Source organism: Topomyia yanbarensis, chromosome 3 (genome assembly GCF_030247195.1).
Source record: "Topomyia yanbarensis strain Yona2022 chromosome 3, ASM3024719v1, whole genome shotgun sequence".
Taxonomy (NCBI): Eukaryota; Metazoa; Arthropoda; class Insecta; order Diptera; family Culicidae; genus Topomyia; species Topomyia yanbarensis.
This window is the reverse complement of record NC_080672.1, coordinates 78,135,639-78,207,727: the sequence shown is the minus strand read 5'-3', so window position 1 is coordinate 78,207,727 and position 72,089 is coordinate 78,135,639. Positions and strand designations below refer to the sequence as shown.

General features: G+C 40.7%; 1 protein-coding gene across 1 annotated transcript; it reads right to left on the bottom strand.

The window, feature by feature from the left end:
- Positions 1–20,441: 20,441 nt before the first annotated feature.
- Positions 20,442–69,323, bottom strand: LOC131692455 (titin-like). The gene is made up of 4 exons (XM_058979511.1): positions 68,949–69,323; positions 23,352–23,509; positions 23,067–23,293; positions 20,442–23,000 (listed from the first exon to the last, which is right to left on the bottom strand). Exons 2-4 carry the CDS (start codon positions 23,484–23,486, stop codon positions 20,615–20,617), a joined length of 2,748 nt encoding a protein of 915 aa, XP_058835494.1. The 5' UTR covers positions 23,487–23,509; positions 68,949–69,323; the 3' UTR covers positions 20,442–20,614.
- Between the last annotated feature and the right edge of the window lie 2,766 nt (positions 69,324–72,089).

The window sequence follows — 72,089 nt, the reverse complement described above, 5'->3', positions numbered from 1 at the left end:
AACAATCAGAATCTTAATTTCATTGACAAAGTCATCTATTTGGACTGTTTCCGTCACCGCACCGATTGTTTTACACTCACCTCCAGCGAATCCTCGTAATATCGACGCATCGTTCTCGATATTTACCTGAAGTTTTTTTTGAAATCCGTTCCGCTAACAATGTTCGATCACTACTCAAATCGATAAACGCGTTCACATGATATCCTTTGACAACAGCGAGCTTCGTGTAAACCACATGGTGGTGCGGTTCAGTGCCACCCCGGAACGAAAATCCCGGCATTTCCGTGCCAGATGATCTTCCGCCCGACAAATAAAACAAGGCCTTTTGTGACTTAATGGGGTTGCAGTGGCACTTTTGAAGGAACCGGTGTTGGGTACGGATCTAACTGGAGTCTTGTTACGAGATGTAGCATCCAAACGTGGTATGTATTCTGTTGATCTCCTGCCTGGTGTCCTGTTGAGATCAACTCGTCCGCTCGAACAGACATTTCGTTTTTCGCCCTCTTTCGTCGCTCGTTCGACACGAATCAATGCGTTCAAAAATTTCGGCAACATATCTGCAGGATCTTGTGCCATAACTGCACGAGTGGAGGCATAGAGGAGACTCTTAATCATATAGTTCTTAATGAGGTCATCCGATAATCTTATTTTTCGACCCAGGGCCACCGTTTCGTGAAAGTACGACTCCACTGACTGACCCGGTATTCGCTTCAAATTTATCAATTTTTTGTGGATGCCGGCGGTGTCAATGACAGTAGGAAAAATCTCCAGAAATCTCTCTCGGAAAATCTCCCAAGTACAAAGCTCTTCTTTGCAACCATCATACCATTTGGCAATTTGGCAGGCCCTTTCAATCGCATACAAGCGTACAGCATCGTTCGTCTATGTTCCCATCCGAAAATCTCTGCCATAGAATCTATTTCATTGAGCCACTCTTCGGACGACTGATCGCGACTGCTGTCGGGATCGAATTCTGATATGATTACTTCCACTTCATTTGAGCGCATGGCGAGGTCCATCTCTTGAACTTCCACATTCCTCCGGCCGGTTCCACGAATTCATAATGACTATTGCCAGGAATACATTTGATTTATTGTTTCAATTATTGTTGGTTGATTGTAGAAAACTTTGCCACTTACCGCAGTTAGTTCAATGTTTACCTACACAAGAGTTCACAATAAAGAATGATGTTTTACGATTAGCGAATATTAACCTGACGCCTATTAAGTAAAATAGTGCAACCCAATTTGCAACGTGGCGTCCGTTCCGATCAAGGAATAAATTAACAATGGCGTTTTTTCGAGAATAGCGCTAATAGTGTGATATCTCGTGTTAACACTTACACATATATGGATAGTTCGGCACTTAACACACATTCACAGTCATTCTCTCATATAGTCGCATTCATGGGCGCCCAAGTCATACATCTTACACACATCAACTTATTTTGGTTTAACTAAAACTATGATAAGCGTCTAACCGTGCAGTGACAAATATCTATGCATAGTCGTACGCACACATTTCTATGAATTCTGATGCGCACTTTCGACCACATCATAGGCTTACCGGAGCGGCATCATTAAACGCTTTTTCATGAAGGGTAGAGCGCCCTAAACTTACCACACTAATAAGGCGTAAGAGATCCCACTTCTGAAATGTAAACTTTTATATTAGTACACATTATTAATTAAATTAATGAAGTCCCGGCCTTTTTCAACTACGTCTCGATCGGCAGACGACTCACAACTAATGACTGCTTTTTACATTCGATAAGTAGTAGTAGCCTGGGCGATGATTTGTCACGCAGACTACAGAACTTGACTAGCTAGTGTAGGGGTGCGCAAGTAGCACCAACAAGAAATCTCCTCAGGCCTTCAGAGATCTATTTTTATCTTACAGTATAACAAGAATTTGTTTTGTTATTTTTTTAATCGCATGGCTTTTAGTGCATAAAGATAAGAAGTATACTGAAATGTGCTAACCTCTTCGCAAGAACACTAGCTAGTGTAATTTATATACTTTCAGAACGCACACGTTGAGTTTTTTTTTTTCCATCGGAACACCCCACTCCAATATGCAATTTTATCTTGATTACTGATTACTTGAACAATTACTGAATGTCGCCCCACAAATTGCAACTTGGGGCGGCAACGCACTTCGCCCACTTCCAGCGCCGCCACTGGTCAGCATAAGTGACCTTCCGTAGATAAAAAATAATAGGACCTTGGTGGCTGCCCAGTAGAACACACTATGTAGTTGCAAATGGTGGAAAATCAGAGTCAAAGTGACGAATACGGTCAATATAGTAACGAAATTTTTCGAAAGTAGAAGATCGGAAATGTAGCACTAATGAAAGCTATCGAATGCTCTAAAAAATTTCATTCCACGAAAAAAACTTTTTTCTAGATTACGCTAAATTGTGACGTTGTATGCTATTTGAAGATATTTCGCACCAAAAAATCTACTGACGAAATTTCATATTGCGTGCCTTATGTGTAGTTTATGAACAATGCAATGGACGAGTAGAATCTGTAATCTAAACATAAAGTGCTTGTCTTTGCCCGCATTGCACTCTACCGCTCGAATTCTGTTTACCATGCGCCATATTTAGTAGGATCTTTTACTCAGCGATTTTGATTTATTCGAAACTGGACCAGTCTAACCGAATTGCCTGACTAATTCTTAAGGTTTCAAAAACTGAACATATCTTCCGACGAGTATAAAAAAATGTGACAATCACGTTTTACAGTTCGATTGGATCAGAAAGTTTTGGTCGAACACCGAGACGTCTGTATTCGGTTACTGATGAAGGTGAAAGTCAGATTAATAAATATGTTTAATTAATCTCGAATCGTATTTTTTCGTAATCGCGAAAAAATTATGTAACTCGTTGCAAAACTCGATTTTTGCAGCCATAAATATCCAACTCGGCAAGGCTTGTAGGATGAACGAACGACTAATGCAAAAAAAAATGTTCATGTTGCAAATCATTGTAGAGATAACTTTTATCGTTTAACTCATCTAGTTACATATTGCATAACGGCAAACGATTTCCTGTGACACGTAACAAATAAGCTAATTTAGGTCATGAATAGCAGTCCCAACTACTAACCGCCTATCAACTAACTTAACATTTTGCACTGAAAATTCCCAAGCCAGCCGGTATTAAACGGCGCAAATCAACTATGCAACCATATCCGAAATGGTAATGACAACAACATCAACCATCGGAAAGGCTTCCGGACTGCGTGAGAGAGTAATAGATCGACAATTCATCAACAAGATCACTCTATAACATCTCACGCACCGGTCGCCGGCAATCACCTCCTAATGATCAAATCAGCCGTCCGAATCCGATCTTTATCGACGTACATAAGTCTTTAAACATATAGGGAACTCAGCGCATTCTCGTCTCATTCCTAATTTCATAAGGTTTCTTTACACACTGTGTTAAAATATGCTGAATACCCTAGCCACTTGCAGTAGATGAGAAGTCCAACGATTTTATGACACCTAACCCGCCATGTCGCCACGATAATCCGAACAAAACGGATACACAAGCCTTTGCCGCCGTGCACCGACACGCTCCGATAGGAAGATTACGTAATTGATCATCGGCTTGTTTTGCAGCTGGGAAGCTACTCCAGCTTATATTGGTCATGTTTTTCTTCCTATACTTTCGCGCACCGGACAAACTGGTTTCCTCGTCCACCGGTCGGCGCTAGGGAGCGAATCCGCAATGAGGAAAACAGCTCACACATCATTTAGCCCAGGCGATCGCGTCATTTCGAACTCGGCAAGGGGGTGGGCATAAGTAGACAAGGCGTAAAATTGTGGCGCATGCTATGATCGGTGTTGATATTGGACCTCACTGAGGCGGCACACTGTCCGAAATAAATTGATCAGAAATGCTACCTCGGTACCCTAGACTAGCGCATTATTTTGATAGTGATTAATTGCTGATTAATAATTTTTCCTGATCCTTTGGATTTACTATTGCAGGAACATGTTTACTAAACAGATGTTGCATGACAACTAGAAGAATTACTCAGGTTGTGAAGTGTGAAATTGGATACAAATGCCCCTAATTCAACCGTTTTGTACAGCAGTAAGACGTTTAATAACTTAAATAATTATGTATTGTAACGTCATCGATCAGAATTTAAAATATCCGCTTGTTTGGCTAGAGGTACTTGTTGCCAATTGAGCTCTTTGATACCAATTGACTTTTTGTTTTCTCTTATCTTATAACTCAAGTGTCTATTGTAAGTGTTCGATTTTATATTTTATTCAATTATTTGCGTTATCACATCAGTAATAGTGTCAATGAGTTCCATCCTCAATGCCAATAAAAGTGATTTAGTTATAGGTTTTTGTAAATACATCACAGAATTTCGGGTACGTCGGGTGATTTTCAACATCATCTGTTTCATTTCATTTGTCAATTTTTAATTTAATATAAAATGAAGGAAAATATAAAACGAAGGAATAATTCGAATAAATCGATCAATTGCATGAATACAGATTCATTGTGCATCTAATTTTCAACTAGGAGTTACAGAAATTATCCTTCAACCGTTAGCTGCATTGCATTAAACATCATAACGCCTGCGAGCAACCAAAAGCAATACATGCTGCTGTTTCGAGCGCTACTCAACGGACACTAGCGCAATTGTCGAGCTTTTCATTGCAGAAACTTTTGGTCGACAAGAAACGTCACTCATCGACTATGGATAGTTGCGCGCTTTTTTGGGCCTTTTTTCGTTCTTTTATTCAGCTCATCAGTGTTAGCTGCGGATTTTTCCGCAAACCAGCGGATTTTTCGCAATTTGAAATTGAAAAGTGGCGGATTTTCCTGCGATTTTTTTTAAAATTTACGGATTTTTTTTATTTAATAAATTAAATAAAATTTTGTGAAACAATTCTCGTAGAGAAATCTAAACGATTTTCACAACATACATTTCCGGAACAACCGAGTAAGGAGAAAATTTCGAAACTGATATAACGGCAACGTAAATTTTGGTTGCTGGATTTCATCCATTGGGAATTAGGCAAAAATGTAAAAAGTGCTAAGATTCGGCAAAAAATACTGTAAACTGAAATAGTTTCATCGATATTCTGGTTGTTTTAACTATTCGCCAAATATAATTTAAAATTTTTAAGCATTCAAATTTTAGATTCCTGAAATTTTAAAACTAGAGTTTTAATATTTTAAAATTTTGAAATTCAACTGCTTAAAAAATCTTTAATTTTTTGAACATGTAGGGTAATGATCTTGAGTGGAACAATTTGTAGTTTTTTTCTGCAGTATCATCGACACATAGCTCGATTTCTGTATACAATTAAAAAAAATATTTTAGCAACACGTATCAGATTACAGATAAAACTAATAATTTTGATAATTTTGAAAATTTAATAAAACTGTGATTGGAACCAGAATAAGTTTTATTGACTGAAAAATATTTATCATGAGTGGGAATGTGTTTATCTTAAATGGCACTAAAAATAATTTTGATTAGGACCATCTTTAAAAGCTTTAACATGTTTCAGATGGAATACTGGTATCCCAAAAGGATGAAAAATGTATTTGGAAATGAATGTATAAAAAGTATTCAGCACATACACTCAGGTTCGATAGATCGGGGAAAATAATTTCGAGTCAAGTAACTAAGCTCAGTGTTAGATTCATAGCATTGACAATTCTATAACATAAAGCTGAAAAATCATTCATTCTGTGACTCTCGGACCGATCGGTCTGTCCTTCCTGTCCGTGCAGTGTAACATTAAAAAAAGAATAGCACTAATCCACTACCAAGGTTATCTTGCACATTCTCTGCCTCGTCGAGGTTTCAGTATTTTTTTCCCTTCCCTTCTCACAACACTAGTTGCATTTAAAAATTAAATTTTATTTTTATTAATGCCTCTCTTAACAATACGCGTAGCTATATCGTCATTCAGGACTTTTAATCAATTTGGAAAAAAAAATGTTGATGTGTATATAAAGGAGCCGGAATAGATTCAGCAGCACTGTTTTCATTCAGTTTGTCAATATTATAAAGGCTCTTGACTGGCAAAACGACCAATCAGAAGCTGATTCAGTATTGAGGTTAGGACTTGATCAAATAAGCTACGCGATTATCTTCTCTTCTCGTAGTTTTCCGTTATTCGGCCAGTGAGCAGGGAAGCAGTATTTTTTTAAAGTAAGCAGTCTGCATACTGTTATATCGCAGCTGACGGAAGGAGAAGTCAGACTCTTATCGGGTGATCTTCGCCGGTTCTGCTCTACCTAACTATCTCCCTTTGAGCAAGTTTCGTCTACCTGTTCGCCTTTTTGTGCCCGGAGTCATGGACTGCACAAATAGCAATAAGGTTCGTTGAGGGAAATGTGGATGATTTCTGTGGAAGGGATGTTTTTTTTATTCATTTCGTTTATTTGATAGGCACAAATGCGTTAGCTTGGCGGTGCCAAATTCGTTTGTTTTTACATTTTGGATATTTTAAAACTAGGAGGTTACAATGGTGAAATATTTTTTTTTTAAAGAAAAATTTTACAGCTATCTTAAGACTAGAAATAAGATTCTATATACAAGAGAGGGAGCAAAAGATTTTTTTTTATGAAAAATTTTAAAACAAGGAATTCAATAGTAATAGTTTTTTAGGAAATATTTACAGTTATCTTAAAACTAACAATATAGTTTGGTACACAAAAGGGGGAACAAATATTTATGAGAAAATTCACAGGTGTTTTAAAACTAGGGATACAATTCTATTTACAAGATGGGGGACAATAGTTTTAACAAAGAGGTAAAATTACAACTATCTTAAAACTAGGAATACAGAATACAAATTTGAACTTTTTTAGCGGAGACTTATGCTTGGTCAAGATATTCAGAGGGGGCTGTAGAAGCAGTTGTATCAAGGACAGGGGAGAGAAAGCGTAGATGGTGACCGGGAGAGAAGAGCAAAACTTGCAACTTTCGGGCAAGCAGGAGATCAGCGAAACAAATTAGCGCCTCAGTCTAGTAGGTCGGATTGGCGGATGGTATTCTTCGGACCCGCGGGGAATCCTTCAAAAGTCATCGGACCTCGAGTCGCTCTAGCTTCAGTTTCCTTCTATGCAGGCGTAGTGGTAAGGGCGACAGCGGTTACATAGTGGCACTCTGGAGCTGATCGGTTCCACAAGGCAGGAGGAAACTCTAAAAACGAGAAATAAAAGAGAGGGGCTAAATTGGGATATTTATCGTTTTTATGAAAGTATAAATAAGGGACATATAGGGGACATCACGATTTGCCAGCATATCTCGGACTGGGACATTGGATGGTCTACCTCGGGCCCGAAGGGAATCCTTTAACTGAAACCTGGCGTCCAAGTACCCGGCGCATACCCAGACAACGTGCTCGATGTCGTGATAGCCCTCGTCACAAGCGCACAGACTACTCTCCGCAAGCCCAATACGCCGCAAATGCGCATCCAAGGTGTAGTGGTTGGACATAAGTCGGGACATTACACGAATAAAATCCCGACCCACACCCATCCCCCTGAACCAAGGCTTCGTTGATACCTTTGGGATAATCGAATGTAGCCATCGTCCAAGTTCCCCGTTGCTCCACGAGGTTTGCCAACTGTTGAGTGTCCTCTGACGACTAATACTAAAAAATTCGTTGAAGCAGATTGGTCTTTCGTATATGCCACCATTTAATGCGCCCACCTTTGCTAATGAGTCGGCCTTTTCATTGCCCGGGATAGAGCAATGAGAGGGGACCCAAACAAAGGTAATTTGATAAGATTTTTCAGATAACGTACACAAGGACTCCCGTATCTTCCCCAGGAAATATGGGAATTGCTTTTTGGGCTTCATCGCACGAAGAGCCTGGAGCTGAGGCTGTCCGAAATGATGAAGTAGTGATCTGTGGGCAGAGTGTCGATGATCCCAAGGGTGCATGGAACAAGATAAAACCCCAAGTGTCCCCAGAGAAAGAAACGCTGGCTTACCCAGAGAAAGAAACGCTGGCTTAACAAAATTCTCTGATAAAAAGCATCTTAACCAGACTTATCACCGTAGTAAAGCATTTTTGAGGCGGTATACTACAAAGGAGCCCCTCCCCTCAACGATTGTATCCTTTGATGGCTAATTCATCGAACGAGGTCACGGATTTGATCAATGCTCTAAAGTGGAATTGCAGAAGCATTATCTCGAAAATCGATCCGTTTAAAATTTTAGTAAATAGGGTTACTGCTCCCCAATTCATCTTAGCACCTCTATTCATCTCTCCCATTTGAACACATTAGTTAGAGCAGTATCTGCTATCTCTATGCAACGCATTAGCTCAAATGGTAGGATGAATAAGGGTACGTTGTACTCGTCTTTTCGCTTCGCTCAAACGGGGGCATTTCACATTTTCCAGGCAAACATTTTAACTGTACTGATTCTTAAGAACGCAGCAAAGGTGATGATACCTATTAAGCACAATCCAGTCACTCTAAGTCGAGTTATCAACTAAATAGACTGACTAATGAGATGAATAAGGGCACGTCTACCCTAACTTGAAATACGATACATTCACATTATGCGAAACATGGCTTATTTCAAAAATAGATCTCAACTTTCACGATATTAATATTATTCGCGTTGATTGAGAAGACTCTTACGGAGAAGTATTTTGGAGATCAAAAAGTGCTATTCTTTCAATCGAGTCGACCTCCATTCGACACCAGACATTGAAATTGTCACTTGCCACACGAGAATTAAAGGCAGACATTGGCATTGCTTCCACCCACATACCTCATAGAACCTCAGTTAGCCAACGACGGCTTTCCGATATTGCAGAACTCCTCCTCACACCGAGGCTAGTTTTAGGTGACTTCAGCTCCCACGGTACGGCATGGGGTTGGCTTCATGACGCTAATCGATCTATCTCAATCCATGAACTTTGCGACAACTTCAATGTGACCATTCTGAACACGGGTGAAATGACACGGATTCCTGTCCCTCCAGCGCCTTAGACCTGTCCCTCTGCTCGACATCGCTGCGGTTAGTAGTCTCTGATCCTCACGGCAGCGACCATCTGCCAATCGTAATTAATATTGCTAACGGTTCAGGGCCACCGAATACAATCAATGTTTCGTATGACCTCACACGAAATATTGAGTGGAAGAGCTACGCATCCGCGATATCCGACAAAATCGAGTTCACTCAAGAGCTTCCTGCGGAGGACGAATACGGGTTCCTGGATGGCTTGATTCTCGATACCGCGCTTCAAGCTCAGACTAAATGCGTAGCAGACACGAACCCTCGTCCTCCCAACCTATGGTGGGACAAAGAGTGCTCAGACGTGTACACGGAGAAGGCCGCCGCGTATAAGGCCTTCCGAGATGACGGGCTACCAGCCAGCTACCGACAGTACGCGATGGCAGAAACGCGCATGAAGAGTTTGATGAAAGCCAGAGAACGTAGCTACTGGCGCCGTTTCGTCGACGGGCTAACGAGAGAAACATCGATGAGCTTACGAAACCTATTTTGCCAAGAAGGTTTGTCCGGATTCCGCTCCGGCACAGAAGGTCTACCGCACCGCGCCTCCTCACGATAAAGCGAACGAAACACCGTTTGCGATGGTGCAGTTCTCACTTGCTCTCTTATCATGTAACAATAAAACCCTAGGGCTAGAAAGAATCAATTTTAACTTGTTAAACAATCTGCCAGACTCTGCCAAGAGACGCTTGTTGAATTTATTTAATAAGTTTCTTGAGAGTAATATCAACGACACGACCAGCCACTACGGGAAACAAATGGAAGAAAAAATGTTCGTGTCATTTACCGTCAGTTATCAGTACGTTGAGTGACCCAAAGGGACAAAGAAAAATGGGACGTGGTGAACAGAACAATTGTTCAGATCATGTCAGCGTTGCAACAAAAATGGCGTGAGGAGCAACGACCAGCAACGTAGCAGTACACGGTTTAGGGTGGTCGAGGCACCGATGATCCGGAAGTTACACTCCAACCGGAATCGCCGGGTACTCGACAAAAGATAAAGTAGACCAGCAGGCGCAACCGCAGTAGGCTAGACCCACCGCTGGAGACTACACTGAGCGCACGCATCGTTTACGATAGGTCGTCGGGACCACTGAGACCCGGAAGTGATCCTCCCCTCGTAATCGCAGGAATGACCTCGGCACCTAACTGACCAGCATCGATATAACGGTTTCGAGAGAACTTTCGACGTCTGGAAATTCCTCCGTCGGAGTAGGCTAGGCCCACCGCCGTGGACTAGTTCGAAAAGATCGTGAAGTAGCACCGGCAAATGGCCGTTGGAGTTCCTGAGAACTGGAATTAAACTCTCCACCTAGAATCGCTAGACCGACCACGGTATCTTCCCGGGTAGCATCGGTTTCGGAAGATTTTCCACTTCGGGTGAACTCTTCATCGGAGTAGGAAAGATCCACCGTCGGAGACTATACCGAGTAGTTCGCAGCGAATCGCAAGTTTAAATGGACGTGGCGCCAGTGAACTGGAAGCCACCTTCCAACCGGAATCGCTGAATAGACCACGGCATTTAACTGGTCAACGCAGAGAGGAGCACGTGTAGAATATCATGCCGTGCAAGACTGATGTGGCGGTTATGAGACCAACGAACTAGCACGACCAGCTAGTCCTGGAATCAAGTGAAGTGCATGAGCATAGCATAGTAGTATGGTCTAACTATTGAACGTGGGTAAGCGTAAAAGCTTTACCACCAAGTAAAAAAAAACCACACACATTTACAACTGGACCCCATTGTCGACCATTGAAGCAAGTCCTTGCTGTTATGATTGCTGGTAAGATTAGGCCATAAGGTAATTGGACCATTATGGGATTGCTGATGCTGATTTTCTTGCCACAGGAACAGTCCCCTTGCCAAACCATTTGTTTCGAAAACAAACTTTAATCTACTAGAAACCTTGAGCAGTAGCCTTTTAAAATTCGAGCCCCTGGATTTATTTGAAATTGGTTTTCGCATTAGTTTCATCGCCGATCAAGACACATCCATCAAATTTCGTCAGCACCTGGCCGTACAGTTAACGGGCATGGGTTCTGACCGGTCTCTGTTTGTTTGGGGCTACTGTTAGGTAGTTTATTTGCTTAGTGACATTTGTAGCGATATAGCGGTCTATATAAAAATCTAAATAAAGCAACTAAAACATGATTGTTTGTTGTTACCCGCACTAGCATTTCTTCCCATCGCTCGTACCTTTCATACACAAACATTTATTGAATATTCTGTCAACGGCAATTGAAGTTGAAAGTTGAAAATTAGAGGAAAACGTGGAAAAAAATTATATTGTGTTTAGTGGTAGTGTTCATTAATGTTCAACAACATACTATTTCTGGAAATAAAAACTAAAAAAATGTTTTTGAGTAGCCTGTTAATAGTATTTCACTGTAGCTGTGAATTGGTTTAGGGGAATTAATCGAAAGTTTAGTTTTTTTGGTAAAATACTTGGCTTGCCTAAAGGCGGTGTTGGGCACCTGATCGAAAAAATATTCAGTCTTTAGTGGTTACTAATCGCACCGAAACTATTTTTTTTAATTTCGTTTATAGAGGTTTTAACCTTAAGGTCATTCGCTTCTTCTGCTTAGAAAAATCTCTTATATAAAATTTCTAACCCTATGTGCAGGGTCGGGACTCGATCCAAGGTTCGCTGCGTACAAGGCAATCGATTTACCAACTACGCTACGCCAACCCCCGTACCGAAACTACTATTATGTGCCATTTTAGCTGAAAAGAAATATGTTTTAAAAGCTTTGGGTGAATGCTGTTTGAATAAAGATGTCCTTATCATTTAATTATATTTGGGGGAGTCTGGGGCTAGTTGGCGAAATCTTTTTTTCTTCTTTTGTATTAGACATATGTCGTCCCAAGTAACAACTGAAGTTTTATAGTACGCTACAAGAGTAATCTAAGTTTCATTAGTGACCATAAAACTAATTATAAAACCTCAATTGCTACTAGGGGTTGCCTCTGTTCTGCATTTCAAGTACTGTGTAATACATTCACCAATGTGTTTATGTTGCATTACATTCTGTTTCATGCACGTTGTAAGCGATATTGAGTTTTCGAGCGCAATAGAGCCTGTTTTAGCCTAATTAGGGAGAGTGCCTCACTATTTAATTAATTTCTCGGACTACAACTGATGGAATGCGCCTCAATTGGCACCAACATCTTTGCTTTCTTCTGAGGAACCAGTATTACATTTGAGCAAATGCGTTGAACAAAGATGGCTGACGTCGTTCCAACCAGTGACTTCATAAGGGTCCCTAAGTGAAGTTTTTAAATTTCAACATTTTTTTTATTTAGGGCGAGTATAAAGCTATTCTACGAATGACTCAATTTTTCGATAGTGTGTGAATAGAACTTTCCGTGGCCACATATGTAGTATACGTAACCACAAACATAATTTGATTTTTTGTTTGTTTGCTTCGGAATTTTACCTGAAAAATTCGAAAAATCGTTTTTTAAATACGTGTGTTCCGAATTTAAAATGCCGGAATATTAAGGCTGCAAAATAATAACAAGTATCGATTGATTTGTAGTTTTATTGAAAAGACATGCAATGCAACCGCGAAACAAATTAGGTGTTCCTTGGTATACACATTTGTCTCAAACATAGAACCCCAGCAAACGTTGTACAGTTGCACAATGCTCGAATCAAACAGTTGTGTGCAGTCTTCCCATATGCACATCGCACACAATGTAACTCAGCTAGCGAATGACGGATCTCAATAGTAGCACGTCTGTAATAACATACGTACATGGAACTATTGAGAACCAGAGCTACAGGTCCAAAGCCCTGGTAAAGGAGGATGGTTGTGGTGATCCGGGCCGAGATCACCACGTAAAGCAAGGTAGGGCATAACCCCAATTCCAAGGCGTGAAGCGACCCGTGCCGAGGGATGAGTGATCGAGGGGGTGAAAAAGATGCTCGATCGTTAACGGAGCCTGTGGGGTACCTGGGCAACCCCACAGTAAGCGTCCCTTACCACGCTAATGCGGAGCTCTGGCGTGGCGGACATATATTTCTCGCGCTACTCGTGGGACTATACATGGAGGTAAATAAAAATAAAAACAAACAGACGGAGGTGCCAAACCCTTTCGCAAGAGGTGGTTTGGCGAGGTCTCCCCCCCGTGGGGAGAGTAGTGGAGCGATGAGTGCTGCATCCGAAAGCACCAGTGACCCCCCAGCGGCGGTAGGCAATAACCCTACCAATGCATCGGAGGGGCCAATAGCTGCGATGCGCAAAGTAGCGAAGCAACTCGATTCTATAATCGACTTCGCTAGCGCAAAGCAGAACATAGCCAAGGAGTTGAAGTTGAGCCTCTTGGAGCTCCGGAAAGCTGTTCGTGTCGCAAGACAGGAACAGCAGGCCTATGTTGAGAGGGTGGAATGTCGGGAGAGGCCCGACAGAGAAACCCAGACAGTGGCCTCCAAAAGGGAGGAAAGAGAGAAGGTCGATAGAGGTTCACAGACAGTGGCCTTTACCTTCTACGGAGCAGCCACGTCGATCGGAGCGGCGACTGAGTTCCCCTCGAAGGGAAAAGGAAAGGGCAATCGCAAGACGGCATCGAATGCGAAGCGCCCTAGGAAGTCGCCAGGCGAGGGTGCCAAAACCGACACCACTCGGCGTGCAACCGTCAAGGTCAAACGCCGCCTGGGTGAGGTAAGCGAGGGCGAGAGTGACCTCGCTGTGGAGAGCGATGGTACCAGCAACCCGGCACGACCGGGGCAGGGGGGCTCAAACCCCTGGACGCTGGTCACCAAGAAAAAGCCGGCACCGAAACCGGAGGTACCGCGGCCTGCGAGGAAGGCCAAGGACAGAGGCGAAGCCTTGTGGTTAAAAACCGACAAGGACAAATACGCCGATGTCCTTAAATCGATGAAGGCGGCCGAAAGCCTCTCGGCCCTTGGGCAGGATGTGCGTAGCGTAAGACGCACCAACACGGGAGAGATGCTCCTGGTGCTGAAGCGAGGCGCACAATCAAGTGCAGTATATAAGGCCTTGGCCCAAGAGGTCCTTGGTGAGGGCGCCCAAATCAGGTCGCTAGGTGCGGAAACAACTCTCCAGTGCAAGCACTTGGACGAGTTCGCGACCGCAGAAGACGTCGTCGCAGCCGTCAAGGAGCACTGCGGCGTCACAATCGAGCGGGCCTCTGTGCGATTGAGGGACGGACCCTCTGGCACCCAAGTAGCCTACCTCAGGCTACTGAATGCGGATGCCAAAAAGGTAACCGAGAAAGGGAAGCTGAAGATCGGCTGGTCGGTATGCCCTATTAGTATACCCCAGCCGCCTTCAGTGGACAGGTGCTATCGGTGCCTAGAATCCGGCCATAAAGCTTACGAATGCAAAGGCATAGATAGGAGCAAGCTATGTCGTCGCTGCGGCGAGGAGGGGCATAAAGAGCGGGGGTGCACTAAGGCATATAAGTGCCTTATCTGCACCGCTAAGAAGCAAGCCCATAAACATGCTATGGGCGGACCTTCGTGTCCCTTCGGCGAGTTAAATAAGAAGAAGCCGTGAGAGTCACACAGCTAAATCTTAACCATTGTGCAGCAGCCCAACAGCTGCTGTGGCAGTCGGTCTCGGAGTCGAGGACAGATGTCGCCCTCTTATCAGACCCGTACAGCATCCCTGCCGGCAACGGCAATTGGGTGTCGGACGGGTCTGGAATGGTGGCAATCTGTACAACGGGAAGGTTCCCGGTTCAAGAGGTAATACACCCCTCCGCCGAGGGTGTGGCGATTGCCAAGATCAATGGTGTGTTCTATTGCAGCTGCTACGCCCCACCAAGGTGGCCAATAGAACAGTTCTACCAGATGATCGACAGGCTCTCGTCGGACCTCGTGGGCCGGAAACCGGTAGTAATAGCGGGAGACTTCAACGCTTGGGCAGTGGAGTGGGGCAGCCGCTGTACAAATAGCAGGGGTCAAGCGCTAATGGAAGCGTTTGCGAAACTCGATACTGTGCTAGCTAATGATGGCTCCACTAGTACATTCCGTAGAAACGGAGTGGAGGCGTGGATTGATTTGACCTTTGCCAGCCCGAGTCTGGCTCCAGGCATGGAATGGAGGGTAGACGAAGGCTACACCCATAGCGATCATTTAGCAATCCGCTTTAAGATCAACTATGGTGTGCAGCATCCGAGGGCGGGAGATCCCTGTCAGGTACGCGGGTGGAAGTCCAATCACTTCGACAGCGAAGCTTTCACCGCGGCCCTGGGACTGGAGGCCAACACCGACAGTCTAAGCGGGGATGCGCTGGTAGCTGTTCTATCACGCGCGTGCGACGCCACTATGCCGAGAAAAACACTGCCAAGAAACGGTAGATGCCCGGTATACTGGTGGAGTGCCGAGATTGCAGCTCTACGATCAGCCTGTCTCAGAGCTAGACGTAGGATGCAAAGAGCTCGCACCGAGGATGCAAGAGAGAACCGCCGTGAAGCGTTTCGAGCTGCGAAATTAGCCCTTAACAAGACTATTAAAAGCAGCAAGAGAGCGTGTTTCGACAACCTGTGTGAGAGTGCCAACGCGAATCCGTGGGGTGACGCCTACCGGATTGTGATGGCCAAGACCAAAGGGGGCTCCTCACCCCCAGAACGGTCTCCGGACCGGTTGGCAACGATTATCGAAGTACTCTTCCCGTCTCGAGCCACAAGCCCCTGGCCACCTGCACTACGAGACAGTGCGGGCACGGTCGAAATGGTGGCTCCAGTGACGAATGAAGAACTACTCGCAGTGGCTAAATCCCTAGCAATGAACAAAGCTCCAGGGCCGGATGGAGTTCCAAACAACGCTCTCAAGGCAGCGATCATAGCGAACCCGAACATGTTCAGGCTAGCTATGCAGAGATGCCTTGACGAGTGCCGTTTCCCCGATAGATGGAAAAGGCAGAAACTGGTGCTGTTGCCGAAGCCCGGGAAGCCGCCAGGCGACCCATCGGCGTACAGACCAATCTGTCTGATAGACACGACTGGCAAACTGCTTGAGAGGATCATCCTCAACAGGCTCACCCCGTACGCGGAAGGTACGGACGGTCTGTCAAGCAACCAGTTTGGTTTTCGGAAGGGTAAGTCCACAGTGGACGCTCTCAACTCAGTGATAAATACTGCCGAGATAGCGATCCAACGAAAAAGGCGAGGTATTCGATACTGTGCGTTAGTGACACTTGACGTGAAGAACGCATTCAACAGCGCAAGCTGGGATGCCATCGCGCTCTCGTTACACCGGCTTAGCCTACCGGTGGGTCTGTACCGGATCCTGGAAAGTTACTTCCAAAACCGCGTACTGATATACGAGACCGATGCCGGTCAGAAAAGGGTTCCGATTACCGCCGGAGTCCCGCAGGGCTCGATCCTAGGCCCGGTGCTATGGAACCTCATGTATGACGGGGTTTTGAGACTGAAGTTCCCTCCTGGGGTCAAGATCGTCGGCTTTGCTGACGACGTAACCTTGGAGGTCTAGCGCGAGAGGCCTGGAGCTCGCTCATCATAAGACGGAGGTAGTTATCGTCAACCACCGCAAGTCGGCACAACATGCAGTTATCCATGTGGGAGAAGTCGCGATCACTTCACAGCGAAGTCTGAAGTCTCTCGGAGTCATTATAGACGACAAGCTGACCTTCGGCAGCCATGTCGACTATACGTGCAAGAGAGCGTCGACTGCTGTTGCGGCACTATCGAGAATGATGTCCAACAGCTCAAAGGTGTGCGCCAGTAGACGTAGATTACTGGCAGGCGTTGCCGTATCTATCCTCAGGTACGGCGGCCCGTCATGGTCAAGAGCACTGAGGGTAACCAGTTACCTACAGAAACTGGAGAGCACCTACCGCGTGATGTGCCTCAGAGTGATATCTGCCTACCGCACGGTATCACACGATGCATCCTGCGTGATAGCGAGCATGATGCCAGTCGGGCTGGTCATTCGGGAAGATGAGGAGTGCTTTGAGCTACGTGGAAATAGGGGAGCCCGCGAGCGCACCAGGGTGACCTCGGTCGCCAGATGGCAGCGTGAGTGGGACAACTCCTCGAAAGGTAGGTGGACCCACCGGCTGATACCTAGCATATCAAGCTGGGTGGGAAGACCCCATGGGGAAGTTCACTTCCACCTGACACAATTCCTGTCAGGCCATGGCTGTTTCCGTCAGTACCTCCACAGGTTCGGGCACGCGGAGGTCCCAGTCTGCCCGGACTGCCCAGGTGTAGATGAAACTGCCGAACACATACTGTTCGTATGTCATCGGTTCGACGTCGAAAGAAGAGCAATGCTTGACGTCTGTGGCTGGGACACAACCCCGGATACCCTTATTCAGCGGATGTGTCAAACGGTGGAGAAGTGGAACGCAGTCTCGGCTGCTACCATCCAGATTGCCAGTAGGCTACAGGTAATCTGGCGAACCGAGCAACAGACGGCGGGCACGGCTAACTAGTGATTGGTTAGCTGGAGCGAAAAAGGCCAAGCGCAAAATAAGAGAGTGAATGGTCTGTTCATGCCGAGGTAGGTTGGCGCAGCGAATGGCAACCGCGTAAGGGGTAAACCCAGCCATCGCGAAGCAAGACAGAAGAGTGAGTGTATAGGCGTATAAGTGGACTGCCTCATGCCAAGACGGGAGGGTCGTAGCGTAGTATGTTGGAACTAAGCTATCGATGCCTCATGGCGTGGCAGAGGAGTGAAAGGGTGAGCATCCAAGTCAGTCTCACATTGCATGTTAAGGGTGAGCATAAAAGTCAGCCTCACAGGTTGGTAGAGGCTAGCACAAAAGTCAGCCTAGCAAGGAATGAAAAAGGTGAGCACAAAAGTCAGCCTCGCATGGTATGTCAGAAGTGGGGCCTAAGAAAAATGTCCCACATGGGATGCCAGAGGGAGTGACAAAGGTACAATAGAGTGGCACGATTGAGAGTGAATCAGGTGATAGGGTGAGCACCCAAGTCAGCCTCACATGGATGGGTAGGGCGAGCACAAAAGTAAGCCTAGCAAGGAATGAGTAAGGTGAGCACACAAGTCAGCCTCGCATGGAACGTAAAAGGTGAGCACAAAAGTCAGCCTCATGTGGGAGTGTTTGAGCGTGAATCAAAGTGTGATTGAGAGAGCACCCAAGTAAGCCTCATACAGGATGTATGATCGCGTGAGTGAGAGTGAATGAGTACAGTTAGTACAGCCATCCCCCCTGAAGTAATACCGAGAGGTAGTTCCTGGGAGGAATGATGGCGGAGCCCAATGGAGTTTAGTCGGTATTAATGGCTGGTCACCATTCGAGTCCGACACGCCCCCAGTGCACCCCGTGTGGTAGATTGGACCCTACCGTTAGCACGTGTACTGGGCTAGGACATAAAGGTCTTCTCCTTTGTAAAAAAAAAAACATCGCACACAATGTTCGCTCTGGTTCTGTGCTCATATTAAACCCACCGTTCGTGTATGAACTCAAACACTCGCTAGTTCGCCTGCACAACCGAACCCCATGTACGTACACAGTGTGCGTACATATAGGTTTGTGGTACCAGTTTTCTATTTCTCACTCTCCTCATCACTAACGTTGATTCTTTTTTTTCCTTGTGCGAATCGTCGTCGTGTACGTACCCGGTGCACGTACACGGATGTTTGAACTAGAGTTTGCACATCGTTCGCTTGGGTACGATGTTCGAGGCGAACTTGTACATCGTGACGAAGCATGTTTGAGGTTGAACGCGTGCACGGAATTTTGTACATAGGTACAAAATTGTGAATGTTCATGGGAAGCCTGAGTTGTGCGAGTACATCGTGTACGTAGACGAATGGAAGATACGCACCAAGCAACGCTAGCAATGATGGGCGGAGCGAAAGAGACAGCTAGTGCCACAACGCTATGTTTACCATGTGCACACATGGAGCTCGACTGTACAGTATCTACAGTTAGTGTAGGAAACTTACTACTCATCACAAGCCTTCCGTGATGAGTGATAAGTCTGCTCACTGACTGCCGAAGCGCTCTGCTTTCCGTTCAGCAAGCGACTGAGCTTGTCCGACCAAATCTGTTTCTTAAATAGTCGATGATTACGTCATTTGTAGCAGCGTAGCACGCGAGAAGCGCTTAATTTTTTGGTTCAAATGCATGGTATTTTGACTATGTAATTCATTATTTCAATTTTAATGCCTTAATATCAGAAATCTAAGGTTTTATTTACTGGAATCTACTCGTAGAACTATTTCTGAGTGATTTGTGCAAAAATTTCGATAATTTATCGTGAAATGGGTGAATTATAAATGTTTAAAACCTGACTTTTTGTTACATACCAATTTTGTTTGATTTGCTAAGTGCACCCGCATATCGAAAACAAAGACGTAATCCTACATTAAAATTAGGGTGTTTCTTAAAACTAAGTTTTATTTATATAACTTTGGCTGTTTTGATTTTTCATTAAGATGAATTTAGAAATACTTTCAGATATTTTGAAGGAGAACAGTTTGTCTGAATACATTGGACCTCTAGCTTCTTTCGTTACAAAGTTATATAAACTTTTTACTAAAAATTAGCTATTTTTTGAGTAAATGTTACAAGATATACAAAAAGATCGTATTTGCCATTTTTTGGTGATCTATACTACAAAGTATGATATTTATTATGATTATGATATGACAGCAACGTATTTAATGTTAAGTGCCCTAAGCAAAGAAAAAATATATTTTTTGTATAAAAGTTCGAATAATTTTGAAGCGGAAAAAGTTTAGTAGTGGGCGTTTCAAAACAAATAATGCACCCTAAAATTATCGTAAAGTTGTCTAAAGGTTTTTTAGTGCACAATAAATACTAAAAAAGTTTTTTAAGGTACACCCTAAAGTTTACACTTGGAATTGTCGTGCGATGGAAAGTATAAAAGATAGTGTGCGTTTCTTCAGCAATTTGTTCTAAAATATGTTGTTCTATAACTTCATCGAAAGCACTCAAGCTCTATCTCGAACTGTTAAAAAGTTCAATATTAAATCTTGCTAACATTAGAACCACCCTGTCTTCTATTTAAGCGAAAAGAAGGGCATTGCAAAGCACAGCAACTTTTCAAAACATATTATAAGGCTGAATCATTTAGCATTTGCAAAAAGTTTAAGTTCCTGCTAAATTTACATTGTTGACCAATGTAGAATGGTGAGAATATTCTACAGACCAGAACAATAACTAACAATAAACCCGATGATGTCAAGTATGAAAAGATATATTACAGCAGTATCAATTATGATAACCCTGAATTACTATTTGAAGGAGAAAATTACACTAAGCTTTATCCAAGAATGAAGGGAAGTAGTATCGGAACAAATTAGTAGTAATATTTGAAACTGTAATAAAAGTACATCTTCTTCAGGAAATTCTCATACAATTACAATAAATTACTTATACATTAAGTAAATACATTTCTAACAAAAGCTATGATAAACTTTGTGGCAAATGAATCCTGTGTACAATGAAATTAAACCTAAGCTCTGTCTTAGCAATAATCATTGAATACCGCTCTATATACTTCACGACTGTTCTACTGCTAACATAAGCACAACGTTCAGCACACAATCAGTTACGATATGCCGCCGACCGTGATCCTCTCTCCGAACGCACCCTTCCACTCAGTTCCCGTTCTGCTCCTTTTTCAGCGGATTTCCATTCTCGTCGATTTCCACCGATGGCACTAGGGGTGGCTTGAAGCCACCGTACTCGATCCGCAAGCTCTTGCCGTACGATGGACTCCTGCGGAACTTGACGTCACTCTTGACGGCCCAATGATCTTCCAGCAGCGGAGTCGGTCCGACGTAGTCGTCCCGGTAAATCTGCTGCGCAACCGATTGCGGCTGCTGCTGTTGGTACGATGGGCCCTGGTAGGTAAGTTTGCCTACAAATTGATGTGAGTGATCGTTTAACGGTTGGTAGCTATTGTAGTGGTATTGGTAGGGATTACCGTTGAAGGCGTCTCCGGAGTATTGCGCGCCGTAGAAGAATTTCTGCTTCTCTGGGTAGTGATGTGGGAGGACGTTGAATTGGGCGACATCTACGTAAGTGGGAGTCTGGATCGATGCACCAAAGTGGAGGTCATTCTTTGGGTATTGGCTGTGGAAGTAGAAATTTTTGGCTTCGAGGTGTTGAGGTTTCGGGTGCGAGGGGGCTTTGATGAAAATATGTTCGGTGAAGTGTTTCTTTTTACCACCGAAGAATTTGTGGAAGTCAAACAATTTCTCGTGAGTGGTTGTTTTGATGATAGCGTGTGTTGGTTTCGGTTCGTGGATGGGGACGGGAACTAGTTTTTCGACTGGATATGGAATGGGAACCCCGACGGGAATTTCTACCGGATAGTGGACCGGAACTTGAACGGGAATTTCGACAGGGACCTGGACCGGGTAAGGAACAGGACGATCAATGAACTTTTCGACAACTTTCTCAACCGTTACCGGGACCGGAACTTCAACGTGCTTCTCGACCACTGTTTCGACGGGTCGATCGACAATCTTTTCTACAATCTTCTCAACGGGAACCTCGACCGGATACGGTCGATCGACAACGTGAGTGACTGGGTATGGTACTTGGACCTCTTTTGTGATGATTTTCTCAACTGGGACCGGACGATCAACTATTTTCTCAACGAATTGAGTTACGGGATAGGGAACCTGAACCTCTTTGGTGACGACTCGGTCCACCGGGTAAGGTTTTTCGACAATTCTTTCAACGGGAACCGGAACGGCTACGTGCTGGGTTACAGGACGGTCAATGTAGTGATGGACGGGTACTTGCTTCTCGACGGCGTATGGAACTTGAACGACTGTTTGCACTGGTTTTTCCACAATTTTTTCAACAGGATACGGAACGGGCACCTTCTTCTCTACGATGCGATCGACCGGATGGGGTACTGGTTTTTCTATGTAGACCGGTTGCTGAATGATTCGATCAACCGGTTTCTCGATGTAGACGTTTTGTTTTACAATTTTTTCGACAGGTTTCTCGATAAAAATGGGCTGTTGGATTATTTTAGTGCGAGATCCAAACTCTTGTTGTTTGGCAGGTTGTGGTTTCTCCTGATCCACCAGAATATTTTTAATGTTAACACTTTTCTGGATCTCAACAAGAGTCTTCTTCTCAACATTTAGATCTTGTTTTGGTGGCTGCAGAATTGCGTCTAGGCAGTCATCGATATTTGGCTCCGAATTCGAAAGCCGCAATCCAGCTTGAATCGGAGCTAGATACTTGTTGGAGACAGGTTTCGGAGTTACTGCGGTGGTTTCCTTTGCCGTGTAACGAGCAGTTGAGGAAGGTTGTTGTGCTGTCGTGGTTCGGAAGCGAGTACTGAGTCGGGATGCTGTCGTTCCTCGACCTTTGGTAGACAAACTGATCGGTCGAATTGTGGTGACTTCGTGTTTGATCAGCACGGGAGTTGATTTTTGGTCATCATCGCATGGTTCAGAAGTTAACTCGTTCGCCGGGAAAATTGTCTCCTTCAGGTACTGACCTTTGTTGTGATCATCGGATTCACCGATAATTTCCACGTTGATCTGTTTCAGGTAGTTTTCCGAACGATCCCCGGAACGATGATTTCTAGCGGTTCCTTCGGGCATTTCACCGACTATGATCGGCTTTGCGAAGGACGCCACTGCCAGGTTGTCCGCTAACTTCTGTTCATTCTTTCGGCTTTCGCTTGGTTCGTTATCAACCGGAGCGTCAACCACTCCATTGTCAATAGACGATTTGGATTCCTTTGCGACGGCTTCGGTTGGTTCTTCTTCAGCGTTGTTGATACTTACGACATCTTCGTTGCTCACCAGGTTCTGTGTGGAGGATACTAGCTTCTGAATGCCTTCTTCGTTTAAATCCACACCAGATTGTTTCTCTGTGGTTGTAGCAGGAGTCGTGGCAGCAGCATTCTCCTGAGCAACAGCAGCGTCCAGAGTCGGTTGCAACAGTGTCACAAGCTGCACCGGTACGGTGTTCGGATTAAATAATATCTGACTAGACTGATCGTTGGAGTATCTGAAAATGAGAAAAGATTAGCAAAGTTTCCCTGCCATCTGAAAATCAGAAAACAATTCACATTACCCAACGAGAGGCTGGTAAACGAGCGGGGACTGTGACAGTTGCTGCTGATGTTGTTCTTGGTGTTGCTGCTGTTGTTGTTGTGAGTTCTGAACGTGATCCGAATAGTACACGTAATAATTACTGTTGGGTCCAAGCGATATCGAATGTTCGTATTGGATTCCTCGTCCCGGGGAAGGTGGCAGGTTCATTACCGGAGGCGCCGATTGGGGCTGAACGATCGCGAACAGCTGCAATGTGGGCGGAAACAGTTTAAAATATCAGAAAGGAATATCGAATTAAATATACCTGATCAGGCGGAACGGTGGGCAGCAGCATCGGAAGCGTCTGAGCCTGCGTTGGTAGGTCATTCGTCGGAGGAGGGGTTTGGGCGCCTATCCGCAGTACGGATGCAGCCAGTATCAATGCAATCGTTGTCAGCATCCTGGATCATCTAAAAGCACGATCTGCAGAGAAAAGGAAAACGTTGCAATCATCATGTGGCTAGTTAATTGTATGGTCGGTTAATGTTTTTTCAATTGTCGGGCAGAATTCACTTCATTCCGAATAAGACTGCAGGTCGTGAACGAACGTAATTACTGTACTTGGAGAGGAAAATTAAATGCATGCAGTTTAGGCCTCAAGCAATGAGAATATAGACATGTAACTTTCGGAATTATACCTTTCCAGGTAGTTTTGTTTATCGGGGGTTTATGGGCACAATTAAAATACATTACTATGCTATATTTCTTCTTAGTGGAGAACAATTTCGGCAAAGACTATTTTCCTCCATTGAGGAGAATTGTGTTAAAAGAGCACAAAAACTATCTTTAAATTAGTTATGGAATTTGCGTTTGAACTTCGTGTCATCAGAATCCGACACTAATTTGATAACAGGACTGTGTTGGCTCGTTTTTATCGGCGGTTTTCTATCCTCGCTTTAAACAACTAGTTTCATGAAACTATCGCAATTGCATTGCCCAAAACATTCATCAATGTATATGCAATTGGTGAGCACATTCATCGTTTCAACATTAGCGTAAAAGTATGATACTTAACAACTAATGAAAGTATTTAGCAAACTTAGGTACGGACATAGTATAGTTGATAAATCCCGTACACGAAAACGAGGCGAATACTCCTATAGCAAAAACCTCTATAATCGAAGGCAAGAAAGCAAACTCAGCCGACAACAAATCGATAATCGAGCTGCAAAGTTTTGGTACTAACGGGTGTTGAATAAAAAATGAGAATAATTTAAATACCTTTCTGTAATTAAAGTAAAAAGCGTAAATTTTTTTCTCACCAAGAGAATTGCTCTCTGGACGCCCTAGAAATGGATGGCATGTTTCTTTTCGCTCGAGTGCTGTCATTTAAATCGAAGATGGCGTCGAAATAGTAAGCACTCCCCGTGCGTGTTGTACGGTTTTACGAAACGCATGGTCATCGTGGAAAAAAGTTTACGGTACACGGTGTCTTTGTCGAACAACTTTATTCAAAAAAATTCGGCATCTATAAAACTTCGGAATATGAAAGAATGGACTTTTCCCTTTCACTTGAAAGTAAAATTAAAATATTCTATCGGGGGTTCTAGAACAACTTTTTATTTTAAAGTTTTTTGATTGAAAACTTAAGTTTTTTAATGAAAGTAATTCGCATTTTTGCTATTAATTGGTACTATATACATTCAAAAAACACTAAAAGTGAGAATCTGATGAACAATCCTACTGTCTACAACTTCGTAGAATGCTATAAATCGATATAAAATCACTCGAGAAAGTTATTAAAATTTTATCAGTTTTTAGGTGTGCGCGGGGCCTATGGATTAAGAAGTCGATTAATCAGGACTTACAAAAAATGTTGGGTTTAAATGAACAGTAAATTCAGATAAATTTCAATGTATACAAAGTCCCATTCTCAGCAGAAAAAATATATGTTCAGATTTCTCCGGGTCTTGGGCGAAAATGACACTTTATGAAAAAAAAAGGTGTGGAAAGGTGTTGACCAAATTTATTCGATAATCTTATACCTTTTCAAGATGTTGATTAATGTAGTAACGGATTTTACCATGCCTTTTTCATTTCTTTTCTCGCTCTAGAAGATAGCTTATGTAAACTAGAATGACCCTTCTTCCTGATCCTATCCTGCCTGGTTAAATACAATTGGCTTAAATTCAAAGCTTTATATTTGAATGAACTAAAGTAGACAGTCCGAGTCATTGTAATAAATGACTGATTTTATTGCAATTTTGGGTTGAGAATCCTGTTTGTCTTTATCAATATTAAAATAAAGATGATTGAAAAAGAAAAAAAAGCTCTTCGAGTTTTGGATCCATGATTGTAATCATTTGGGGTAGATTCATTTCATCAGAATTTTTAGGTGCAGATTTTGGCTTGTCCTCAAATTTTATTTCCAAATCTAACACACTTCACATAATCATAGAAAAAAGAACAAAACCAAGTTTCATAATTTCCTTTAGGAAGAAATTCCGGAGTCGTCACTCTTTGTACACGGATCACAACAGAAAACGCACAAGAAAATATCAGGCTGGACCATACATTCAGTAAATTCTCAAAGTAATACAAGTCTGTTTGTTGAAGATCTCCCTCATAATATGGAATAAGAGCAAAGACAACATATCAAGAAGACAGTTCAGTTCTGAATCTGGAGACATTAACAGCAATACGTCTTTCGAGTAAAGGTGATACTTTCTATATCTACTTTTATATTGAGATCGCTATCTTCGTACAATAGACAAAACCTTTATTTCTCATTTACTATTGCGATTTCTGTTCAATGTACAGCGACTCCCAAAAGTACTTTCGAGACGAAACCGTGCCCGTGAGCATAGTTTACCGGCATATCTGAGTGTGGAGTGGAAGGCCGGTGGCGGCCGTCCGGCGAAAATAATGACGAAGAAGAAGAACGAAGCGTTAAAAAAGCTGTTCGACAACAAGGACGGAACGAGTTTGCGTGACGCCGGCCGAAAATATCACTGCTCCCATACCTTGAATCACCGAACCCTCAAGATGAAGGACAACATCTGTCGGAAGAAGACTCGGTCCCCCGAGTACACGGACGAGCAGATAGCGATCGGAAAATCGCAGTGCCGGTGGATGACGAAGAACTACCGCGGGACGTCGTTCATGCTGGACGACGAAAGTTACTTTCCGCTCTCGAAAACCCACATTCCAGGAAATGACAGCTACTATTCCATCAGCGACAAGTCGGCCACACCCTCCGAAGTAAAATATAAGTAAATTTTATACCCTCCGAAGTAAATTTTATTGCCGTTCTTAAAGGAGCATCATACGGATGGGAAGGACGTCTTCTGGCAGGACAAGGCGTCTTCCCATTACGGCAAGAAGAGGAGCATCTTGAGCAGAAAAAGTGCGTGCCGAAAAAAAAGAACTCGACCAACTTTCGGATCCCTCAGTGCCCGAGTGTACAAAAATAATTGGTAGGCCAAGCATACGAAGCAGTTAACCACCAGGATCTGGAATTGTATCCGGAAGGTGGACGTCAGTGCTGTGCAGCGCTCTTGTGAGAGCATCGCGACTAAGTTATTTTGTTTCGATGAATTTGTTAGAGGGAATCATCTTATCGTACGTTACTGAAAAAAGTCTCTATTGATCAAACTTACCCCGGTGACCAAAAATACCCCGTTTTACGGTACCGCTCAAATTCCTGAGGGAATGCTCAGCAGCGTTGTATTTTATGAGGAGTTTATAGGTACGATTGTTACGCAAACAATCACATCCCCAGTAGAGCGTTTTGATTTATTATTCAATACAGTTTAGTTTCGATCTTAAAAACTGGTATATGCCGTCGTTCCTTTTGATGCTTCATTTGAAACACGCTTAAAACTGTCTTATGTTTTCTGCACTTACACTCAGGTTCAATCGACTGGGGAAAATAATTTCAAGTCAAGTGGAATGGTTCAGTTCTAGATTCATAATTTTGACAGTTCTGTAATATAAAACTGAACATTTTAAAACTAGAACTTACCCTCAGCTATACTTTGAGCGGATGTTCTCTTTGATTTTAAATGCATGCCGCGTCATGTATTAAGCGTTACTGGACTCAAAATTACCTTTCTCTAGTTCAGTTCTGAGTTTCTGTGCTGCCTCATGTGTTTAAAAGATAGCTCTAAACCTGTTTCAAATTGTGCAGTAAATATAACGACGGTGTACTGCTTATAATCGCAAGTTAGTCCCATGTAGATAGGAAATCCCGTGGAACATGGGACTGACTTGCGGTTATGGGCAGCGCACACCAATTTTAATTTTTAAAGAAAATTATTTGAAATTATAAAACAAATGGTTATTCTTGGGATGTGAATTTTTCAGTTCAAGTTCTGTACAAAGTAAAACGCTGCAGAACGTGCACTAAATTTGCACATTGAAATTTGATAATTAATTTGATTTGTTTACCTATTAAACGATTTGAAACACTAAATCTAAAGATTGTTTACATAAGTTTATTAGTACATTATTTAAAATTAAATGGGAAATGAAATTTCATATTTCGTGGAAGAACTGAATGTATCCTTTGACGAGCGTGGGCTTCCTCATCATAGTCCTCAATTTGGAGCTATTGGTTTTTAATATATTTTCACAGACTACCCTATTGTTGCTGAATGGATCAGCCAAATTTTCAATTGATCGATTAATAGCAAATAGATTTTACATAACTGGTATGTGTAAGCGATTAAGGGGGGGGGGGGGTGTAAAACATATCGTTCACAAAAATATGGCTTTACAGAAAATGTTAGTCTATTCGGTCAATTTTTGAGGAATAATATAACATTTGAACAATATTTCTCCAAATTTGCATTGCAAAATAATAAAAATTAGGCGAGCGACGGTGTATCAGGAGGCAGCTCGAAAAAATGCGATGTACACCATCGCACAGTGGCGGATTTGATTAAAAACCTGGCCAAAAGTCGAAAATTGCATGGTAGTACTTAGGGTTCTAGGATACATATTGTTCCTCAGATGATGCTGCCGCGTGTTATTTTAAGTGAAACGCTCCAATATTTCCATATTTGAGGTGTTGACACATTCAAAATGTTTAAATCATCGCGTTTTGCTCATATTTTTATCGAGCGCTCAAAATATCAGTATTATTCAAATGTAGCTGGATTTTGATAAAAGTGCCGAATTTGGGATAATGGAAAGTTATGCTGACGGTATGTACTTTATTTATATGTATGAATATCAAAAGATATTATTTTATTTGTTTATAGAAAATGTCAATAACTTTCACGCTTTTGTAGCAAACGGTTTCAACACACATTTTTACTAAATTATTGAAATACTTTTTTTGTCCATGTGTGTCCACTATGTTTCAAGGCATATTGAAAACCAACGAGGTTAACAGAAGTGATCGTAATAGGTTCCAAATTTCAAAAATCGATTATGAATACCATGCTTACTCGTTGCCGGAAAACAGGGCCGTCGAGAGCCGCGTCGGGCCCCAAGGCTTGTATTACTTCCGGGCCCTTTTAAACCTAAGCCCTCTAGTTCAGTATGAGTTAGTACATTGAGAATCTCGTGAGTCCGTGGTTTCTACTAGTCTCCGGTTGACTCATATTGCCACATCCACAGATAGCGTGCCAAACAGGTGCATTTCGACAGATTCCTATTTCTATTAGCTACGAGTTTTTCAATTTGCTGGTACTCAGGAATCAGAAATAAGTAGCCTCTAGCTCAAATGGCGCATTCCCCATGTTGATCGGAGATTTATGCTTAGCCATGCATCGTCCTTTCATGATTTTCCTGAAGGGAAGGATTGGGGAAGTGGTAAGGTTAGGGATAAGGAATACATCCAAGAGACCACGAAGCATTATTTAATGGCTTTAGATATGTTCTAAATTCGCATACAAAACATATTCTTTACAACTTCATAGTTCTATGGAGATCATTAAAACACACTTAGTGTCGGAAAAGACGAAAGAATGTGCCAGAATAGGGCTAGTTCAGAAGCACCTTAATGGCTGTGAGCAATGTTAACATAGAGCTCTGTTTTTTTAAATAACTTACCTTCTTTATCGACACAGCAAAAGAAAAAATTACCTTTCGATAACGTACTCACCCTTTCTCTCTTCTTTTGTTTGACATGCCGACTGTTTAAATTGACGGTTTAGTACCTATAGAAATAAGATTCCATCTAGCACTATATCGACATACAGAACATACGCATCATACTAATAAGCTGTTGTAGATAAATTCTATGAAGCTTTTATAGAAAACTCTAAGTGCAAATATATAATCTTATAATAGTGCTTTAAGACACCGAACAATAACAAATATACCTATGCGTTCCAATAATCAGCTAAACTCGTATGCCTTCCTGTAATAAATGATGATGCAATAAACGTAAAATCAAAATGCAAATTCTGCACGATTCTTCGAAAAAAAAAATTCAACTAAACGTATAAGTAGAGTTTGGAATAAACCGAATATACAAGCAAATCTTCTCACAGATCAGTGATCAAACGCGTATACCACATTAAGATGAGCTTTTCGACTGTGGATAGAACCCCATTTCTATAGGCACTAAATCGTCAGTCGGCACGTCAAACGAAAGAAGTGCGGAAGGGTGAGTGTGTTAACGAAACTTTATTTTTTCTTTTGCTGTATCGATAAAGAAGGAAAAGTTATTTTTAAACGGCTCTATATTAACATTGCTGACAGCCATTAAGGTGCTTCTGAATTAGCTCTATTCTGGCACAATAAGTGTGTTTTAATGATCTCTATAGAACTATGACGCCGTAAAGCATATGTTTTGTATACAAATATAGAAAATATCTAAAGTCATTAAATAATGCTTCGTGGTCACTTGGGCGAGACCCAAAAACACCGTTCTATCTCAAAACAATGCACTTTTAGAAGAAAAATTCCTTGAACGTGCTATAAAAATACAAAAACACGAAAATTAGCCATTTTAATCACCGGGTAATTAAGGTCAGTCTACCTTCTCAACTCGCCCAGAGTAGAAACTAAAATTCATTCTGCTATAGATACACGGCAAAAACGACTGCAGACGAATTGTGTTGCTGTTGATTTTTGGAAATGTCCTGTGAGACCAGCTACTCGGAAAGTGAAACAATTACTAAATGTGCAGATTGTGCTCAGTCCGAGAGAAGTTAACGCCCTGCAAATGCACCATATCAAACATCAAAGGGCACAGTCGTTTGTTTCGCGGAAGAACGTGCAGCACACCAACGAAAACTACCACGTTAACAACATCATCCACGTATATATATATATATATATATATATATATATATATATATATATATATATATATATATATATATATATATATATATATATATATATATATATATATATATATATATATATATATATATATATATATATATATATATATATATATATATATATATATATATATATATATATATATATATATATATATATATATATATATATATATATATATATATATATATATATATATATATATATATATATATATATATATATATATATATATATATATATATATATATATATATATATATATGTATATAAATAGGCAAGGACTCTAGAGAGATGTGCTTACACGAATTATCTCCACACGCCCCGGACATCGTGATTAGCAAACTTATGTCAAGATACGGAGATGTGGCTTCCGTAAGAGCTGTAACTTCGCATTTTTCCGGGTGTCCCTAATGTTATTCTTGTGGTGAGAATGCTCCCGTAAAATCCAACTTTTTCATACGTAACCATTTTATGCGCTTTAACAAAAGCACTGTTTTGAGCGACTTAGTGGAATGTTATGCTAAACACTTTTACCGTTGTCTTCCGTTTTAATTCCACTATGATGTGGATCATAGCGGAATTAAAACGGAAGATAACGGTAAAAGTGATTAACATTTTAAGCGGATCAACCGAAAATGGGACGTTTCATCAGACAATACTGGTTAGGCAACCATGGTGGATTCCTATGCGCGAATTCTACAAAAAGACACTGCACAACGGAAAACTTTGTGCAAAAGCAGCTTAGAAAAGCCCAACTACCAAAAGCATACCGTTATCTTATGCCAAACTAAAACGGCTACAAAACCAATATCTACTGATCTGACAGTAACAAATATTCACTCAAAAACAATCACGCCCAGTGTCTCCAAGCCAACAACCGGCACCACCAACAAAGAAGCGAACGTAGAAGAGGACGGATGCGTTTGTCCGTGCGCTCGCATTTTTGTTTGACGCTCTATTGCTTTCTTGGAAAATACTTTGAATTGGCTTCTTAATACTTTGTAATGTATTCCGTCGATTCAAGCAATAAAACTCGGTTTTTAACTTGTCCACAAAGTAGGCAACTCCATTAAGAACGTTTGTTTGAACGAATATCAACTGTCAAATAAAGTTTGCATTTTTTATACTTTTATCATATAACAATTTAATAAAGCGAATGATTACAAAGAAATTAGTATTGCTATTTTTATTGCTCTTCTGTGTATACCGGACGTGTTCGCCCATCTTCCAAGTAAAAACGCGGGCCCCCAAATACGACGCGGGCCCCAGGGCAATTGCCCTGGCTGCCTCCCCTCTCATCGGGCCTGCCGGGAAACACTGACGTTTGATCATGCAAAGCAAAAAAAATATCTAAAGGTGGACTGTATGACTGGATACTACGAGCGAAAATCAGTAGAGTCGTGTAAAAGAATATTGGGATCCCCGGGTGTGATTTGGCCAAAAAAAACTCACTTTGGCGTACACTCCAGCTTGGTGAATTTTTTTTTTGAGAAGGTTGTCATTCGTAGTATGACCGCAAGCATTACAAAAAAACGTCGATGCTCAAAACTATACCAGAAAGCAGTACAAGCATGTTCTGACCATGTGTAGGAAATCGACTAGCTCTTGCGAGGTCAGGGAGCAGGGAGGTGTTAGACATAACGCTTTGCTCTGAAAGAGTTTTGCAAGAGCTGGGAAATTGACAGAAAATTGAAACTGAATTGTCTCTATCCAATCCTATATATTTATATTTTTCGATCATACATATCGTAATCCTAAATCTACTAAATTCCAGGGATATTTTCCAACAGTAGTTTTGCATACGACAAACGCATTCATAGTAGCATCCTACGAAGAAGATTATCCACCTCGTACTGTTAAATCGTCTACAGGAATCCCTTGGTGGAATGCTGAGCTTGAAAGAATAAAAAAGGATATAAGAAGAGATTGTGCCAATGTGCCCACACATCATTTGTTCATCGACTTCAAAGCCGCATACGACACTATCGATCGAGATCAGCTATGGCAGATTATGCACGAGTACGGATTCCCGGACAAACTGACGCGATTAGTGAAGGCGACGATGGATCGGGTGATGTGCGTAGTACGTGTCTCAGGGACGCTCTCGAGTCCCTTCGAATCACGCAGAGGGTTACGGCAAGGTGATGGTCTCTCGTGTCTGTTATTCAACATCGCGCTGGAAGGTGTAATAAGAAGAGCAGGGATCGACACGAGTGGTACGATTTTCACAAAGTCCGTTCAGCTACTTGGCTTCGCCGATGACGTTGATATTATTGCACGAAACTTTGAGAAGATGGAGGAAGCCTACATCAGACTGAAAAGAGAAGCCAAGCGCGTCGGACTTGCCATCAACACGTCGAAGACAAAGTATATGATAGGAAGAGGTTCACGAGAAGAGAATGAGAACCGCCCGCTTCGAGTTTGCATCGGTGGCGACGAAATCGAGGTGGTTGAAGAGTTCGTGTACTTGGGCTCACTGGTGACCGCCGACAATGATACCAGCAGAGAGATTCGTAGACGCATCGTGGCAGGAAACCGTGCTTACTTTGGCCTCCGCAAGACACTTCGGTCGAACAGAGTTCGCCGTCGTACGAAGTTGACCATCTACAAGACGCTGATTAGACCGGTAGTTCTCTACGGGCACGAGACCTGGACCATGCTCGTGGAGGACCAACGCGCACTTGGTGTCTTCGAACGGAAAGTGCTGCGTACCATCTACGGTGGAGTGCAGATGGAAGACGGCACATGGAGACGGCGAATGAACCATGAGTTGCATCAGCTGTTGGGGGAGCCACCCATCTGTCATACCGCGAAAATCGGACGACTACGGTGGGCCGGGCACGTAGCCAGAATGTCGGACAATAGCCCGGTGAAAACGGTTCTCAATTGCAATCCGACCGGTACAAGAAGACGTGGCGCGCAGCGAGCACGATGGATCGACCAGGTGGAAGACGATTTGCGGACCCTTCGCAGATTGCGTGGCTGGCGACGCGCGGCCATGGACTGAGTGGAATGGAGGAATCTTTTGTATACGGCACAGGCCACTTCGGCCTTAAACTGTTAATAAATAAAAAAGAAGAGATTGAAACCGGCGTCAACGTGATGATTCCAGGACTTTCAGGTCAGCTCGTAGGCCATATAAGAAATGTCCTAGATCTGCAGTTCGGGCTGGCTGACAAAATCTATGCACTAATATCGCTAGTCTGAACGAGGCTAGCAGATTAAAAAGAAATCTCTCAATATCAAAAGATTTTCAATTGAACTTCTTAAAAACCAGAGATGATATTTTCGTGGCGGGCGCATATTAATTACCACCGAATCGGTGAAGTGGGCAGTCGACAGCTTTGCACAATACAAATCGCCTGGTACAGATGCAATGTTCCCCGTGATACTGCATTTGATATTTTCAAACATGTCGTGTAAAGGATTATGCTTACCAGTCTTGCTACCGGGAATATCCCAAAAGCATGGCGAGAAATAACTGTTGGATTTATTCTCAAAGGGGGCACTCAAGCTATGAAGAAGCCAAGAGTTCGGGCCTGTCAGCTTGAGTTCTTTTCTTCTTAAAGCTTTGGAACGGATAATCGGTCATCACATCAGGACCGTCGGTTTAGTTGAATATCCACTGCAAAAAGCAACATGCATATCAGTGTGGAAAATTTATTTATTTATTTATTTGTTCGAGCTTCGGTAGATACCGCACAGATTATAAAAAATAGAACATATTTCTAAATTAATTAAAAATTCCTAATAGCTAACTTATAACTAGATTAGGTGACATTAAAATCGAACAGATGTGAAGTTTCGTTGAATTTGTAGCAACATCTATCCACTGGATTGTTTTGACCATAAACAGTACGATGTCTAGGAATCCACAAAAGAGGACGGTTCCTTAGAGCACGAGTAGGTACAAACACATTAATCCGTGGAAGAATATCTGGGCTGTCAATGTTATTACACAACATATCAAATATAAACATTCTTTGCAAGAATGTGCGGCAGAACTCTAACGTCGGTAACTCAAGCAGCATGCATCTATCGTTGTAAGGTGGTAGATGGGCAGGGTCGTTCCACAGCAAATTTTTTAGAGCATATCGCACGAAACATCTTTGTACGCGTTCTAATCGGTTTATTTGGACGTTGTGATGTGGAGCCCACACTTGCACAGCATACTCCAAAATGCTTCGCACCAATCCGCAATATACAGATTTTAGCGCGTAGAAATCGTTAAAACCAGCGGTATTTCGCTTCAGGAAACCAAGTGTTGCGAATGCCTTCGCCGTCGTTGCGGTGATGTGATCCGAGAATCTAAGCTTTCTATCAAAAAGCACTCCCAAGTCACGAATGGAGTCCACTCTTTCGATGACGCGTCAAGCACTCATAATGAGAAAGAGTGGATGATCGCCTGAAACTTATCATTTTACATTTGTCAACGTTTATCTGCATACCATTCAATAGGCACCATTGTTCAATATTAAGTACATCATATTGAAGTGCAGCAAAGTACTAATACTACTAATTTTCCTTGGTTTTGATATACTCTTCTAAATGAAAATCCAGTTAACAAATTTTCTATTGCGATTAGAGCTATGTTCACCTATTAAAACGTGTTAAGATATGTCTAAGCAACAACCTTTGATGATATGTGGGCATGTAGGGCCCATTAAATCAGAGTGTAAGTGATCTTCCTATGGAAACCTAGCAAAAACACGATTTTTGATTGGAGACACCTCTAAATCATGTCCAAATTAAGCCATTTTTGGCGAAAGTTTTTAAATTCACACCTTAAACAAAAATTTGAGCTGACCCATGTAGATTTCAAAACTTTTTCAAAATGTGGAGAGGTCTAATAAACATTTACGGGCATGCCACCAGCGCGTTTTCTGCTGTTCACTAACTTCCAGAACGTCGAGGGGTTGTTCCGAAGGTTGCTTTGGACGTGAGTTATATACTCGCCGAATGCACTATTCCGGGCTGTTTCGTATTGAAGTTCGGTTCGGCGAAGAACAGCTTTATTTTCGTCGGTCTTGTGACGGGAGTAACGCTTGCGATGTTTTCGGAGAATGTTGCGTAGACGACGAAGCTCGGAATTCCACCACGGATACTTGTAGTCCGTCTTTCGGTTGACACGTTTCTTAGGAACTATGAGGCGTAGTATCTCGTATAGAGTTCCGTAGAACACCGCGACAGCATCATCCAGATCGTTTCCACTTAGCAGATCGAACCAGTCAACAGCATCGAAGGCCGCAGACACTTCTTCAAAATTGCAGCGATTGAAGTCAAAATTGAGACCGTCGACGGATTCGGCAAAAGCGCCTTATGTTTCAACTTGCATGTTAAACCTCAGCACGAAGGGTTTATGGTGAGCGTCCAATTTGAGTATAGAGGTCGGAGGCTCGAGAAGTTCGACTAAATCGTCGTAGTTCACGAAAGCCAGATCGAGCGTCCGTCTATTTGCGTTAGTGAGCGAGTTGATTTGACACAGTCCCCCAGCGACTATCGTTTCCGTGATAGCTATCTCTTGTTCGGTTGTGGCATTTTCAGGCAGGTAACATCATCGAGATCATCGTCGACTATTCATCTGAGATGGGGAAGGTTGTAATCACCTACAATAAGTACACTGTCTGAGCTACTAGCTTTATCCAGAATTTGTTGAACTGCAGAGGAGTGGGCATTGTACAGGTCTGGACTGCTGTTCGGCCGCAGATATATACAACAAATATATAAAGCGCTATTTGGTAGTGAAATGCGCACAATAACTTGTTCCAACCATTCAAAACCAGGCATTGTTATTACAGTGCCGGTGAGATTATTTTTTAGCGCAATAAGAACGCCACCCCCGCGACGTAGTTGACTAGAGGAAGAGTTGCGATCGCAACGATAGATTGTGTAGTTCATTGAAAGTTCCGAGTTATGTATGTCAGCACGCAGCCAGGTTTCAGTGAGAACAATAACATCATAATCGCAAGAGGAAAGCGCCAGCAAGAAGTCCTGAGTTTTTGTTCTCATTCCTCGAACATTTTGATGATAGATGGACAAGAAACCGTCCGACTTAGAATTGGAATTGGCGGCCGACTTAGGATTGGAATTGACGGCTTAAGTGGGCAGGTGAAGCAAAGTTGTGCCGATGAAGTGTCGGTTTGGAGCTTGGCTTATTTGGACACTGGCAGTATGTGGCGGAGCAGGCTTTACTTTGCTGCCTTCGGTGTTTCTGCTATCGGTTGAGGAGGGGTGGGATTCCAAAACCCCTTGATCGTGTTATCTTCGAACTCGCGGAATCGGATACCAACGGGCCATGTGGAAGCAGTCATCGCTTTGTCTTTTCTATCAATAGGCAATCCAACTTTGAAGGAAACAAATGTTAAAGTGCGCACATCTCGTCCTTTAGGAACCAGCTTGTGTACTTCGACGTTGTTGGTGTCCAGTCTTGACTTGACCATTTCTGTTACCGTATCATCTGGTACCTGTGGCATTACCCCGGACAGGTACAACCAAAGCTTTGGCTCCCCATTCTGAGTAGAAGCTACTGCAATCGATGAAACATCACCTCCATGGACGTCGGTACCAGACAAAAGCTTTTTTGCTGGCCTTGTTGTGCGACCCCTCAATTCGCACGCACCTTCACATTGATGATCCTGGTGAGAATCGATACTGCAGGCGATAGAGATTGACAACGAACAAAAACGTATTCGAGCGAAGGAGTGAAGATCACGTGGAAGACGTTTCTATTATATTGATGCATGATCTCAAATGAACAATTTTTCAACACTATTTTTCGGTGCGGCTTTATTGTTTGTCTTGCTATTGCGGTGTGGACAATCCACTTACCGCCCACATCCGCACCGCGACGAACCCTAGTCAACACTATCTACCTTGTCTGGGTGCCTGAATAAATCCCCGACTACACACTGAGAACGTGCCATTTGAGCCAATATATTCTGATTCCAGATTCCTGAATACTTATTGATGTAATTCCACACTTTTCACGGGTAGCTTAGTAGATTTGATCATGTTTGAATATTTCTTTGTGCTAATCTTTCCGCAGTTGAGCGAGTGGTGTGGTAACTTACTTAAGACGCCGTGCTGCATTGCCCTTGGCTATCTTTTGAAAGGATATGTTGGACGTATTCTACATCAAAACACCTACCTTATCAATCAATAGTTTTCAGTTGGTATAAAAAAACAGCTCATTACTGTACAATCGACCCATAATCACATGATGAATTAAACATACCCTCGGTTTAATGAGGTTCATTTTTTGCTTTCGGACAGCTGAAACTAATTTAACCATGGACCATCCTACCTCCCATCGCCGTGTCGGAGAGCGACAATCAACTTATGAAGGGGACGCTTCTCCGCTCCAAATAAGACTAAAAAACAAACAAGATGTTCACACGTTGATTTCAATGATGATTATGAGGTATTTTCCGCTACCGCCGAACGACGCACCATCAGTGCAACGCCATGTCACGAAACAGCCAAAACTCGGCGGTCCTCAGCTATTACCCAATTTCGGAAGATGAACTTTCGCTGAACCACCGCACACAAATCACCTTGCTGGCGGTACCACCAATTAAAACTGATAAAAACTCAATTTCCTCGACCGCTCTGCGTGTGTGCGATGGCGACTGGCGGTATACGGGAGCGGCGGCGGCATCTTATCTGATGGAAAATATGAGCCCGTAAACCGGTCGAGCGAAGGAAGAGCAAGAAAGGTAACTTGTGAGTGTTGACGTTCGGGCCCAAACGCTTGGCAGATATTTTGGAACCATGCAAAATTGTACTAAATTTATAGTAGGTTTTCGTAGTTAGTACAATTTACGTTGTTGCGAAAAAGCATCAATACACAACTCGTTCAATTGATCGCATTTGAAAGATTCGATCTATGATAGAAATCACGGTAGATTGAGTAAGCTGTAATAGTTTGATATAAATAACTATTACAACGTCAACGGCGTTTGTAGGTTTTGTTTAAAATATCCCTAAAAAGTGTTTTCCAGCGCTTTCTGTTAGCTTATGATGATATGGTAAAGTGTAATATTTTTTCGAAAAAAGCAGGATTCAAAGTTTTTTAGTTTTTATACTAAATGGGCTTAAGGGGTTACATATTGTTGTATGAGAGAAATTTGAAGTTGGGGAATTATGGTTTAAACCAACACCTTAGGCTTAACCCTTTTTCAGAGTTACCACAAAACCAATTCAATTAGTTTTTCCACAGAATTCTTCTTATGAAGATTTTTAACAAAGCCTAATTTTGTCAGCGCTTCAAAAAATTATTTTCATCAAGAATTAGAAAACAAAGTGACTTCTTCGGGGCACTGCGAATAAAACCGAATAAACCCCATATGCGTAAGATCGACATACCCCCTATAACTTCTTTTCTCTACACTTTTGTATTAAAAATGTAATATGTGCGTGTCTAAAAAAGTGTAAACAAATATACATAAGCATGTGTGATGCAAATACGTGTTTTTTTACAGTTTCAACATGTAGTATAGGGAAGGGAGTTCGAATGCGTAGTATCATAAGAATATTTTATACTATAGGATTATTTCTTGATATGGATATTCCCAGTAATCCTTCCGTACATCATTGCAACATTCAGCGTCATTTTATTTCGTAAGAGAAGACTTGTTAGTGTTTGCTAACAAGTAAATTCATTCCCAGTGACATACACTTCTCAGTAAAGCTTGTTCAAACGTTGATTTGTCGGCACTCTGATCATCAGCGATCTACCGAGGTATACAAAAGATCATTGTCTCACTAGCTAGGACAAAACAAGAGAAGACTAGAAATTCGGTTTGATGAGCTTTTTGCAGAAATGGCAAAAGCTTCAATAGAATCTACACCCAAAACTCGGCCGTAAAACCTTTACGGTAATAAGAAAAAAATGCTCTAATAGCAAGACATTTCATGCTAAAACGGTCCCAACAAAAAATCTTTAAAACGGCAATACCAACACATTCAAATCTTCTCTGCGTCGCACTCATGTTTCATCAATTCTTGTTCAATAAATATGTTTAATTTGATGAGCTTTTTGCAGAAATGGCAACTTCGATAAAATCTAATAATCAAAAATTTCAATTTTTGATTTTAAAATCGACTTATAAGAGACAATTAAAATAAAAGCATTTACGTGTATTTCTATTATTTCCATAGTGTGATAGTAGTGTAATTGGAGTATCACAAAGATTCCTAGCTTTTCGTACTGAGTCACAAATATACACAAACATCTAAGTAGTGGTGGTCATCGCGGTGCAGAAGCAGGTAGCGAGCGAGTGATGAGTACATGTGGAACGGCTGACCAGCATACTTTTCACGTTGGCCGGTCGTGCAGAGTTTGCCGCGGAGAAAACGAGGAAATGGTGAGCTGCGACAAGGGTCTCAAATGGTTTCACTGCCTGCTACACACGCTTCGTCCAGAATGGAGTCGTCCGATGCTCTCTCGTCGCCGCCAAAACTAGGGTCGCGCCATTGAAATACCATACGATCCCGAGGTTGGAGTGTGAATCTGCAGTCATCGGCGTAAGGCTCGCCCGGTCAGTCGTCGATTCATTGTCCTTTCCCGTAGACAAACTCTTTTATCGCACGGATTCCAGGGACGTAATCTGTTGGTTGGACTCCGATCATCGCTGATATTCATCCTTCATCGCATCTCGGGTGAGCGAAGGTGAGGAAGCCACAGAGGTGCACCATTGGCGTTGGGTCCCGATTAAACTTAATGTTGCAGATGATGCTACAAAATGGGAGAAGTCTCCAGATATGACTCCTAGTTCGAGATGGTACAACGGCCCCGACTTCCTCTGGTTGCCAGAAGGAACATGGCCGCAACAAATGGGGAGAGAAAGCAAAACCGACACCGAACTTCGTCCGAACCTGCTAGCTCACTTCACAAAACCAGATAATGCAATAAATGTCTCCAGTTGGAAGCGAATGGTTAACGTTGCTGTTGGTGTTCATCGTTTCCCTGCGAACTGCCATTTGAAGAGCCGAAAGATGCCCATCATGAGTGGACCTGCTACTTCGGAGGAACTGCTGGTCGCCGAACGCTACGTGATGCGCCAAGCTCAACGAAAAGCCTACCCAGATGAAGTAGCCATCCTCCTTAAATCCAAGCCGTCTGTTCCAAAATCCTGCCCCCCGTACAAGTTGTCACCCTGGATAGATTGCCATGGGCTATTAAGAATGCAAGGAAGGATCAGTGCCTGCGCATTAGCTACTGAAGATGCTAAGAACCCAATCATTCTACCCCGTGACCATCACACTACTAAACTCATAATTATACACTACCATAGAAAATATCTCCATCAAAATCACGAGACCGTTCTGAACGAACTGCGTCAAAAATTTTGTATTCCCCGACTACGCAATGCCTATGCAAATGTGCGCAAAGATTGCCAGCGTTGCCAAAATTACCGTTCGATCCCGCAGCCACCAATGATGGCAGACCTCCCATCAGAAAGACTCGACGCCTTTGCTCGCCCGTTCACGCATGCAGGTATTGACTACTTCGGACCATTGGAGGTAGTTGTAGGTCGTCGAGTGGAGAAACGTTGGGGAATGTTGGTCACGTGCCTGACCACCCGGGCGATTCACATCGAGGTGGTACACACCCTCAACACCGACTCGTGCGTCATGGGCCTCCGCAATTTTGCAGCACGTCGAGGAACTCCAAGAACACTCTACAGTGACCGTGGTACCTGTTTCATCGGAGCTAATCGGGAGTTGCAAGAAGCTGCAGCGGAGATCAACCTAGAGGAAGTGATTAAGGAGTTCAGCAGTACAGAGACCAGCTGGAAGTTTAATCCTCCTTTATCGCCACACATGGGAGCGTTTGATCGGAGTAGTGAAACGGAACCTGATGTCAATTCGTTCCCTGAGGAAACCCAACGATGAAGTACTCCGAAACCTGCTAACCAAGATCGAAAACACCGTTAACTCGCGCCCCCTGACCCATGTTCCGGTGGATGACGAATCCGCACCTGCTCTCACTCCAAATCACTTCCTTCTAGGATCGTCTGACGGCACAAAACCACTCTGTACTCTCGACGATAGTGGTGCTTGGCTGCGGCGGAGCTGGCGAACATCACAGGTATTGGCGAACGAATTTTGGAAACGCTGGTTGAGCGATTACCTGCCAGAGATAACTCGTAGAACAAAGTGGTACGCGAACACAAAACCAATCGAGATTGGTGACGTGGTGATTATCGTCGACCCCCAGCTACCCCGGAACCTGTTGGCCCAAGAGGAAAATAATCGGTACAAACACCAGCAAGAAGGATGGCCAAATCAGAGCAGCAACAGTAAAAACCGCAACCGGTATCTACGAGCTCCCGGTGGCCAAGTTGGCTGTGTTGGATGTTCGGCGCGAAATGTTGTAAGCCAATCAACGTATCGACATACTGGGGAGGAGTGTCACCTGCGACCAGCGCAAATGAACGCACCGAACCCCAATTCGCCCGCGTGACACAGATGTAGACACCTTTTTATAAAACACCTTTGTTTAGATCCCCAATTCAACCCTCCCGAACTAGTTCGCTGGGCAACTGAAAATGATAGGTGCCAATACTTGTCACTGAGGTGAGTGGGAGGTCAGAAACGATTAAACGGACTTTGAAGTGTGCACCTAATTCCATATCCTAAACTTAAATCTATGCTAAAATTAAAACTACTGTGGAACTTAATTTGAACTTAATTCTACGTTAAAACTAATGAAGTGAACTTAATAGGTAAATTTGATTTATATCAATAATTAATAACACTTATAGATAATTTGTACAAACAGTGCTGAATAATCCCACGCTATCTTACAACGAATACCTAACCTTAATCCATAAGTTGGTGATAATCGGTAAGAAATACCAGAACCTGGATCATCACATTTATATTATAATTAAAATTCTTATCAACTACAGGAACTGAACTATGGAACTAAACTTACCGAGCTAATTGGCGCGGTTTAATTTACAGCTAAAGGGACTAAACGTGAGTTAATCGTCTTATTATATTTAGCAAATTTATACCTAAATTTACAGTTTATATTAATGCTAGCTTATAAAACTATTACACATCCGTAGGAATATTATAACCTCTCACATATTGAAATCGCACACGACGGTTGTTTTATTTGAGGTTATACTACCGGAATCCACCCCTTACATTGGTTGACTATCGCCAACAAGCCCTATGGGGTTGCACGAAACTATAGATGTAGGACTACACTACTTAATGTAAAATATTTATTTTCTAAATACATTTGGAGTAATAATAAATCAAATATATTTCTTACTATAGTTTAAGCACAACCAATCAACATCGAATGTTACATATTGAACAAAACCTTATTGGTTATCAGGTCAGTTCATTTGTAGCAGGTGATCGAATCCGATTAAACTTATTTGAGAAGATCGGTAGAAAGAAGACAGAAAACCGTAACCGAACTAATATCTGAAACTAAATCTTTATAGCATCAGCTTTTGAAAATTATCAAAACTTTCGATTAGACATTTTGTCTAAATCCGCGTAAATTTGTTGCTGACAAAGTTTATGCTTTTGTGTAACGAAAGCACAGATTGCTATCATGCAGGTTACGCATGCATCCGTTAACAAACAGGGATACCGCATTGAAATCTGTGTTTCGGTCAAAAATATCATTTTACCATCCGTGATAACTGAAACAGGAAAAAAATCTGTGATAAATTTCCGTTAAATCTGTGAAAAATCGCAATATTTCCAAAAATCTGTGAAATTTTCATCAAAATGCAAAAAATCTGGAGAACATACAGAGAAAGAATGACCGGAATGGTGAGAATAAAGACCACTGTACCTAAAAATAGATAACGAGAGAGATTTGGTCCAATCGATGAGAGGGAGAGCTGACGGTCTGCTTATAGTAGACATTGGGGGTCAATGGGTCAATTAGGAGGTATTGGAGGCTGTGGCGGCTATCACGAAACTGTGGGGAACATGTGATAGCATCATCACAGTTCCTCGATGGCGGAGTGGTTAACGCACCCAACTAGAGACTAGGAGATCGCAGGTTCGATTCCTGCTTGAGGACATATCTTTTCTCAGTGTTTCCAATAAAATATTCGCCGTTTCTTCATTCTCACCGTTCCGGCAATTCTCTCACTGTCTGTTTTCCAGTGGACACGTTCATAAAAATCCTTGAAAAAGGAAAAAAAACAAAGACTCACGTCCAAACAAGGAATATACAAAAAATCTGCCACCTGCCAAAAAGAATCTGTGATCAAAAATTGTGAAAAAAATCTGTGACATTACAAAAAAATCTGTAAATATGGTAACCCTGCTAACAATGTTAACCGTGTTTGCAAACGGAGCTCAATGTACAAGCGATTTCGTGTACGAATAATTGTGTTCGAGATTATACCTAAAAATGTTCTGGAAACAAGCACAACACAAAGGAAAGAATAGTGTTTGAATGGACAAGCTCAGTCGCGTGTTGGACGGCACTGGGTAGCGTACATCCACAGCCAGTGTAACGGGCTTCTACCTCAGTTACACTGGCTGTGAAAACACACAGCGCAGTGATCTCCTTCGCGTGTCGTTCAACAGACAATTGAGCTTGTTTGGCCAAATCCGTTCTTTGAATAGTCGATGATGACGTCATTCATAGAAGCATAGCGCGGTAGGTACACAAATCTGACGCGCGGGACTTGAGAAGCGCTTTTTTCTGTGAGTAAATTAGCGAAATTTTCACTAGGTTGAACATTTTTTAAATTTTTAATGCCATGACATCAAAAATCCTTGGGTTTATCTATTGGAATCTATTAGAAGTATTTCGGGGCGATATGCGCAAAAAATTGAAAATTTATCGTGAGATGGTTGAATTATATGGGTTTAAAATTAGATTCGTTACATACCATTTTTGTATAATTTGCAAAGTGCACCCTCATATCGAAAAAAGACGTAGTCCTACGTCAAAAATCTGGTATCCCTGGTGCCTACACTACTATAGCATCACAAACAAAACGCGTTTTCAATCAGGTTAAGTTCGCTAGAAATGCGGACAAAAAATCAAGCAAAACAACACACATACAATCACCTTATATGTGTCCTGTTAGGCATGTTTTGTACACATTTGGTGAAAGGATAGGATAGTTTTATTTGTGGGTACTTTAACTTTGTTGTCATTCGTCCCTGAGTTGGTGAAAATACTTCGGCATAAACGCATTTATTCAAACAATATTTTTGATTTCAAAACATGTTCAAAAATGAGACATATTTATAGCGTGAGGGTAAAATGAACATGCGGTGGTGGTAAAATGAACACCTTCTAGTGACCTGCAAAATGTCCTGTATGTATGCTATGCGTAGTGTTGGAAGTATTTTCCGAGGCCGAACAATATTAATGTGTGCATACACACAGGGCATTTTGCGGACAAAAAAAAACTTGTCACGGACTAATTAACTTTTTATGACGTAATATTAATCAATTTTCAATTTACAGTGTCATCCGGTACCAGTTTCTTAGTTTTTTTTTTCCATTTTCTCAACATGTCCTTGACTGTCTTTGACTGTCTTCTTGCTCTTCCGAAGTTCCCGCTTCATCATTGCCCAGTACTACTCCACCGGGCGCAGCTCCGGACAGTTTGGCGGATTCATGTTCTTTGGAACAAAATGGACAGAATTGGCCTCATACCACTCCAGGACACGTTTAGAATAGTGGCATGATGCCAAATCTGGCCAAAATAGCGGAGCTTCGTCGTGCTGCTGCAAGAACGGAAAAGGCGTTTCTCGAGGCACTCAGATTTGTAGATCTCGCCATTTACTGTGCCCTTTGTCACTAAAGGCTCACTCCTCAGTCCGCAAGAGCAGATGGCCTGCCAAATGAGATATTTGTAGGCGAACTTCGACATTAAACTTGTCGTCCACATAGAACTTGCTCTTGCCGGTGAAAAACTCCAACCCCGGAATTTGCTTAAAATCGGCTTTTATATATGTTTCGTAGCCCATCATACAGCAGCCATTTTTTGTCAGCATCTTCTCGTAGAGCTTCCGTTTCCGAGTTTTAGCCGTCGATTGTTGCCGCTCATCGCGGTTTGGGAAGTTCTGTACCTTGTATGTATGTAGTCCAGGTCTCTTCTTTGCGTTCTGGACATAGCTCTGCGACATGCCGATCTTTTTAGCCAAATCACGGTTTGAGACGCTGGGATTTGCTTTAATCATCCGCTTCACCTTTCCCTCCGTCTTTTTGTTCTCCGGTCCCGGTTTTCTTCCAGCTCCTTTGCCATGGTCCAACGTCAACCGCTCCTGGAACCGCTTCAACACTCTGGAGACGGTTGAATGGTGAATGTTCAACATTTTTCCCAACTGCCGGTGCGACAGGTCAGGAAATTCCAGGTGTTTGGAAAGAATTTGTTCTCTCGACTCGCGTTGGTTCACCTCCATTTTCGTTGAATCGAAAAACACGACTTCGAGTTTGACAGCATGTAAACAATACACATCAATGAGAAAGTGTGCTAAATTTGGTAGATTTTTACCCAATGGTAAAAAAGTTATGCCTTGTTGAATGTGTCGCAATAATTTCGTGTTCGCCCTTTATTTCACATTTGACAGCTTTTTATCAAAAGAAATGGTTTAAATACACTTTTAATACATGACAGGTCAGGTTTCTGTGAAGTTTGTTCTAAATTTAACAAACATTGATTTGATTTGGTTACCGGTTCATTTTACCCACAGTTCCCCTAACACTTTCGCTATGCACAATGGACCTATTGTCGTTCCAATCCTGACATAATTTCACATGTTGTGAATTTTCTGTCAAGAGCAGCTAAATGTAAACAAAACATAACAGACGCAAGAGCGGTAGACATACAAACTATTCTGTGCGTCTCTGTTAGCTTCCCTCAAAACAACGCCACCGGGTCAGAGGCCTTCCGGCATCCAAAGCCAACTCCTCTCGTCTTTAGAAATGATTTTCAACGTTTGTTTGCGTACGTTTATTTTGGTTCGCTACCAAACTGAAATAGATTAAGTAACAACGTAAACATTCGTTTAGATTTTCTTGGTGATCCAAAGACGTGGGGTCGTTTTGATGCTGTAACCGTAGCCCGAGGAACCGTGTGGTGTGACGTACTCCACACGTTCACCATCTATTTGTATGATGTTTGTTGCTGACCGGTAGGCGGGCTTTCTATTAAATAGCCTGATTTTGGTTTGGCACAGGCGCTGTTAACGATGGGCTTCATGTATTTTATTATTAATTTATTTCTTTATTGTGTTTCGCCTTTGCAAGCGAAACATTTCGCTGGACTTTTCTTTAACAAATCTACGCGAATGACTGCAGGCACGTGAAAAGGACCGGCAAAAACACGAGTCGATTAGGTGTAAATCCAACACTTGCACTGGTCGCGAAATAAAGTGGCCAATGGTTACCGGCAAGACAGGCGAAGGCTGCTTCCGATTGGAAAGGTTAGATACATTGTTTGCAATGAGTGCCACCATGATAGGTCAATAAAATCCTAATGTTTATTTGCCGCCATAAATAAATAGAAAGTGTCGGCATTTCTTGGCAACGATTTTACCAGGACCTGTGTCGAAAGTTCATTAGCGTTAATGTGATTTATAAATTTAATTTGCTTTTTTGCAAATGACACCCTGGAGACAGTTGTGCTAATGCATTTTTATTTTGATTCGCAGATATTGACCATAAAATAATTGTGTACCTGGGGGTATCATTTAGGTACTATGTTTTTATATTATTTTCTTGGTCTACCTCGAACTGTCAAAAACACTCGTTAGTGTCGCATATGACGTGATATTATTGTAATTTATTGGTTGTAAGTTTGTCTTCAACTAAACAATAACATCAGTTTAATACCTATCTTACACCAAGAAGCTCAGATATGCATTGTTTGAATATATTCTAACTATGAAATATTAACTCCTGAAAGGGCTACGTTGGATTAAATCAATTCGCAAATTAAAGGCACAAGACCTAACTTACGTTTTAAATTGGTGTTTCGAATTACTGTCGTCAGTAACTAGCACCAACTTGGGGCCAAGTTAAACGATAAATCTAAATTAGTACCCAAATTAGCGTTAGTTAACCCTTAAATGCGCAATGTTGTTTTAAAACAACATTGCGAAAACCATCTCAAAATAATCATAGTAACGTATTAAAACTGTTAGACAATTTTCAGAAAATTTGAAAAAAAATGCTTTGCGCCTTTAAGGGTTAACTAGTGCCCATTTAGGTACTAGTTTAGATACATCGTCTAACTTGGCCCCAAGTTTGTGCTGATTACTGAATTACTGATGAGATGAATTCAAAACACAAAAATCAATCTTAATTTTCATTCTAGCTCCTTTACGGGCTAAGAGTAGTTAATCGAACTTAACATGTGTAGTGTATAAAAATCAATTCGAAGTTCTTAGAATGACCTCATGAAATATTATTAGTCATTTTACTCCCAGCGCCGGCGGAACAATTTTTTCCCGAGTGGGTAGTAATATTCGAAGTGATTTCTGCCCGTACTGACGAAAGTTCAGATATGACGTGTGTAAGTGAAAATGTAATTTCCCGGATAATAGCTGGTGACCATTTGGAAACACCCTTTCTTAACGGGCTGTATAACCGACGGCTTAGCGAAAATGTGTTTGTTGAATACTGATATTACAAATGTTCCACAGCTAAGTGACGATTACTCCATTCTTTTAAATTTCGTTGCATTATGATAGTGTCGACTAATGGGAAGGTATCTCCGACGACCGAAATCCTTTCAGGCTTAACACTTTATAAAGCAGTGGCAACTATATTTCCACCTTTTCGTTTCGTTCATAACTCAGAAATATGAAGTGAGAAGTGTTCCTTCCTGTGAAGTCTGGCAACTCTTCTTATTACTTTTTCTTGAGATACAGTGAAAAGTGTCAGATTGGTGAAGAGTTTTTTTGAAAAAATACGGCGATTTCTTTTTGGACAATAAAATTAGCTCGATTTTGAAAAAAAATACTCTAGATCCTATAAATTGGTGATGCAAATTTGTAAAAAACAACTATTTTTAATCCGAAAATTTGGTTTAGGAGTGGTAGAAATTGCACAGAAAAAAATAAAATGAATAAATCAACGTCAGTAATCTGTGGTCTCGTTTTGCAACTTATCCTCACAATCCAGGGGTTTTTTTTACTGTTGATCAGACATCAGGTAATAACCAGTAACCCACCATAATCTCTTTCTGAATTTCTGATCCAATTCGATTTGTCTTTATATCTTTATATTTGCACCAATCTCGTTGGAAATACATCAAACATTACGAAGACTGACGTTTTCTAATGGGCGGTAACAAGTATATTTTCAAAACAGTTTTTATTATGAAATAAATGTAAATATATTCCAAACTAAGTGAAAGAATCGTGTTTCTATTAATATAACATATCCTGTGAAACATAAGTGAAAGAATCGTGTTTCTATTAACATAACTGTAACCTGAGCAACTGCGAACAGTAGCCTTGTAAAATTTGAGCCCCAAGATCTATTAGAAATTGGTTTTTGTAAAGTTTCATCGTCCACCAAAGCACATCTATCCCTACCTACCGTCAAAAATTCAAGTTGGTTACTTTTAAGGAAAAAAAGTTATTTAAAAAAAACTTTTCCTTGTCCAAACTGAATTTATTTTTTCCGTGTATTTTAATCAAAAACTAAACCAATGAAAGTCATAGTCATCGCAGAATCTAATTTCCCAACTGCTAGTTGCCTGATACATGCAAAAGTATCAGTAACGAATTAGGTATATATTCATAGATATAGTTATAATTAAATGGCAAAGATAAGCCATTTAACCGTTATGTGTCCGACGCGGTACCCGGGTACCTTTTTAGGTTTCAATTAATGAAATTCTCATGTTTTATCCATAGCTGGAAATTGAAACTTTGTGACATCTTAGAACTTCACTAAGTTAAGCTTTTCGGTTAATAATATTGTTGATATAGTAAGAGGGGGAATGAGGAGGGGTTCCTGAATTTTTTACTACGTCACAGGCCGACGTGGGTACCCACAAAACTGAAATTCCAATAACTAAGGTAATTTTTAACCGATTTTGATGCTTTTAAGTGTTTTGAATTCAAGAACTCATCCACTTTTCGACTTGGTGAAAATTGATATGGTTACTCGATTCTGCTTCCGGGGATCCGAATTTTTGGAAGCTTGTTCCGGTGTTGGGATACTGTTTGTGAATTTCAATGAAATACTAGCAATATGGGTATCAAAATTCTTGGAATTGCATCAGTAGGCTGTATCTCGCGGTTTTGGAACCATTTGGCGATTTGACCCCGGAACGGACATTCCGGAGCAGGTTCCCGTGGGGACGTGAGTGGCCATTCCATTCCAATTCCACTTTTCAAGTTGCCATAGGGTCTCTTAACAATAAATAGCAGACTTCCTGAGAAAATTTGAAGAGTTTTGATACTCATATTGCTAGGACATTATTAAAATTTCCAAATCATACCCTAGTACTAGAACACTACTCCGTGAAATCCGGATTAGCAAGAACCAGATCCACTCATACGGTTCTATTTTACAGAATCAAAAAGTGGACGAGTTTCTGAATTTAAAACATCCAAAAGTGTCCAAATCGGCTAAAGCAAACCATAGTTATGAGCATTTCAATTTGTGGGTACCCGGGTACCCTCTTTGGCCTGTTAAAGGTGTTTTTTTTTGTTGGACACATAACTGATAACATCATCGATATATGCGAGATTTAACTAAATACCACTTGGCCGTGTACGAAGAAGTACCTTGTCTATGTACCCGCCCTGGAAGTAGAGATTGATGGTGTAGTCTCCAACAGGAGCCTTAATTGCGAAGTATGGGGTTCACTCCTTCAAGAACCCTTTGCTTCGGCCAGTGAAATTTCTGGTTCGCAAGCAATTGAGTTCAGGATCAAGGAGTATATGAAAACAACGTATTTTCCATCAGCCTCATTTCAAACCTTTCGCCGAATCTGCTCTCCCAAACTTTGATTTTTTGGACGGAGCCAGTCTACCTGTTCGCCTTTTTGTGCCACGAGGCATGAACTGCCGTTGTTGCAAACAATTGGGCCTACAGCAACTTATTGTAGAAACAAGGCACGCTGTGGAAAATGCGGAGAGAATCATGAAAACTGAGACTCCGTATGATCTCTCGACGTATCCCGCTTATAAATTTTGTGGGGACAAAATGAAACATTCTTTTAAGGAACGCTCCGATAATGCAAAAGAGCGCAACGCCCCCGACAACGACTAATTTATACGTTTCTTTTTACACTAAAGAGCGAGAGTCTTACCATTGTGAGAACATCTTCTAATGTGCCTATACATTTCCGAAAGAGAAAAATCAGTTTTCTCCTAAGCTTCCTCGTAAAGGCCAGAGAGTGTTCATTGAAGGGTGCTGTTACAAAACCAAAATAAGTGATTCCTGGCCTCGGTAATCTTAGAAACTAGCAGGAATTTTCACATGGTACATCAAAAAACCCAAGTGTCCCTATATTCCAGTTCCTACATTTTCCCTCAGGTTTTGCACAATGCATTTGCACTACGATTAAATGTCAGACGAAACGAGTACACGACGCGAACAACCGTGAACAGTCTCCTTCTTTGTGGTGGGCAAAGATTGCTTAGAATTATACGCGAAAGGGACTTTTGAACGTCGGATCGCCCGAATTTTTTCCAATATACGCGACGCTACAAATGCAAATGAAAAACTTGATGGAAGCTGAAAAACGCGATTATTGGCACCGGTTCGTCGACGGATTAACGGACAGATCATCAGAGAAACAATGTTTCGTCTGGTGGCTAGAGCCCACGTTTTGTATTCGATTCATCCTGTGATTGGAATACACGGAACGTTCGTTTTATGGTGCCTGCTATGCATTGCTTTTATGCCAATTATTATGACAGTAGTGGTGAGAGCAATTATAAAAGAGGCTGTGCTGCCAACATTCTCCCCACAAAATTGATGGTTTTATATTTTCCGGTCAACGACCATGCCCACATCGTTACAGTTACAGGAGGCTCTCCGTTTGATGGAGCATGAAAAGCACTCTTTGTATTTCCTGGGGAAAGCATGGGAGTTTTTGAGTATTTTATCTAAAAAATCATAGCAGATTACCTTAGTTTGAATTCTTTCGCAATGCTCCATTCCGGGTAATGAGAAGGCGGACACTTGGATTAGAATGATAATGAGAAGGTGGACATTTATGCATTAGAAGGTGATATTTATGAAGGATCGCGTTACTTCAACGAGTTTTTTAATATTTCTTCCCAGAGCACGCTTGAAAATTGGCAAATTATGTGGAGTGATGGAAGTTTAGGAATTCCAAAGGTATCAACAAATCTTGGTGCAAGAGAATGGATGAGGGTCATGACTTCATTCGGGTCATGTACAACCATTATACGGCCCATCTCCGGCGTATTGAGGTCGTGTAGAGCGGTCTCTGCACTTGTGGTGGCGGTTATCGCAATAATAAACATTGGATTCTGAGATGATTATGACTTTCATGGGTTCAGTTGTCGATAAAAACACACTGAAAAAAAAATACAGTTTGGACAAGGAAAAGTTTTTTTCAAATAACTTTTTTCCTTAAAAGTAATTACATATCCTGGAGCAAAATTTCACCCAAATCAAAGATGGTTTTTTTGTAAATCGACTTTAAATTTTTAAAATCAAAAATTTGACTCATTTTGTGAAAATCACTTCTACAACATTTGTTTGTTGGATTTGTCATTTTTAGACTATAGCAATTTGAAAAAAATTGGTAAAACAAATTTGACAAAGTAATTATGTACAAAAAGTTTCATTAAAATCTGAGAGGGTGTTGCCAACATTTGTTCGAGTTGGCGCGAAATTCGTCCAGAATTATATCCATCGGACTTTGGAGTCTTAATGGACAGATAGGGTTATAAATAGTTATAAACAACAGTACATCTGATAAACTAAAGTAAAATATTACCACATTATTTAAATAAAAACATCAAAGCACAGTAGATCGGCTAATCCTATTGACGAAGCGACTGGACAACTCATTAAACTCAAAAAATTCTCAACTGCGGTGAACATCCGAATGCATGCGGTAATCGGTTCGTTGGATCCAAACAAGGTACGATGAAATCTTTGCTGAAACAGTGTTGTATTTCGTAATGTTCTATTTGGAATACGAAAATTTACTTCCGAACGAAGCTTTGGAGCATCTATCTCACCGTTAATCAATTTTACGATCACCTGAGCTTGCTGTATTTTTCGCCGGCATTGCAACGTATCGATTCCAAGCAGTTGACACCTATCCGGATATGGTAGCAAATTAACTGGATCATGCCAAGGTAGATTTCTTAGTGCCATGCGCACACAATGTTTCTTCACACGTTCGATTCTAATGCACTACGTTACTTGATGCGGACACCAAATCACTGAAGCGTTTTCGAGAATAGGACAAATCGAACGTCAGTTTCGCGTCTAATTGCACTCCTTAATCACACACCTGTTCAATTCATGTCAGAATTATTCCGATATTCCGGGCATAAAATGCAAAGGAACATAATCACTTGACATTTTGCCACGTTAATGACAAGCTTGTTTCTGCCACACCAATCCACGGAAAGTTCAAGTTGTCAGCATAAACTAGTTTGCAGCCGGTTCCCAGCAGCAATGCGATGTCGTTGAAAAATAGTACGAACAGCAGAGGTCCCAAGTTACTCCATTGTGGAACACCAGTATTGTTGGAAAATTGTGACGATATGCAGTTATCTAATTTTATTCGCAGAATTCTTCCGGAAAGATATGAATCTAACCAAGACACAAATTGTGAAGAAACGCCGACGCAAGACAGCTTGCAAAAAGTATTCTATGATCAATTTTATCGAATGCTGATTTCAGATCAGTGTAGATGGCGTCCATCTGCACTTGGAAGTCCATGCTAGCGACACACTTGGACGTGAAACTCAACAAATTTGTTGTCACTGATCTTCCTGGAATGGATCCATGCTGATCAAATGATATGTAGTTCTTCGCGCAGTCTAAAATAGCACGACTCACAATAACCTCAAATAGCTTTGAGGGGGCTGAGAGTAATTCCACGAAAGTTCGCAACATTCCGTCGATCGCCATCCCTAAATATGGGACATATGAGCGAATGCTTCCAAATGCGAGGGGATTTGGCTCGCTCAAATGATCGATTGAAAATTAAACTCAGCGGTCCAACCAAAGCATTGATACAAGGAAGAATGACAACTGCTGGAAAACCATCAGGCCCTGGGAGCAAACGAGCATTTAAGTTTTTTCGATGCCTGCTTAACCAATTCTGGAGTAATGACGAAAGTTCCTAAATCAATCAGACCGCTGGGAACATCGGAAGCAGCATCTTCAGCCTTTTGTCTCGATGTAGAACAGTTCGAAAAAAGATGAGTGGGTAATGTCAGAGACATAACCGGAGTGAAGTAGATTACACGTTAAGCTGTTAATACCAATGCTACAATTTTAACTATCTTCTGATAGGTTGTATTAAAACCAGCTATTTCGTTATTTCTAGTGGAAATACCAAAATATCGGTACACGTACATCGAAACCTAAAATATTCAAAAATATTTATCCTCATATGGTAAGCAATTAATAGGATATACTTGTACCGTTATTTCGCTATTTCCAAGAAATACCGAAATAACTAATTTTTATAAAACCTTTCGAAAATGAGTAAAAATTGCAGCATTCATATTAACAGTTTAAAATGTATGCTACTTCATTTCGGTAATGTCGTTGACATTACCTACCCATCTTTCTAATCTAAAACAGAAAAATTGTTTTGAAAACCTAATAATTGCATAACCTAAGGCGATTTAAAGCTACACTTTTCGTAAATCGCGACAAAAAACAAAATTAGGGTGGATGTACCAATAGTCGCATGCTTAAGGAAAACTTTTGATAAAAAAATCGATTAATAGACCTATGGGCAATGTTAATACATTAAACGAAAGCTTTCAGTCCCTACTTCATAGGAAAAATATAAAGATGGCTTAGTAACCAATTTATGTATTCAAAACCGCTTGTACCACTATAGGAACACATGTACCAATAGTGGTGCAATCGCTAATTTCGGTTCCTATTGTTGCAAATCCCATTGCTTTCTTATGGGACTTGCAACTATAGGTACACTACATCAACTATAGGTGCAAGGGAGCTCAAAATTCTAAGAAAATAATTTTTTTCAATAGTTATTTGAGCAAATTTCAAGGATAACAGTTTTGTTGTCGCATAATTTTAGTGCGATGAATCTATAAAAAAATATTTGTTGATGGTTGGTATCTTAGTTAGGCGTATAACCCACTATTGCAACTATTGGTACACCTCAACTATAGGAGCACCCACCCTACATGTTTGTCCCGTCGTTGTAGTGATTTATGCCTCCCTGATGTGGTGAAGTTTACCTCCGCAAAAGTGCGTTTTGCCCTGCCCATTTTTCGAAGTTTAATTTATAATGATTTTGAAACATTGCATATTTTACATGTTCTTGAACATTTGCAAAGCGTTATGATTGCGAATACAAGGGGAAATGTTGGTTTAATGATATTTATGAAATTCTCTCAATTACTGTTATAGCTTAGCTACGATCCTATTTCTTAACGAGGCGCGTTTTACCCCATGTTTTCATAAACAATAATTTGCTCAAACCTTAACCAAGCAGGTACCTTATAGTGGAATTTTCACAATAACCCTGCAATTGTCACGTATGATAATCGACAACGAATTCAGTACCAGGACAAGACCTTTCATGGAGCTTTTCCCTTGTGTAGCCGCGATATTCGCAAACAATATAAGTAAAATTCACATTGCGTCGTTTAGCCGCACATAAAATAAGCTGACATAATGTGAATTACAATTAATCTGTTTATACGGATCGTTATTTAAGTGTGTTTATAGCATAATGATATGTAAAACTTTTTCTTAGTTTGCTCCGAGGACCAAGTATTTTAAGTTACGCTGGTCGTGTAAAAATGCTCTATAAACTCGTAAATAAACTTTCCGAAGTAACTCGTAACAAATCAGCAACAGAAAATCATAATATCAGCATCCAATAAACTAATACCATCCAATGAGGTATATATAGGTGTGGCAGAACACATGGTTTGCTAGTGTTAGCACCCAAAAATATGTAAACAATCCAGAAGTACAACGGGTCGACGTCATAGCGGTCACACGATTCAATGGGAGCGGAACGACCGCTATGACGAAAGCAAGTCGATTTATACTGTGATCACTCACACCACTCATGTAAGATTCATCTCACGAATACCAAAGTGCCATCTTCGCCAGACCTGTATATACGACATTGAACACCATCTCCTTTACACAACGAATCAACCAGTGATTATTTAATCGTCAATCGCACCCGCACTACCGCTTGCCAGAGGAAAACATACTAAAGAGCACACGCCACTTATAGCTTCAGTGTATACACCACAGCGCACTCTGGAACGTGCACCGTGGTGAATTTATCTGTACACGCACCTGACGCCACATATAATTAAAAGAGCAAGAGAGCGCGATTCTCTCGCACCAAACCACCCAATCGCCAATCCATTAATTCATCTCAAAAAGAAAGAGCTTTCTGATTTTTCTGGGGCCTGTCATCACTGTATCTTCCGTGTATGCATGAAACTGGCACGCCAGTGCATCATTATAATGAAATGCTCTCAGCGCCTGGCAGCAGTCATATGATGTTTTACCTACCACCGAAGAATGCGAGCTGACATGAAACGCAGCAGCTCCTACGCTTTCAACGTCAGAACACAAACTAACGAATTTTTCTTATGTTCCCTTCTTGTACATGTCGCGGTTCATTCGATGAAAAAGAGGCAGTCATGGCGACGCTTGCTACTTGAACGAATAGTACCGACCAGTCATGGATCACATAATTACTACTTTCATAAAATTCATTATTTCTGTTATTTTCAGTAATTATACATCCTACGGAATTGGATACAAAATTTCATTCAGAATAACGGCAGATATTCTCACGTTTAAAAAATCGGGTAAAATTCAGGCAGAAAATTTTCAAACGGAACCCCTATATTGTTAGAAGTATTATACTTTAATACAGCAGTAAAATGCCAGGCAAACAGTTCACATGGCTCAGGCACTGATGTGGTATCTGATATTCCGCATCCATGCTCTTACTTGAGTACTATGGCTCCAAATTTTCATAACTTTTCCTACTTAATAATCTCTATCTAACTGAATAGTTTTAAAAAGGAACAAAAAAAAAAATAATTAAAGCTACAGATTCACATATACGAGGTCTTCACGACCACACAGTTTAGTAAAAATTTTAGAGAATTCCATCCACTAGATACACAGAGTCATAGCTATTTACATCACAATTCACATCCTGTATCTGTGAATGTGACAATCTTGTAGCATATCAGGCTTTCGCAAAAAAAAACTTTTTTAAATCGCTTCTCCCTTACCCCAACACGTTAGTTTTTCTTTTTGATCCTTTCTTCTACAGCTCACTTTTGACAATAGGAGAGCTCCAGCTGGAATGGAATGGTTCGAATCACTGAAATCGATGAGGGAATCAATCATTGCAACGAACACGTTTCAAACTGCTATTAAATTCAAATGAAAGGTGGAAAGCCAGCTTAATGGAGGCACTAATGCACAGTGCAGTCACCCAACTGGGACCGTTTGAGCAAATACATGCCATTACAATCGGCTGGATTTTATCTCAATCAAAGTGTTGCGACATGACAATTACTGTGGCTATTGATTTCTTAGTTTTGGTTCGAGTGAGATATGACGGGGATGTAATTGATTTCCATTAAACAACATAATTATTATTAGTTTGGCATATGCAATGATAATTTGCTTCAATCATAGGTTATTTGTTATTCGCTGCACTCAGGAGCAATATGAACGGTGCATTATTGTTTGCATCAAAAGAGCAAGGTAATCCAAATGCTTCCAAAACCTTTTGAGTTGGTTTACGATTGCTATGTTTGTAGGTCTAAATCACGGATTCCGGAACAAGTCTCGAACCACATCGACCAGTTCCGACGGGTCCCAAAGATAAAAAAACAACTTGTGAATCACACCAAATTAACACAAAATGAAAAAAAAACGAGTCAAGAAAACTAATGTAAGGACAACAAACTATAATAACAAACCAGATCAGAGATGGAGAACCAAAAGGGAATAATTTCACATAAGAAAGCCGTATAAAATAAAAACTAAACCTTATTAAAAAGTAATATATTCAATGGGAACCACAATCTCTAAAACCATGTGTCCAGAAAGCCTGCCTTGAACACAATTTGTTGGTATCTTTTTAGAGTTGAATACGTTGGATGTCTTAAGGACGAGCCTTAAAATGTAAGGATGCAATATCACGTAATACCTGAAACCTCGTTCAATTTCTAACTCAACCGAAACTAATCTGTGCTGTTGACCACACCGCTCCTGTAACATTGATATTACCCTGTCACGAAAGTTTAACAACGGGACTCTACTCACAACCCCGGTCCATAACAAATTCGAAATGAATAAAACAACAATACCTGAAAACGAGTGCCAAAACGTTTTAACAGTCCGTTAACGCTCATACGCAGCGCCTATTTCTGTCGGCTACGACCGGTGTGTGACGCAAACACCCGGCTAATATCCTGTGCCACACGTAACCTACATTTTGCGGCTCAGCAGCGAAATGCGGTATGATAAAATATTAATGAAAATGCAGTTGCAATTTTTCGCTTTCCACAATGGTTTAGGGGGAATGCACACTCCTACGCATGGCTACTGCTTATCGATTCAGAGCGCATGTTGATAAGATTGATGCGTGCTGGCCACTGACAATTCAGATCAATCAACTGTATAACATTTTTTGATTGATTTTCGCTACTATCCGCGGGCGTATCGGTTTCTGCATTGAGATGGACCGGGCGCGAATTGATGTTTTGTTTTTATTTTCTTCCACCTCGTTCGTGTGATGGTAACCGGCAAGTGTCGGGAGGTAATTCCAAACTCTACCCAAATGGTGATCGATTCGAGACGCAGTGCATAATTTAAGAGCCCCATTAACTACAAGACACAACCGCATTTCTTTTGCGGTTTCGGCACACGGTTGTGACCCAGAGTCAATGCACGCTTGGCAGTCTCAACGGCAATTGAACTAGTTTGCCATAAATTGTTGCTTTTTGGTTTGCGCTTATCCGTCATCTGGTTATAGACATACTCCTAGCAAGTTTTCTTCAACGCCTTTAACGCATTCTGGACCAATCTTTTATAACATTTCAATTTTAGAATGAAACTCGAAGTATTTTTCTAGATATTTCAATTATAACAGGCCTATCAATGGGCGTTTGGTGTAAAGTTGCCTTGCTTCAAGTTTATAACTGTATTTAATATCTCGCAAAGTATTTGGATATCCACTCCCAAATTTTTACACAATCTTTTTAACATGATTCTTAATATTAAAAGAAAATAATAAGTAAAAAATTGGTCATGCATTAAAAAAATTCAATTAGTTTCAAATAATTGCAAATTTCATAAGATATATAAGAGAAAAAAGTTTTGGAAATTTTTTTCGGTAAGCATTTTTGAAAACTTTTTTATCTTTTCCCAAATATCGAATCGTTTCCGACTTATCGGTGATTGAAAAATGTTCAATTTTATAAACTTCAAAAACTAAGAACTTGAAAAAATATTATATTCAGACAAAACAAAAAATTACGTCAATCATTTTTAGCCAAAGAATGCAAGAAAATTTTTTGGAAGGACATAAAATTTTGGATGTAAACCTGACGTGGAATGACCCCTATATTTATGTAGAGAATTCAACGTGATTTTATATCGGATTACTTAAAATGTTCGCAAACAAAAAAATACAGGTAATTTTTGCCAGTTTTGAATTTCGCGGTTGAGGGCACCAGATGTAGGCAAAACGTAATCAAGCTGTGTTAGCCTGGAAAAATCAACTTTTGAGCTATAGTGTCTTGAGTACAGTTTTTACACAACATATTTCCCATTTTATAGAGGTATTAGTTTGGTGATTAATCTCCCGTCAAGCTGAGAACTAAAGTGTAGTGTGGTCATGTATCAAAATAAGAAGATGGGTGCCAATGTGGAAAGTAGAAAATATATATCGTTCTATTCATATCTTAGACCAATACTTTGTTTGATTGATCCAGTGGTTCAAACAACATTTTGGTGAGGATTTAACCGGTTGTGGGTCCCACAATAGAGTGTTAAAGTCGTTTTTTGAATACATGCTTTTTCATGTCTATTTAAGTCAACATTACAATTCTGGCAAAAATCGCAACTACAGCTACATAAATTCTTTATCCAATGTTATCATTATATCAATTTTTTGAGGTTTTGCGACCGACGAATTTTGCGCTAAATCGTATTCACAGTTGGCAGCACCCTCTCACATTTTAATGAAACTTTCTGTACATAAAGACGTTGTCACAAAAAGCCACTTTGAATACTTTGTTTTTCCAAAAATTATCTAGGCTGTCTTTTAAAAAGGGCTAAACTTTTTTTTACCAATTTTTTTCAAATAGCTACAGTCTAAAAATGACAAATCCTACAAAAAAATGTTGCAGGAGTGATTTTCACAAAATTAGTAAAATTTTTGAAGACATAAAATAAATTTTAGAAAATTATCAGTTTTGAGAGGAACAAATGAACTGCAGTCTTCAAGTCTTCCAGTCTTCCAGTCTTCCAGTATTCCAATCTTCCAGTCTTCATTCAAGTTTGTTATGAATATATACCAAATTCGTTACTGATACTTTTTGCATGTATCAGGCAACTAGCAGCTGGGAAAATTGATTCTGAGATGATTATGACTTTCATTGGTTTAATTTTCGATAAAAATACACTGAAAAAAGTCAGTTCAGTTTGGACAAGGAAAAGTTTTTTTCAATTAACTTTTTTTCCTTGAAAGTGCCCAACTTGATTTTTTGGCGGTAGGTAGGGAACATAATTACCTATCTTGGAACAAAATTTCATCCAAATCAAAAATGGTGTTTTTTTGTAAATCGACTTTAAATTTTTCAAATCGATTTTTTTCTGTGTAGTAGTCAATGAAGAATTTTTTCAATTTTTTTATTCAAAAATTTGACTAATTTTGTGAAAAACATTCATACAACATTTTTTGTAGGACTTGTCATTTTTAGAAACTTGCCTCTAAAAAATTGGTAAAAAAGTTTTACCCTTTTCAAAAGACAGTCTAAATCATTTTTGAAAAAAAGATATGCAAAGTGGCTTTTTGTGACAAAGTCTTCATGTACAGAAAGTTTCATAAAGATCTGAGAGCCAACATTTGTTCGAGTTGGCGCGAAATTCGTCGACCATATCGTCTCATCAGTAAAGTTGTACCTCTATGAAATGGAAAATAATTATAGTACAAACTTTGTTGGCGACACTGTAGCTCAAAAGCCGATTTTTCGACGTCAAAACAATGTCGATCACGTTTTCGCCAATTTGCTAACACTGTGAGATGGGGAGGTCACGAACCCAACAATAAAAATTTTAAATGATGTCTTTTTCTATACTCTTTATGCTACTGCGCAGTGTTTTAAAACGTCGTTTTCGTGCTCAAAATTATTGGCGTCGAAACCGTTTACTTTAGGAGTATAGTTTGATCGGAGAATTTCTGGCGGAAGTTACTCTAAAAATATCGCAAAATGTGGCATATTGTTTTAAAATACAACAGATGGGAAATTGCTTTATATCGCAAAAATATGTGATTCGACACCACAAACAACTTTGTGAAAGACTCCAAAAAGGTAGGAGAATGACTCAAAAAGTTAACATGAAAAAACTAATTTTAAGGGATCTTCCATATAACATGTTCCATAACTGGAAAACTGTTAAAGTTAGATCTATGGGGACTTCAGCAATTTCTTTTGTAGTAATATTTTCTGCAACATCCGCCGAAGACACTGTGTTTCTATCTTCATTAGTTCAGAAAATAAATTTCGTATATCATTTATAGGTGAATTAATGACCGAATAATATATTCCTGTAGATACGTAATCATAACAGCAAGAACTTCGCCGAACAAACTATATACCTGAAGTTAACGATTTAGACGCTATAAATTTTGAGCACGAAAACGGCGCTTTAAAACACTGTGCACTGATGGCTTTGAGAAATAAATGTTTCCATGAAGGTTATTCTATATTTTCGCTTTTCTAGGGAATTTTCCAAAGGGCCCACAACCGATTAAAAATATATTTATTAAAAATTAGGCGCTTTATGAAAAAAAACATATTTTTGTTTGTTGCCAAAATCAAATTAATTCTCTGGCCAGTAGTTAGCTAAGATCTCTAGTTTTCCATTGATAACATATATCTGCATAAATATCAACTTGGTCACATGTTATAGCTGAGACAGGTAAGCTAATTAAATTCCTCTATTAATTAACGTTATGATGCTTCAAAACTGATTATTTAGCTCTAACGGATCAAATAAGATATTTTAAATCATTGTAAAGTGGTTGATTTATTTTTTGCTTACTTGATATTAAAACCAATTTAATCCACCAAGCAGTGAAATGACACATTTCTTACACATATCACTGTTGGATCATTCATTAGTTTGCAGAACTCATGCAAAGTGGGCACCCAACAACAAGTGGGATACACACAGTTTCGAGCCCTATAGGAATGAACCCCGAATGAACAAAATAAATTGTCGAAAATAATCAAATTAAATAAAATAATATAAAATAAAAACTCATTTAATGAAAAATTGCGCGACACTAAAACAATAAATAAATTAAAAAATTGAGTCAAATTAACAAATTGGATGAAATGAATAAAAGGAATGACTGAACAGGACTAATCAAATTGATGAAATGAAAAAACTGATTCAAATATGTGAGCTGGAAAAGATTGATAAAAGGAGAAAAATGATTAACATAATTTTTAAAATTATTAGCCTTGTAATAGAACGAATAAAATGAATTTAAAAATTAAAATAAAAAAATGAACGAAATGAATAAAATGAATTAAATGAATTAAATTGATTAAATTATTTAAATGATTAAATTTAATAAATCCAACTCAATTCACCTAGCAGTGAGATGAGACTTTTCTTACACATATCAATGTTGGAATTTTCATTAATTTGTAGAACTCGCAGAATACTGCGAAATAGGCACCCTGTTAGTCTGTTAGTGGTTGGATGAACACAGTTTCGATTCCTTCGCGGATAAAACCTCGAATAAACTAAATAAATTAAATAAATTATAGAAAATCAATAAAACAAATTATTGTTTTTATTTTCGAGAGTTGTCCTACTGGAGTTGTAGCGTTAGCGTCTTAGCAGAGCTCCCCGTCAGAATCACTCACTACAATTGCAAACGAGATGAGAAATGTCCCTGGCAAAATACACTACCTAAACCCAATTGCAGCGGGCCGTGGTTCTGAATGTGATGTTCATTGTACGGTTCAGATATGTGCGGGCGTAGAGACATCAAGATCGCATGTATCATCGCGAGGGGCTCGAGTGTTTGTGCGTTGACGCGTTCGATCACGTGGGCGTTTGTATGTCGCGTGTGCTAGCGTGCATGTAACATCGCATGTATAAATTCGATGTTATAATCGTGTGTCCATTCGTATATTCGCTTGTGTTCTTGGATGATCCCGCGCGGAGGAAGACCCATGTAGCTAATTCGTGATGTCGATAAATCACCATGCGAAAAATGCATATGTTTTTCAGACAGCAAGTTTAGCAAAAAGTTGTTTAGAGTCGGCGAAAGACAATGCTGGTGCAGCTTCTCAGAAAGAATTTTGATAGAAGCTGAATCAAAAGCCCCCTTTATATCTAGGAAAACTGACGCCATCTACTCTTTGCTAGCATTGGCCATTTCAATTTCGGTTGAGAGCAACGCAAAGCAATCGCTCATCCCTTTGCCTTTGTGGTAGCCAAATCGTGTGTCTGACAGTAAACCATTTGCTTCAACCCAATTGTCGAGGCGAAACAAGATGATTTTCTCGAACAACTTCCGGATACAGAAAAGCATTAGGGAGTGGACGTAGCGTATTGGTAAATCGATTGCCTTGTACGCAGCGCACCTGGGTTCGATTCCCGACCCCGCACATAGGGTTAGAAATTTTTCCTAAGAGATTTTTCTAACCCGAAGAGGCGAATGACCTTAAGGTTAAAACCTCTATAATAGAAATAAAAAAAAAGGAAAGCATTCCAATCGGTCGGTACGAGTTGTGGTCGGAGGCTGGTTTTCCCGGTTTTGCAACGGCGATGACCGTCAGTTGCCTCCAGTCATAAGGAACAATGTTACCCTCAAGGAACTTGTGAAATAAATTCAGCAAACGCCTTTTCGCAGAATTAGGCAGATTCGTCAACAAGTTGAATTTGATTCTGTCTAACCCTGGGGCGTTATTATTGCACGATAAGAGGGCAAGTGAGAACTCCACCATCGAAAACGGTGTTTCGTTCGCGGTATCGTGAGGAGACGCGGCGTGGCATGTTTTCTGTACCGGGACAGAGTCCGGACAGATCTTCTTGGCGAAGGCGAATATCCAGCGGTTTGAATATTCCACGCTCTCGTTGATACTGTTTCGGTTATGCATACGTCGAGCCGTACCCCAAAGAGTGCTCATCGCTGTTTCTCTCGTTAACCCGTCCACGAACCGACGCCAATAATTGCATTTCTTGGCTTTCATCAAACACTTCCTTCGCTTTTCTAGCGACGCGTACTGTCGATAGCTATCGGGTAACCCGTCGTCCTGGAAGGCTTTATACGCAGTGAACTTTTCCGCGTACAGTTCTGAGCACTCTTTGTCCCACTTTGTGGGTGTTCGCGCCGGGCACTGGTTTAGTATGAGCTTGATTCGCACTGTCGAGAATCAAGCCAGCCAACAACCTGTACTCCGGAGGAAGTTCTTGAATGGATTCGATTTTAGCGGGTATCGTGTAACTATTATTAATATAAAACCATTTTTTCATGAGCCACCTTATCTTAAATATTCCAAAAATCATAACGCATGAACCATTAGAGGTAGCCATATAGTTTCTTTAGAAAAGTTGCTTAAATTTGATTGATTTATAACTTTATAGAACATTATTTAGCTGAATTTTACGCACCTAAAAAAATGATACTTTGAACACCCTAACCACAAGGACCACCATACTTCAACTAATATAAGAATAATCGGCAAGAAAGTTCTAAGAAAAAAGATACTATATATCTAAAACCAACGGTTTGGGCGCAAAAAGTTTAGTCTTCCTAAATACAGCTTTGGGACCATAGTGCATTGGAGTGTAATGCCAAGTATATTTTTGACGCGAACTAGATTTTTGAAAACACAAATAGTTTCATGAATACTAAGTTTATTATTTATAATTTCAGGAACTTGGTCACGATTTTCAAAAGTTGTTCAGCTCACGAAATCGAATTTTCTTGTTCATGAATTTCTAAATGCATTTTTTCCGTGTAACCAATTCTCTAAAAGGTTCATTGAATCCTTTACGGCCATAATTGGGAAAAAGGCAAATACGTCTAAAGAAAATAATTTCATCCCTTTGATTTCACCTGAGTTGCAAAGCCTGTGGCGTAGCCAGAGGGGGGGGGGGGGGTAATCAGAATATATTGACTTAAATGGCACGTTCCGCGTATGTAGTCGGGGATTTCTGCCAGGGGGTTGGGCGTTAAACCCCCCCCTCAAACCAAAATTAATTGAATTAAAATTTTGTTGTTGATACTGACTAATTTAAATATTGTACACAATATTTTTGGAAGGATATTGTCGGATCACTACATTGAGAACCTATTGTTTTAAGGGATTATATACAAAGTTGTGGCGAATAAGTGAGCTAAGATCGTGATTTTTAAAAGTCTTTTATGCAAATTTTATTTGAAAAAGCAAAAGACATTTCGTTAGTAGTACTATCGAAGTTCGAAAAAACAGATTGAATTAAAGAAATATTCAAGGTTGGTGAAGTTATGGCCTATCCCCCGAAACGTGTTTTTTGGCAGAGGTTTGCGGTGAACGCTCTCCAAGCCGAACCGCTCAACAGAAATCATACAAGTAAAAAGATTATTGAAGAAAAATGGATTGTGGTGTACTTGAACGGATCGGTTTCCCAATAAATGAAATTTTTCCGATAAAAAAAACATGTTTACCAAAAAATTGAGTTTTTTGGTGTTTAAAATTTTAAACAAAAATTCATTGCGAACAATTGAAAATTATTGAATGAAAAAGGAACCGTTCAAGTACACGAGAATATTAATACAAAGAATTAAAAAAAATTATGAAGATCGGATGAATAGTTTTTGAAATATCACGTTCACCGCAACGGTACTTTTCAAAAAACATAATTCCAAGATAATTGCGTTTAAAGTTTTGTGTTAACTTCACTCGTGGAAGAACCTGCGCGCTGCGAACGGCTGTAGTTTGAAATCTGGTGCTCCGATCAGGATGAAATTTCGCACAGATATTTTCAAAAGTATGTACTTTCAGAATATCCAATAAATTTTTTTCGGTTTTTTGAGTTTCAACTTTGTATAACATCATGAGGATTAATCAACCGCATTGAGCCTGCTTTGGAGATATTGAGTTCGCTTATGCTGAAAACCCAGAATATGGATAAAACGGGTTCACATGTTTATATCTGCAATCGATTCCCTGGACTGTTTTTCATACGACACACTCATTTCAGCCACATTAGGCCTGCTTCCGAGATGTTGAGCCAAGTTTAACTAAATAAATACGGGAAGAATAGGAATAAAACGTCATTCTAACAATCTACAATTTATTACCTGGACCTTTTTACATAAGAAAAACTACCTTTATTCAGTAACAATCAGCTTCTTTCGGAGACGTACTCGGAAAAAATTGTTCCTAAAATCGTGAATAAAGTGTCATGAATTCTGGAACAATCACGTTTTAACACATAACGCTTTTATTAGTGGAGACAATTGTTTTTGATTTGTGAACTTCAGTCACGTTTCCCGCAATGTTATTACCCCAAATCGATTTTCTATACGTGAGCTAGTTTACAATTTTATGAAAATAATTCATAAAACCCAAGATTGACTGATACGTTTATTCATAGATTTAGGAACATAAGTTCAAAAAATCAAAGGTCTGGATATTTCTTCTTACAACTCAAAATTTATTCACGAATCCATTCAACCCTCGTGAAATAATTCATAATTCCTAATACAACAGTCACGATAAAATATCTACGCTCGTGAAATAGTTCACACAATTAACTGGTTCATAACTCCTATAACAATAGTCACGACTTCCCAATCGTGCTTGTGGAAAAGTTCGCGAAATCATAAAATATTATTCATGTATTCCAGGATGCCTAGTACATGATTTACGATTTATGTTGAGTGCTTGTGACATTTAGAAGATATCTCTAATCATTTTCGATTTCATGTAACATGGTCAGGAAATTTTCACGTAAACTATTTCACGAAATGTGGAGAGTTACAAATCGTGTTCATGATATAGTTCACAGAACAAGATACCGCGAATCAGTCACACTTCTACGATCCAATTAATATTGTCACCTTACTCGTTGTAAAAAGTCCAAGAGTGACCAGAAAATAACGTATCGCGATAAGGTGAAGTGAAATTACGAATATCATGATAAAACTGCTTATATCATGAATATGAGTCACAGCAATCCACGTGTCAAGTTCGAAAGTAAGCTCAAGAATAAAACATCACCATAACGAGCATTTAAATTAAAATCGTTACTAAGATCCTGGAATCATGAACATAATTCACACTAATCGTGATTCACGATAACGTGAATATGAAATCATGCACATAAATCATATTATACATGATATGAAAAATCGTGATAATGATCCTGAAATCATGAAAATGAATTTCTCTACTCATGACTAAAATATCACGATGGCGTGAATAAAAATTACGAAAATTGCGACTATGATCCTGAAATTATGAACGAAAAACACGCTATTCTGGCAGAAGAATCCGACAGCGAACTCATGACGGTAACGTGATCAGAAATTACGAAAATCGCGAATAAGCTCCTGGAATCATGAATAACGTTTTAATAGCGGTTGTGTATCCCCAAATTACGTACGAGAATCACAAGAAAAAATAAAACTTGTCCACCACAGTAACTAAACCAAACGTTTGAATGTAACGCCAAGTTTATATTCGGGGAGAACTAATTTTTAGAAAACACAAATAGTTTCATGAATACAAGGTTTATTATTACTATTAATGATTTCAGGACCTTGGTCACGGTGTTCGTAAATTGTTCAGTTCAGGAAATCGTGATCTTTGTTTCATGAATTTATTAGCGGATCCTTGGACTTTTTTTATATAATCAGTCTTAAAAATAAAAATATACAAGAAGGGGAATTAGGACAAAACGAGCAAGATAGCGTGTCTTATAATCATTATTAACGTCAGAGGATATCAATATATCTATGACACGATCGTGAGTGCAACTTTGGTGCAATAATTCAAAAAGTTGTAGAGAATAGATAGAAAGTTTTTTAAGATCTTCAATCACAAACTATTAAAAGCGTTTTTCTCGAAAAGTGCTGAATGGCGTTTATCATACAATAGCACTTGCAATGATGAATACCGGTAAGATAAGATCAAAACCCTCCAACATGACCCGACCCGAATTTATAAGCAAATAAGTAACCGTTTTAACAGCACCATTCATTTGGTAGTCTTTTTTCATACATGAGCTCTATGAGTTGGAATGATCACCAATAAGACTGTCCCGCCCTGTTCTGCTCTACAGTGAGCCTAAACTACGAACTTTTCCGGAACCATGTCATTAAGCCCCCATGGAAAATCCCTCATGTCAAATAGCTCATAACACTACATTATTTTGCACAGCACCCAATTTAAAATTTTATCACGTCATTATAATTTTTCCTTCGATCAATTACTGCAAAACATTTAATTCCAAAATTATTAATTATCGCAACATGAAACCAGACCCGTTTCCGTTTCACACACGTGCAAAACAACAGATTAAACCTAATCGTTCCACACGCTGCCTTTTTCCACCAAGCCGTAATGTGAGAAATTAACACCGATTAACACGGCTACCCATTGGAAAATTGCCGCTTTTTGTTGTTCAGTTGCACTTTTTTGTTTCCTTCGGTTACACATACGCATGAGTTGATTTATGTCTCATATTGATTTTGAGCAAAAGAAACAAGAGAACACACATGCACAGTCACAAAACATCACGCATTTGCTACTTTTTCTCTTGTTTACTTCGGTGTACCCAAAAGTCCATTAGACAATTATCACGGTTAGTGTTCCACCGCGCCAACAACAAAGTTAACATTGCGTAAGGCTGCACCGATGCCTAATTTTCATGCCGCGTGGAGAAAAGTTTGCATCACAGACAAAAGACACTGCGGGGTTTCAATTTCGGCGAAAAAAACTAGCCTCAAATTTTTGGTCACCGAAAAACGATCCCACCAAGAAGGTTACTAGCGGTTGATTGGAAAGGAGGTAAATAGACGATTTATCGTGTCATGCGGTTAATTTTAACGACCTCTCCTTCTCGACAGACCTTAGCAAATTACATCGATCAACGTTCAAAAGTTCGTTTGGCAATTCGCTTGAATCATCGCCACCTTACCCTTTCGGAGAGGTTCATCAAAACAATCACTTTCTGCTGGATCCTCTGCTTGGTGTCGAAGTTGAACCTAGTTGAACATTATCCTTTGCCGCAAGTTGCCGACCACGGCGCTGATTTATATACGTTAGCAGCGATCGACACTAGTTCTCACTTGGTGCTAAACAACACTCTTTATGACCTTTTATAATTTTTGTTTTCCTTTCACACTGTCAGGCGCTGAACTTTCCCGTCGTACTACGATATTATCCACACACTTCTGAGCCACGCGACACCTGAACGAACACCCCCTGCGAACACTCGAACCCGTCTTCGATCAAATTGCGCGGCCTTGTGCGAGGGCGCGAGAAGTAAAAGTTTTCGCTTCCGACCCGTACGCGATCTCGAATCGATATGAGATGGCCTGTCGTGTCTCTGATGCTGCGCGGTGCGTCCCGGAGTTGGCCGAACCTCACGACACTCTCACTCTGCACTTTAATTTTCGTACTGGCGTTTTTTTTTCGGTGGAATCTATCACTCACTTCCACCCGGTTCAGGGTGGAGACAGAGAGATGAACACTTTTCACACACGTCCGCGCAAAACTTCGATGGTATTTTTCAAAGATCGTGCCTCATTAGCGCGTTGCTGGCAGCTATCGATCCCGCTAGAGTCAATCGTGACGTGATCTGCGTGATCCTTTCCTCGCAAGAAAAAAAAGGTCTCTGATAATCACGATCGCGCTGTGAAGCCACAACCGGTAAACGGAGCCTAGCGCAGCTAAGGCAACGAATGGAACCAACGACGGCAAGAAAATGGTCTTAGGACCCGGCCGCTGGCTGCTCTATATTAAATCTTTCGCCCCTCTTTCGAGTGCAGTCGCAGCATTCAAAGAGCCAGCATCCGACTATCGCGACCAGGTTCATACATTTCATTTCGAGTTTTCCAACCACGACTGTCTCGTGTGGCCTTGCATTGCTTGTGACAAACTTGCGCTTGTCGCAAACCGAGCGCGTGATGTAACGTCAACCAAGGACCGTATCACGCCTTCGTTTCTCACCTGTTGTGCTTTGTGTGAGCGCCGTGATTCGAGTTGACGGTGCGCGATGTGAGGAGAGTGAGTGTTGTCTGGGAACTCTCGCGCGTATCTGCCGCTATTGGAGAGAGAGAGTTTACAACTGCAATGATTATCGCGACTGCAGTTGAACATGTCGTTTTCAATGTAATGTTTGTGGTTAACACACTAAAGAGTGTTTATTCGTCCATTAAAGCAGCATAATTTTTTTCCAAGTTGCTGTTGAATGGTAGTTGAGTTATTGTTCACCACATACTTAACAAAAACGAATATAAAAACCTGTTTTAATCCACCTTGTGGTGCAATTGTGCCTTCCTCATTCAGTACCAGTTGGATTCCATGGTTTGCTGCATCTAACATAAATGTTATATTGTTATTAAACTGGCGACGTAGTCGGACATAGATCAACTCAGAAAGGCAAAATTCTACTGTATCGATTTTATTGGCTATTTCGGCAAGTTTAAGACTAAGGGCGAAAATAGCCTCGCTTAATGCTTAAGCCATTTTTAAACTGGTGAGCCGGTCGTCAAACGGTGGGATAACAAAATTCTCACAAGTTTCCTATCTCATGCCTCCACGCGAGTCTAAGTCTATTGATGACATTTGGTCCTTAGACCGGCGACGACTGGGTACTATCAGCCTTCTGCCGATAGTAGCAGAATGAGAGGGTGCGAACAAATCTAGTCGAGAAAACATTGCCGTAAAAATGAATAGTTGATCGGAAATTAGCCCCAATACGAATAATCTGACTAGTATCTATGATCACGGGTCAATACGTATTGAAAATTCGCCGCGTCTGTTTTTATGAAGCTAGTTTCAAGCTCCGTTATTGCTAACAAGCCCGTGCATCAGGTTTATTTATTTATTTATTTATTTATCACGCACATCAACAGGCCGTACTCGGCCCTAACCCTTAAATGCGCAATGTTGTTTTAAAACAACATTGCGAAAACCATCTTAAAATTATCAGAGTAACGTATTAATGCTGAGAGACAATTTTCAGAAAATTTGAAAAAAATTGCTTTGCGCCTTTAAGGGCTAATGATGGAAACTTAAACTAATTACATCTAAAAAACTGCAGGAATCGATTTCTTAATGATATTCGAGACAAATGAAAGTCGAACAAGTGCGAACAATCCTTTATATTTCCCTTCAGTGTTCGTTATTATCGCTCATATACTTGTATTCCACAAGCAATCTGATATGGAAAATAAGAAATACTTTCCTTGATTTATAACATCTCACGCTATTTTTGCCTGTATAATGTGTCACTCGGTAGTTTTCAAGCCAATAAATATATCGTAGAGAAGAAGTAGCGAATTCTGTCCAAATACTGTTGCAATAAATAGTGATCCGGCCCATTACGCAGATAAGATTAGCTTTTCTAGGCAATACTCCCACGGTCGGCCGAGTGGAGTTCAAATTGCTTTTGTTTAGGGAACATAGTATACTCTCGGTAGCCGGCTGCCCAGAGTTTAAAAAGAACCAAAAACTAAACAAGATCTCTTTTTCGAGTGATCGTGCACTCGAAGACTAACTAAACAACTACCTAATAAAATATGCTTTACAGGTCGCATCGCTTGCTTGGAGCGAATCCTAGACCTGATACCCTTCCAAACTACCAACTCCGCGACACCTATGGAAGAGTCTGATGAATCGTCGTCCTTCCGTTAAGTAGGTGGAGCATCAACACTTCCTGTCTACCTTATCTTTTACCATTCCCCGTGAACGATGGAGATGGGGGCGGCCGGCAATGATGGCTATCATGCTGTTGAGGTTTTAATATGGGTCGGATTGGTATGAATTCCTACTTACCATTTCCTAAGCAACTCTTATTAGATAATCAGCAGTCAAACATGATGAAGTCAGTGTGCAATCCGCCAAAATCATCGTCACAACGCAACGCAACGCAAGCCATTTTTAAACTGGTGAGCCTGGATAAAAAGTTAAGCGAGGATGAAGAAATTGGCCCCAAGAGAAACGAAAGCAATGAAATTGAAACATGGATGGGTCTTTCAGAGTGAATCAATTATAAACTTAGAACGGAAAACTAGGATTAGGCAGGTTCATATGGATACGATCGAAAGAAAAC

Excerpts from the sequence above, each read along its gene's own strand:
- LOC131692455 (XM_058979511.1), bottom strand. The coding sequence starts at position 23,486 with ATGCTGACAACGATTGCATTGATACTGGCTGCATCCGTACTGCGGATA. Across the intron at positions 23,294-23,351 it reads CCACCGTTCCGCCTGATCAG|CTGTTCGCGATCGTTCAGCC; the intron begins GTATATTTAATT and ends CCCACATTGCAG. Across the intron at positions 23,001-23,066 it reads GTTTACCAGCCTCTCGTTGG|ATACTCCAACGATCAGTCTA; the intron begins GTAATGTGAATT and ends TCTCATTTTCAG.